This window comes from Corapipo altera, unplaced genomic scaffold (assembly GCF_003945725.1).
Source record: "Corapipo altera isolate COAL_440 unplaced genomic scaffold, ASM394572v1 0, whole genome shotgun sequence".
Classification (NCBI taxonomy): Eukaryota; Metazoa; Chordata; class Aves; order Passeriformes; family Pipridae; genus Corapipo; species Corapipo altera.
Window position 1 is genome coordinate 2,938,059 of NW_020884872.1, and position 70,412 is coordinate 3,008,470.

At 45.1% G+C, this 70,412-nt stretch overlaps 2 protein-coding genes and 1 long non-coding RNA gene across 11 annotated transcripts in view; 2 read left to right on the forward strand and 1 right to left on the reverse strand.

The window, feature by feature from the left end:
- Positions 1–3,377, reverse strand: part of LOC113943536 — a 12,607-nt gene extending 9,230 nt beyond the window's left edge. The window contains exon 1 of the long non-coding RNA XR_003526377.1: positions 3,294–3,377. This is a non-coding gene — a long non-coding RNA (uncharacterized LOC113943536). The remainder of the gene's footprint in view (positions 1–3,293) is intronic.
- Positions 2,562–14,862, forward strand: B3GALT5 (beta-1,3-galactosyltransferase 5). Of its 6 annotated transcripts, none has more exons than XM_027635406.1 (3): positions 2,562–3,189; positions 11,472–11,649; positions 12,077–14,862. In XM_027635406.1, exons 2-3 carry the CDS (start codon positions 11,569–11,571, stop codon positions 13,028–13,030), a joined length of 1,035 nt encoding a protein of 344 aa, XP_027491207.1. In that variant the 5' UTR covers positions 2,562–3,189; positions 11,472–11,568; the 3' UTR covers positions 13,031–14,862. The 6 variants fall into 6 exon arrangements, with proteins under 6 accessions (XP_027491207.1, XP_027491194.1, XP_027491217.1 ...); XM_027635393.1 differs by lacking the exon at positions 2,562–3,189 and adding an exon at positions 3,365–3,464; XM_027635416.1 differs by lacking the exon at positions 2,562–3,189 and adding an exon at positions 3,481–3,504.
- An 11,768-nt stretch (positions 14,863–26,630) lies between these two features.
- Positions 26,631–55,958, forward strand: IGSF5 (immunoglobulin superfamily member 5). Of its 4 annotated transcripts, XM_027635370.1 has the most exons (9): positions 26,631–26,897; positions 29,222–29,409; positions 35,564–35,884; positions 36,584–36,892; positions 41,084–41,212; positions 41,753–41,777; positions 44,720–44,832; positions 46,220–46,296; positions 55,218–55,958. In XM_027635370.1, the coding sequence occupies exons 2-9, from the start codon at positions 29,352–29,354 to the stop codon at positions 55,284–55,286; spliced, it is 1,101 nt and encodes a 366-aa protein (XP_027491171.1). In that variant the 5' UTR covers positions 26,631–26,897; positions 29,222–29,351; the 3' UTR covers positions 55,287–55,958. The 4 variants fall into 4 exon arrangements, with proteins under 4 accessions (XP_027491171.1, XP_027491145.1, XP_027491161.1 ...); XM_027635344.1 differs by lacking the exons at positions 46,220–46,296; positions 55,218–55,958 and adding an exon at positions 46,005–46,208; XM_027635360.1 differs by lacking the exons at positions 46,220–46,296; positions 55,218–55,958 and adding an exon at positions 46,023–46,208.
- The last annotated feature ends 14,454 nt before the right edge of the window (positions 55,959–70,412 follow it).

The following is a 70,412-nucleotide window of genomic DNA, read 5'->3' on the forward strand; positions in this document are numbered from 1 at the left end:
TTTCCAACCTAAATGATCCTGTGATTCTGTCAGTATCCTGCTCCATGAGCCCCACCTCCTCCTCAGCAGCTGAGCAGCATCCATGGTCTCTTTTTTTTTTTCAGATTTGATCTGGCCTCTTTTGATGACTAAGGGAACAGGAAGATTACAGTTAAAGTACATAATTTTCATTTGATGTGACAGGTTAAAGCTATGTGCATTTAGAGCAGGCTTAGATTATTTTAGTTCAATTACAACACTGATTTAGGCCCTGACTCACTCTTTGAGGCCTGACTTCACGTCGACATATGTTGGCTTAAATTTACTGCTAATGAAATACAGGCATATATGTACATTACTCTGCTTAAATGCTTTGCTGGCGTAGGGGTGGACTCACACAGCAAACACAGTCCTGCATCAGAGGCTTAGAGAAGTAGATTGTGCTTGGGTTTGCTTTTTTTTTCCCCCCCAGCATAAAGATATCCCAGAGTTTATTTTCCCCCCTCTCGTGCCCCTCCCAGACATTGCCCTGTGTAATCTCCCAGCTCAGTGTGTGCTTTGCAGCGTGAGGTCCTGCCAGGGACTGAATGCCCTCAAGTCTCCCTGGCCCTGCTGGCAGCTGGGAAGGGTAAAAGCCCTGGAGAATCAAACTGCTAAAACTCACAGAGCAAGCTGGGAGCAGGAACTGCCGGCTGGAGGGACTGGAAACAGGCTTTAATAGGGATTGGCAATGGATTCTGCCCCTCTGCTGTGCTCTGGTGAGACCCCACCTGCAGTGCTGCCTCCAGCTGTGGGGTCCTCAACATTGGAAGGATGTGGAGATGTGGGAGTGAACCCAGGGGAGGCCACGAAGGTGATCAGAGGGATGGAGCATCTCTCCTGTGAAAGCAGGCTGAGGGAGCTGGGGGTAAAAGAGGTTTCAGGGAGACCTTTGAGCCCCTTCAAGTACCTAAATGGGTTACAAGAGAGCTGGAGAGGGACTTCTCCCAAGGGCCTGGAGTGATAGGACAGGGGGGAATGGCCTTAAGCTGAAGTAGGGAAGGGTTAGATTAGATATGAAGGAGAAATTGTTCCCTGTGAGGGTGGTGAGGCCCTGGCACAGGTTGTCCAGAGAAGCTGTGGCTGCCCCTGGATCCCTGGAAATGTCCAAGGCCAGGTTGGACAGGGCTTGGAGCAACCTGGGCTAGTGGAAGGTGTCCCTGCCCATGGCAGGGGGTGGCACTGGATGAGCTTTAAGGTCCCTTCCAACCCAAACCATTGTATGATTCTCATTTTAGGGCTGCCCTGATGGCAGCCAGTGAACAATGTGATGTGGGCAGAGGCAAGAGCCCCAACCTCTGTTGTTTTCACATTTTCCATGGGAAAATATCCCTTTTCCAGGTGGAGGGCAGGTAATTTGCTTGCAGAAGCTTTTGTATGACTGGTAGCTGTTGGACTTTGTAGGTCAGACTCTGACAAAGAAAGTTTTAGCAGTTTCCCAAAATTAAAGGAAAGGGTTTTTTAGGAACTTGGAGCACAGAGTCATGCACCCAGAGGGAAGCACAGGCACTCGAGGTGCCTTAGCTAATGCTTCCTCATTAGAGGAAACTAAAGATACCTGGGCATGTTTTTTTGAGTAATAATAATAATAATAATAAAAATAATAATAATAAAAGACAACCCCACAAGCTTTTTGGATCAGTTCTTTCTGCAGCAAACCTGGAAGTGGATCTGCACCTCTCTTCTCACTTGTATTTCTCCTGCAGAGTACAACAAGCAAACAGCATTTTTTGTATCTCCTTAACTACATGTATCCATCCCCAGCCTTGGAGTGGAGGGGGAGGAGAAAGGGAGCTGCCAGCAGCTCCCAGTGATTGATTTGTCTCTTGTTGTGGTTTTTTTTGTTTGTTTGGTTTTTTTGTTGTTGCTTTGGGGTCTTTGATTTTTTTTTTGTGTTTTTTTTTCTTTGTTTGGGTTTTTTTTGTGTTGTGCTGGAACCCTTGCTAGAAATTCAAGCTCCCGTGAATTGTCAGTGGGTATTTCGACATGAAATGGGCTGTTTTATCCATAACATTTATTTGGGAAGTGGTCTTTTCAGCTCGAGCTTGCAGCCCTTAGAAGAGAAACGTATTTCCCCCGAAGCCATTTGCTGCAATAATTGTTCCCGTGTGTGAAAGTGTCACTGTTGCTGTCACGGGGGACAGTTTGCATGTGCACAAAGGTGAAAGTGCTGCACTTCCCCCCTTCATAGAATCATAGAATCATAGAATCACAGAATCAGCTGGGTTGGAAAGGACCTCCGAGATCATCAAGTCCAACCCTGGATCCAACCCCGCTGTGGTTCCCAGCCCATGGCACTGATGCCACATGAAGTCTCTTTTTAAAAATCTCCAGGGATGGAGAATCCACCACTTCCCTGGGCAGCCCATTCCAATGTCTGACCACCCTCTCTGGAAAGAAATTCTTTCTAATATCCAACCTAAACCTCCCCTGGCACAACTTGAGACCGAGCCCTCTTGTCTTGCTGATGGTTACCTGGGAAAAGAGACCAACCCCCAGCTGGCTCCCCCCTCCTGTCAGGGAGTTGTAGAGAGTGAGGAGGTCTCCCCTGAGCCTCCTCTTCTCCAGGCTGAACAGCCCCAGCTCCCTCAGCCTCTCCTCAAGAGGCTTCTTGCTCCAAGAAGTATGGGAAGTGGTCGTGGAAATGGATCGGAGGTCTTTCCCGAACTTGGACCAGCCCTAAAGCAAAGGCTTGACTAATCCCGGGGCTGAGGGCTGTACCGAGCCCAAACAGCGCAGGGTCAGGGGTTAAGCAAACACAGGGATCCAAGGAGAGGGGGAATGTGTGGGGACCGAGGGGTTTTGTCACCCCGGGGGCCCGCACGGGGCAGTCTTTGCTGCCCTCCGCCCTTTTCGCCGGGTTGTCATTCCTCATCAGGAAAAATCCCGTCGGCCGCTCCGAGGGCGCCTCAGTGCCGGCTTTTTAGCAGAGAGGGGGGATTTCTCTCCCACTGTGCAAATCCAGGCGGAATCGCCGGTAATTGGGAGCGCGGGGCCGAACTTTCCCAGCGCTGGGAAGGGCTGGCGCTGCCCTGACACGCTTCCCAGCTCCGCGCCTCCCAGGCCGCTGCCTTCACCCCCCGCTCCCATCCCAAATATCCAAAATAAAACCGTGGGCAGCGAACTCCTGACCTTCCCTTCCCCGCCGATGGAGCCGCAGCGGGACCGCCGGTCTGTTACCTACGGGAGAGAGGGAGGGAGGCAGGGAGAAGGAGGGAGGGAGAGAGGGAGGGAGGAGGGAGAGAGGGAAGAGGCAGGCGGGGAGTTCAGGTTACCGCATCGCCGCCTTCCTTCGCTCCTGGCTCGGGAGGCACCGCCGGTGATGGACCCCTCGCTCGGGATGGGGCACCGGGGGACACCTCACCCGCTGTAGCCGGTGGGAAGAGGAGCCCATCGCCCTCCTGCTGCACGGCCAGAGCCCGGGGGATGCGCTGCAGGAGCCCGAGGTGAGGAGATGCCTCTTCCTTCCCTTGACTCCGGCTCCAGGTAGGACCCGGGACAGGCGATCCCGCTCATCCACGGACGCGCCCCTGGACCAGACTCACCCACTTCGCAAAACACGCCCAGCGCCGCGGATGGGTTGGGAGAGAGATAAGAAGGGTTGGGAGAGAGATAAGAAGGGGCTGCAGGTGTAACACTGCTTGGAAGATCGGGATCCAAGTCCAGAGTTCCCTATCCAGGGACGTCCCTCTCCCGAGCCGAGCAGTGTGTGCAAAGTTCATCCCCTGCTAAGACGGGCAATGAGGGGCACCGTGGTGATTGGCACGAGGGGTAGAACGATTTGATGGTGAGAAGGTACGAGTAAGTAAAAACAATCCAGATTTATCGTGTGTTTTACATGGGGAAAACGTTTTGGCAGCGCCATGTAAAGCCCAGGATCAGTCGGGACAAGTACAGGGCAAATATTGTCCTCGCTGTCCTGCTGAGAGCTTGGATAAAATGCTTCAAAGGAGGAAGATCCAGGAGGTACAGGTAAGTAATTAAAAAAGCAGCCACTGGGCCTGATCCTGCCAAGATTGCTGTGTTTGATCAGCACTTTTAAAGCCAAGGAGTCACCGAGAAAGGATTTGCCAGCAGGAGGGACATGGAGTTGGATTTCTGTTCCTTTGCTTTCTGCCTTAGCCCTGTTAATCAAATGAGGAGCTGGGCACTGTCCCTCCCAGTCAGACTTTGGCACAGGGCTGGAGCAGTGAGGGTACCCTGGATGGCTGTCCCAGGCTCTCTCTGCCCTGAGTGAGAGCCCTGTGGTGCCCAGGAACATTTTCCTCCAAAAGTACCGGGTTGTTTCTTTAACAGGCACATAAATGCAAAGACTTAATTCAACTGTTACATGGACAGCGGAGTGTAAAGTTCCAAACACCTAAAAACGATTGTGCCAAGAGGCAGCAGGAAACAAAAGGGTGCAGAAGAGCACTGGGCTCACCTGCTCCATGAAGGTGCTCCCACAGCTTAAAATGGGGGAAAAAACCATCTGAAAGGGAAGATCCTAACAGGTCCTCATCGTACAGCAGGGCTGAGCAGCACTCAAAGATTTAAAAGTGACATTGGAATATCTTTATTACTAATTTTCCCCATTTTGAATGTTCTTTTTTTTTTGTACATTCTGCATAGTTATCACTTCTCTGCAGTGCTCTCTTAGTTCTTACTTCATGTATCTTGAGTCTGTTTCCAAGGGAGAAGAGTGAGATTCTCATTCTATCTGAAATACTATTTTCAGGGATTTTTTTTCTCTTTCTCATTAAGATGAGACAAACAACATGCAGTGCTGCTTGTAAATGAGGGTGCAAGAAATAACTTCTTTTGGGGACACAGGCACATGGATACAATTTTTGAAGAATGGTGCTTCCATAAACTCAGAATAACTGGACTTTTGGAGCCCTGGCACTGACAGCAAGAGCCTAAAGAAGAAACTTCCTGGTTGCTTTTTTTATAAAGATGAGAGGGTGTGTGTGAGTGGGATTTTATTCCTGTTCAGCACAATGAACCACACGGGTTTACACGGGGTCAGGTTGCTCTGATTCATCCTCTTGTGGACAATTGCTTATCTGCGGTGAGATCTGGAGTTAGAACAAGTAGAATCTGGAATCTAGCAAGTAGAATAGTAATTGGAGGAAAATTACTGATTCATAAGGCAATTCTGAAATAAGTTAAATATGCCCATCAGCATCAGCAACAAAGAGAAAATGGGGGTGCCACAGAAATAGAGGGAGCATTAGAAGAAGAGGGTCTATTAGCATTGAAGACAAATCCAGAAAGGGATGTTTGGCTCACATCAGGTGAAGGGAGGACAGAGGCAGGAGGAGGAAGCTTTTAGGCTGAATGTTTGGAAAAAATTACTACTGAGATGAGGAAGGGTCCTTCTGGGAGAACAAGGAGGGAGTGCCCCAGGGGTGCTGCTGTTTTCTCTGCCTGTGAGGGAGGATGCCCTTTGCTGGCTGCCTGCCAGCTGGGTTTGGATCACCTGTGGAAGTGGATTAAGTTAAAACTGTCTAAATATACTCCCAAAAAGGACAGAAAGCACCTGCACTGGGGCTGGACTGTAATGGTTGTCCCGTACAGTGCCTCCACATTGATGGTTTGAACTCTGCAGCATCTTTCTCCATCCTGGAGAAAAGGGTTCTGACCTTATTAACTACTACCCAAATTGACATTTGGGTGGGTGTTTTAGGGCCAGGATTCATCCAGAGAATTTTTCGGGCAGCTCAGGAAAGCCAAATGATGTTTTAAAATAGAAGTAAGCTTTCCTGACTTGGCTAAAGTCCCTGGAAATATATTTCTTTTTTACTCCTCAGATGCAGCACTTCTTTCCTGTGACATTACCAGAGCAGCTACACCTCCTGCCAAACTTTCTTTCTCTGGTTTTGAGGGCAAAATTGCATTTTGGTCTGAGGATGCTTTTTGGCTTTTCCAAAACCAAATGTTACGAGCCAGTGGTCATGGTTGAGTGGATGAGTTCAAGGTGCGTTAAGACCTAATGATGGTTTTTTTTAATAGAGAGGAAGATGCATCCTCTGGTTCAAAAGATCCCTGTACCACCAAACCTTCCCTCTTGCCATGATCTTTATTCTCCTTTAGGCATCAGCCATCTGGGTTGTCTCAGAGGCAGAACCCAGAGACCACATGGCATTGCATCCACTTGGGAATTGAAATCTCCACGCCTTGACGTGACACTTTGGTGTTTGAACTGATGAGACCTGCAGATATTTATTCTCTCCTTGTGAGAATAAAGATGCACCTCGTTAATGGGTGGTTGCTGCCTGCAGAGCTGTTCCTGTGCCTGGGCTCTGGGAGGGCTGCCCTGCTGAGGTCGTGTTTATACAATATGCTGGTGCTGTGGTTAACCACCAGCACACCACCATCTGTGGCACAGAAAACATGATTCACAGGAGGAAATAGGGGGAATTTGCCTTTGAGGGGGTAAGGTTAAGGAATTACAGCAGGTCAGGTGGCTCCTCTGAAAACTGTCTCATGATGGAAGGGCATGGAGGTGAAACTTCCAGGGATTCTTACTCGGTTTACTGAATTTTAACCATTTTATATTATAATGTCTCTTTTTTGGACCATGTTTTTTTCTTTGATTGCTGCAAAAAATGTTTCTTTCCTTCTTATCATAACTGTACCAGTGTTCAGGCTGCATTGCCCATACTGCTAAGAATACAGTGGTATGCACATATCTGTATATATCTCATAATTTATATATGCATGGCATTTCACTGGGATTAATATTAATCTAGAATTTAACATATCACTGTATTATTTTTTCTCTGGAAAATTCAAAAACTTGACTCGTTTCTACTCTTTCAAAACTTCACTCGTTTCTACTCTTCATCTTTTTTCTTTTAATTATCTTTTATTCTTGCCTTATTAAAATCCAAAAAGGTAAATAAAACCAGGCCAATGTTTTACAGAGAAGATTCAATCTGCTGTTGGAGTCACAGGGTCAATCAGCTAAATGGGTATTAGTAACATAATGACAGAACATAAGCCAGGCAACGTAGTAGGATTTGAAAATCCATAACAGTAATTCTCCTTTTCTATTTGTTGTCTAATTGATGGCTTAGGGTTTGGAGATGGGAACTCCTGCTCTGGGTCTGTGACAGCTCCCTGGCCATAAAACATTGTGGCCCTTCTGGAGAGCCAGAGGTTTATTTTAAGCATGAAAAGCCCCTCTCTCCACACACACACCACCAAGGCAAGCCTGGGGAGAAACTGGGAAAGCTAAACCCTCACTGCAGCAGCATTGCAAAAATAAAATGACAAAAAAACCCCCAAAAATAATCAAGAACAAAAAAAAAAAAAAAAGGGAAAAAAAAAAAAAGGCAAAAAAAGAAAGGGGAAAAAACCAGCCAGGGAGAGGATTTGTCTGCAAATAACATGTTCAGCAACTCAGTGCTTAAGTGATGGAAGCAGAGGAACAATATCTTACTCTGTCTTGCTGATGGGCTGACAAGGAGAGGTTGGTGAGAGGTATCAGAGTGGAAAAGGTTTTCCATAGTCTGACAGTAAGGGCAGCAGTAAAAGTTCTTCCCTTGTCCTGTACCCTTTTTGGGTTTCCACCCTCCTTTCCTGCCAGCCTCGACAATTTGGGCGAGGACACCGTTAATACACTTTGCTGTAAAAACCTCCCCCTGAAAAGCAGCATTTTCCCATAAAAATGGTGGCCCAGCCACTGCTGAACCCACTGCCTTGCCAGAGACATCATCTTTGAGAGCTCCAAGTTGGCCCCTGCTCCTCTGAAACATTTGCATGTAGGAAAAGAGAAATGTTTCCCACTGCATTTGACATTTTCTTATTATCTGTGTGTGCTTAATCCCTCCTTGTGTCCTGCTGAGCTTATGAGAAAGCAATTTAGGGGCTTTATTCCAAGGAAAATCTGGAGTTAGCAGCTATTACTAGTACTTACACCAGGACACATGTTACTTTCGATGACTGGGAAAGGAAAATGGGAATAAAACTGCTGACTTTAACTGTGCAGTATTTGGGGTTGTAAGTCCAGTTTAGGCACTTCAGTTGTGCCTCTCCTTTTGAGTCTTCCTTGTCACAGCTGCTTGAGCCTTTTTACAAAGTGGGGACTCTTTGCAGATTCCCAAAAGCACTGTGGTCATTTGTGGTTTGGGTCGTTCCCTTATGTGTGACACCTCAATGCAAAGACAGCACCAACCCTGCACTGGACTCAGTGGCACAACTGGAGCTTTGCCCCAGAAAACTTAAGAAAACTGCATTTCTTTAAATTGATATTTTAAATCTGTTTCCCCGGGGGACTCTAGACCTCCTTACCTCCCTCTGCCTCAGGCCAGATTGCTTTTCCTGCACTATGTGACAGACAGTCTTGATCTCTCGGTGCCGTTCAGATAATTACACTCATTAACAGGCCTGAAGGAGGTGTCAGATTAATTTTGGTGGAATAACTAGGCTTTGTCAAAGGACTTACCATGGCCTTACCACTGTGAAACATGAAGGAGTTCCACGAGGGTCAGTGGTGTGAGCAGAGAGATCCCAGAGCCGACCTGCTCAACTTGGCAGAACTCAGGAGGAAGTTTGTGCCACTCATGGATGTGGGAACTTCCAAAGTAGAGAGGGCTGTGGTTTGACTGATTTGGATCACAGACCTTGACTACCTTCTTCATAGAACCACAGGAATGGTTTGGGTTGGAAGGGACCTTAAAGATCATCCAGTTCCGCCCCCTGTCATGGGCAGGGACACCTTCCATTAGACCAGGTTCCTCCAAGCCCTGTCCAACCTGGCCTTGGACACTTCCAGGGATCCAGGGGCAGCCACAGCTTCTCTGGGCAACCTGGGCCAGGGCCTCACCACCCTCACAGATAAGAATTTCCTCTTCACATCTGGTGTGTTTTGAGGTGCAAAATTCACTTCCCAAAGCCGAGGTACGAGTTTGACCCTCGCTGTGGCTGGAGGTAGGAAAAGCATGGGAATGCTGGGGATTCCAAGGGACTGATGGAATACCCTGGGCTGGCTCAGCTACACACAGAAAAGTTTTGTTACCTGCCCAGAACTGTGCTCTGGCCTGGCTTTGGGGAGCAGGGGCTGAGAGGAAGAGGTTGGAAAGTGTCAAACCTGGTTTATATTTGTCACATCCAACGGTGAAAGGTTTTGTGCCTTTAGTGCAGCAGATTTTGTTCAATGTAAAAAATCTGATGCCTAATTTATGAAGAACAATTTTTTGACAAACCTGTAGCCCCACACTTTTAAATTGTTTTCTGGGACCTTTTATTATTCTACCTATTCAATCAGAAAAGATGCTTAGAATGTCAACCCCAGCTCCAGAATCCTTTGGTTATTCAGATGAGATAAGCCTTGTCTGTCTACAGGTCAGAAAGTACTTACATGTTGTTCTCTATCAAATCTCATAGTCCCTTTTAAAGTTCATAAATGAGCATTAATACAGGTCACTGAAATGAAAACATTAACGAACAGAGAGCATTTTCCTACTTTTTCAGTACCTTGCAGAAAAAAAATAAATTAGAGATTAAGAAAACTTAAGAAAATATATATTTTAAAAGGAGGCAAGGAAACTAGTGGCAGTTTAATCCAGTAGGATCTCACTTGGTCCAGGTTGCTTTGTAGGAATTCAGTGGGTTTTCTTCTTCAGAGTTTTGTAAGAACTCCTCTTACATTTTTAGCTCTATTGTATGAACTATTGCATAAACTTATTTTACAAGACTGTTATTTCCTCAAAGCTTTTAAAACACATTGTGAGAGAAAAGCAAAAATGCAATCCTACTGCAGACAAAAGAGGAGGAGGAGGATGGAAAGATGAGATGAAGGAGGAGGAAAGTTCCCAGGAAACAAATGACAGGATGAGAGAAAAATAGCATCAAGTTGAGCCAGGGGAGTTTAAGGTCGAATATCAGCAAAACTTTCTTCGCCTAAAAGGTTGTCCAGCCCTGGCACAGCTACCCAGGGCAGTGGTGGAGTCCCCATCCCTGGAGGGATTTAACAGACATGTAGATGTGGCACTTGGGGACATGGGTTAGTGGTGGCCTTGGCAGTGCTGGGGAAATGGTTGGACTTGTTGATCTTGGAGGTTTTTCCCAACCTTAAGGATTCTGTGACTCTGTGATTCTCTAAACCCGCTCTCCTTCAGCTTGAGGCCATTGCCCCTTATCCTGTCACTCCATGTGCTTGTCCAGAGTCCCTCTCCAGCTTTCTTGGAACTGCTTTAGATACTGGAAGGGGCTCTAAGGTGTCCACAGACCCTTTTTTCTCCTCCAGACTGAACAACCCCAGCCTGTCTCTGCAGCAGAGATGCTCCATCCCTCTGAGAATCTCTGTGGCCTCATCTGACTTGCTCCAACAGGTCCATGTCCTTCTTGCACTGGAGACCTCAGAGCTGGATGAAACAAAATTGGGGTGTAGTGAGAGCAGAGCCTTTTTTTCATGTGTTCGTTTCAGGTGTGTGCCAGAGGAGCTCTGGGCTGCAGATTTTGATGGCCCCCATTGTTTGCACCCCAAGGTTCCATGCAAATCATGTTTGGATCTGCACAGAGCCATGGAACACCCCACCAGTTCAGTTTTAGCAAAGTCTCTAGGACACGAAACAGGCAATTTTTTTGGCAGTGCCCTTTGTAAAATATTTTGCGGCTGGAACAAACGGGAGATGTAAAAGGCTTTGAGATAATTAAAATATGTGATTTCTGGCTCACATCAGAGAGAAAAATCAAGTATAACATCTTGCAAAAGGACTTCCTATAAAACCAGAAATATTTGTTTTGATGCAAAACGACTGGATGTTGTTCAAAATGACCTCTAGAACAGACATTGGTTCAAATTCAGTTGGGAAGCTGCTTTGCAAGGAGAGGAACAGGCTCCCTGAATCCATAACATTTCAACCTGAACTCACTTGCTCCTCAGCAGAGATTTAAGCAAAATGCTTATGGATGGGCAGAAGGAGGGATGTGATTTGAGGGAGTCTACACAGAACACTCCTGGTCAGAAGGCAGAGATCAAATTTCCATGAAACCTACAGCTCTAGGGATTGTGAACTTGTGTTTTCAGATGGGAAGACAGGTACAATTCTTTAAGAAGGGGGAAGGTGGAAATTGCCCTATCCTACTGCTCTGAAATAGTGGTTGGTGGGCCTGGGGGTTACTGGGGGGAGTAACTGATGCATTAAACTCTTCTCACCAGGTTAATTTATGGAGATGTGCAATATTTTTGTCACCGTGACCTTTTTGGGTTTGCTTTGACAATTTTTCTCTCTCTGAAAATTTAGGTTTGTAACCTGATGTGCAGCACATTAATCTGTTTACAAGGATAAATGAGTGAACATTGTTATTGTTTGGATCTTTTTCATGTAAAAAGGAGAGGGGGACAGAACATCCCCCTTCTCACCTCAGCATGCCCTAGTGAGTCACTTAAACTCTGCACAAGCTGAACCATCCAAACAATGTGACCCACTGCTGGTTTTTTTTTCTTTTCTTTTTCTGAGCAGCTGACCCAGCTTCAAAGATGTGACTCATGGCACCTCCAGCACAAAGATCAGGAGCAGTTTCTGGGTTGATGCAAGAGCCCCACAGGACACAAGGAAGATGAGGAGGGGAGGAACCTGGCTGGGTCTGCCCCTGGGACACCTACTGGCTCTGGGACACAGGCACAAATGGAGAACCATGGTATTTAAAAAAACCCTCCTGTTGTTATTCTCTGTCACCTGATATGGACACATATCTGCTGCTTCTCCACTTGGGCTTGGTGGGTCTAAATCATGGTTTGTGAGACGCCGAAAATGGGGAGGAGGTTTGAAGCATCAGCCAAGGTAACCTGGATGTGCTTGTGTGGATTTCTGAAGATACAGTGGCTTAGGGGGAAGACCAAAGTAAACAGGAGTGTGAACTTGATGGCCAGCAGAACATCTTGTGGGGGTGGCATGAGGAGAAATGAGTGTGGGTGACTGCCCCAAAACAGGCAGCTTCCAATTAGAGATGCCCTGGCTTTGAATCCCTATGCAGGGGGTTTGGTGCACAGCACTGAAAGGAGATAGTTATCACTGAAAGGAACTAGATATTATTGTTATTAATGTACTGTTCCTTCTTCTTTCAGATGGATTTCAGAAAGTTCAGGCTGGTTTTTTGCCTCCTCGGGCTCAGCTGTGGCAGCTTCTGGTTTTTTTACAACTGGACCGAGTTCTGCGTGTTCTGTGAAAACAGCCAAGGTTACCTGTTCCCCACAGAGCCTTTCAGGAGGATTGAAGGAAACTTCTCCCAGCTCCCAGACATAGACTGCCACAAGAACCCTCCTTTCCTCGTCCTGCTTGTGGCATCCTCGTGCCAGCACCGGGATGCCAGGATGGCCATCCGGCAGACCTGGGGCAAGGAGAGGACGGTCGCCGGGAAGCGCCTGGTGACGTATTTCCTCCTGGGAAGCACTGTGGATCCCAGCCAGCAGGCTGACATCGCTGCTGAGGCCCAAAAGTACGGAGACATCATCCAAAAGAACTTCACAGACACTTACTACAACCTGACTCTGAAGACCATGATGGGAATGGAGTGGGTTCACAGGTTTTGTTCCCAGTCCAGCTTTGTGATGAAAACAGACACAGACGTGTTTGTCAATGTTTTTTACCTCACTGAGCTGCTTCTAAGGAAGGAGAAGGCCACTGGGTTCTTCACAGGCTTTTTAAAACTGCATGAGTACCCCATAAGGAGAAGAGGGAGCAAGTGGTATGTAAGTAGGAAAGAGTATCCAGGAAAGACCTACCCACCCTTCTGTTCTGGGACTGGATATGTTTTATCCAGTGACGTTGCCAGTCAGATCTATCATGTTTCTGAGAGCGTATCGTTCATTAAGCTGGAGGATGTGTTCATAGGACTGTGCCTTGCCAAATTAAAAATTAGGCTGGAGGAGCTCCACTCAGAGCAGACGTTTTTCCCAGAAAGGATCAGGTTCTCCGTTTCCCGCTTTAAGAAAATCGTGATGTGCCACGAAGTGGAACCACCCGAGCAGCTGAGCTACTGGAACCACTTGGTGGCAGAAAACCGTGGAGAGGTGCTCTAGCAACTCCCCTGCTGGAATTAACACACTGAAATGCTCTGCTTTTACAGGGCTACTCTTGACCCCGGCAAAACTCCCAATTAACTCCAGGTCCAGCACGTTAGAGACTTTTTAAATGGTTATTTTAATCACAGAATTATTAAGGTTGGAAGAGACCTCCAAGATCATCAAATCCCCCCTTGGACCTTATCAACTAAACCATTGTGCTGAGTGCCATATCCAGTCATTCCTTGAACACCTCCAGGGATGGGGACTACACCACGTCCCTGGGCAGTCCCTTCCAAGGTCTGACCACCCTTTCCAGGAAGAAATTCTCAGTTTCTGCACAAGAACATGCAAATCCCTTTCTCTCCCCTTCACTCCATTGCATCCCTTCTCTACACAATTATTATTTTCTGGGAGATCCAGGCCTGCAGCCCTGCCCTCCAAATCCTGCTGCTGAAGGACTGGGAACATTCCTGCAGTGCTAAACTGAAGTCAAAGCACTTTTTGTTCAGAGACTAAAATTTGCACCATCCTCCTGGTGGCCCCTGGTAGATTCCTGCACCCATCTGTGCAGGTATTTAAGGGATGATATTTGGAGCTGTCAGGATGCTCCTCTCCTGGCAGAGGGAACTGCAGCCCTGCCCTTGCAGCGGGCTCTGTGTGGGCAGAGCTGCATCCTGGCACGGATCCCTCCTTCAGTCTCCACACAGGGTTTTTTTTGCAGAGATGGAAGAATTTTCCCATGCAATCCTCTTGGGACAGCCTTGGGGACTGCAGGTCACCTGGTGAACGTGTAAAGCTGCTTCATCTGTTCCCTTGGATGTGTCTCCTGCTGAAAATACCTGTGGTGGAGCCAGTGGAGGGTGTCCTGCTCTTTTGATTAAAATAGACCCCAGAGACATCTTTTATATTTGTGGTTCACTTTGATTACCTGAAAGCTTCTGTAAATGGTTTCCCAAAGCTAAACTAGAGTCACTTAGGGTGATTTAGACATTTTTTTGCTGTGAGAAACTGGGTGCGTGAGGGAGAAGATGGGAGGATTTTTGTCTTTTAAACAAGACCCAGTGGGATAATGTGCTCAAGTGATCCCTCAGGCTGGGAGCCCTGTTTTTCCTTTCATTCCCAAGCAAAGATCATGAAATCTCTGGGATGTTTGTAGATTCCAGAGGCAAAGAATTGAGTCTTTACAGTAGAAGATGCGAAAAATACTTTTGGGCTGTGAGGAGGGAGAAAGGAGTTCCTAAATCCTGCCTTATGCTCCTCTTTTGATTTTCTTTCTCACACAGGAAAGGTCAGTTTTATCAGCAAAGAAGTAGCAAATGCCTGTAATATGTGTGAAACGTTTTTTTTTTTTTCAGAGAGCATAAAAGTGGAGCTGTTCCCAAGGGGAAAATGGTCTGGGAGTTGAGAGGATTTGACACCTAGAAAGGCTCATCCACACACACCCACACGAGGGAGCAGGAGGAAAGACAGGGAAAGAGATTTTATTACTTTATTTTTATTGTTTCTTTTTATTTTTATGGGTGTTGGACTTTTCAGGTGTCTCTTTTTACTTACCTGTGTCTGAAGAGCAGGACAAATATTTTCAGCAGGAATATGCCCCAATCTGAAAAGTGTTTAGTAACAGTCATAATATATTATTTATTTTCTTCTGGTGTGGAGTAACCTGAGCTCATGCACTGATTTTTGACCACTGATGATGAAAAAAATATATTTATTTGTTTGGCAGAAGAATAACCTTCTTCATTTTAATCTTCTTTATTAAACTTTAAATATTTTATTAAAATAAATGAAATATTTAAACAGCTCAGTTTTATTTAAAATTCAGCTATTTTCTGAATACTTTTGCTGCTGGTGAGATGGGTCAGGCTTTTTAATCCCTATTCTTTCCATGTAACCTGCAGAAATGTCTTTTGCCATTCATTGCCCTTCTGCCGAAGGTGCAACCAGGCTATTCCTTGAATTTATGGAAAAATGGTGAGCAAAAGGAATGTTTCCTGGTCTTTCCTAACTCCCTGTCTTGTGGGATGGAGGGTCTGTGAGCTGGGACAGCATAATCAGCCCAATGTCATCTTGGCCTCTTCTTGCTCTCAGACAATAATATAATAATAAATAATAATAATAATAATATAATAATCCTGCAATTGCTTGTAGGTCTCACTTCCAGCTCTGTGCCTGGTGCCAGTTTTGTCCCAGCTGGCAGGACCAGTCCAGCTGTGCAATCCAAGGGATCTTTATCTCCATTTGCATTTGGGTGTGTTGAACTGTTCACCTCCACGGGGTGTTGACATCCAAGAACTGTGGTGGCTCCTGCAGCTTCTGCTCTTCCCTCAGGCTGAGGCTGTGGGAGAGGGTAAAGTTTCCCTTCAGGAGACAGAATGTTGGGCTGTTTCCCTGGACTATGGCTGCTTGTGAGTGGCACTAAGATATGTCCCACCCGAGCAGTTTGGGGCTTTGTGTCAGCATAAAAAAAGTTACCTCTGAGGGCCAAGTTCTGCTCGACCTCTTGGCTGTGGCTTTTACTTTAGTTCAGGAGTGTTCCTAATTATTTGGATACAGCCACTAACTGGGAAGATGGTGCTATTCTCTCTTAATCACTTTTGCAGACTCTACCACTACATCTTTGGGGCTAAATTCAAGTGCAAGATGTCCCTGCCCACAGCAGGGGGCTGGAAACAGATGATATTTATGGTCCCTTCCAACCCAAACTGTTCTGTGATTCTATGAAATTCAGCTGCTCTGCTGAGAAATGAGGTCCTCAGGAATGGTCTAAGAAACCATCCCATTCTGGATCTTGTTTCCAGGGAGTCTATTTGTCATTTCAAGTGACCTGTGCAAGATGCCTCTGTTGCTGCCTTCCAAATACTTTGTCCCCACTGATTATATGTTGCTAAGCCTCTGATGGTCTATCTATAAGCATTTTGCTTAAATCTTAATCTCTTAAATGAGTTCAGGTTGAAATGTTATGGATTCAAGGAGCCTGTTCCTCTCTTTGCAAAGCAGTTTCCCAACTGAATTTGGTTGGGAACTGGCTGGTTTAGAACTGATTTTGGTTGCTGCACATAATTTTTCTCAAGCTCTGATTTTCTCTGTGCTCACATCAGTTAGAAACTGATTTGGTAATTTGTAGAATCATAGAATTGTTTAGGTTGGAAAAGATCTCCAAGATCATCCAGTCCAACCATCAACCCAAGACTGCCAGGTCCACCCCTAACCCATGTCCCTTAACACCACATCTACACTTTTTTTTTTCAACACCTCCGGGGACAGTGATTCCACCACTTCCTTGGGCAGCCTGTTCCAATGCTTGACCACCCTTCTTATGAAGAAATTTTTCCTAAAGTCCAAGCTAAACCTCCCCTGGTGCAACTTGAGGCTGTTTCCTCTTGTCCTGTCACTTGTTACCTGGGAGAAAAGACCAATCCCCACCTTGTCACGACCCCCTGAGCCTCTTTTTCTCCAGAGTAAACCCCCCCAGGTCCCTGGGTTGCTTTAAATAAAAATATATTAAATTAATAATAATTAGTCCTGCTGGAAAAGGTGATTTAAGAAAAGTAAATGATTGCATGTAAGGCAAATTCATTTATTTAAACAAAACCACTGAGCTAGTGACTTTATATGTATCAGCTAAATGAAATTAGCTTTTGCAGCTTAGGCCTCAGATCATGAATTTTAACACAATCAAAACAGTATTAGTGGCCTTTTGCTAAATTCTATATATTTTCCTATGAAATACCATCACAAAATGAACAGAAATATAACTAGGACTGTAAACACAATACTGCAGTGTACATAGGCTTGTTTTTTAAATTTTGTATGGGCTAATAAAAGAATTTAGGCTATTTGGGGGCAGTTTGTCTGTGAAAGCAGAGCCCTCCCCTAACATTTTTATGCTTTCTGGGTCAGAAGATCATTACATCATTTTTTTATGAATAGCTATGAAAAGGTCAGCTAAAAGTTACTCCATTGCTTCTCATTTAAATGGGGAGGAGTGAAGAATAACAGAGCTGACACAGAGTTGGTTAAAATTGTGTATCTTAACACTCTATTTCTTCCAAGATCATTTTTTGAATACAGAAAAATTAATGTTCGGTTGGGTTTTTTTTTCCCCCACAACTTTCATCAACCAACATATTCTTAGTTTAGAGTGTAGCATTGTCCAAAATGTGCAGGAAGGATTTGGTCTCTCAACTCCTCTGGTTCAGCCTTACCCAGGAGGTACAACCCTGCCAGGCACTTCTGGGAACACAGGGGAGGTTTTTGTAATGAAACTTTTGCCTTCTCTCAGAGTTGAACAGAACACAAGAACTGCACTGGATCTGCCAGGAATGCTGCTCCTTTTGGATTTGTGCAGGTCACTGTATGATGTTGACATAAAACATGTGAGAATGTTTGCATTATTGGCATTGAACATGGGAATGTTGAGCTATTCCATGGATGATATTTTAGTAAAGTATTTTGTTACCACAGTTTTGTGTGTTCACTCATCTTTCTGGTTGTGACTGTATTAATATTTCGGGATGTGGTCAAGTTAAGCAAGGGGCTTGCTCTCTTTCCAATCAAAATTAATAGAATCGTGGAATCATTTAGGTCAGAAAAGACCTTTAAGATCATTGAGTCCAACCACTAACCCAACACTGCCAAGGCCACCACTGAACCATGTCCCCAAGTGCCACATCTACATGGCTTTTAAATCCCTCCAGGGATGGCGGCTCCACCTTTTCCCTGGGCAGCCTGTCCCAATGCTTGACAACCCTCCCCATGAAGAAATTCTTCCTAATATCCAGTGTAAACCTCCCCTGGCTCAAATTGATGACATTTCATCCTGTCACTTGTTGTCTGAGAGAAGAGACTGACCCCCCCCCAGCTCCCCCCTCCAACCCTTGATCCAACACTGCCATGGTTCCCAGCCCATGGCACTGATGCCACATCCAGTCTCACCTTAAAAACCTCCAGGGACGGTGAACCCACCACTTCCATGGGCAGCCCATTCCAATGGTTGATTAGCCTCTCTGGAAAGAATTTCTTCCTAATATCCAACCTAAACCTCCCCTGGCACAACTTGAGACCCAGCCCTCTTGTCTTGCTGATGGTTGCCTGGGAAAAGAGACCAACCCCCACCTGGCTCCCCCCTCCTGTCAGGGAGTTGTAGAGAGTGAGGAGGTCTCCCCTGAGCCTCCTCTTCTCCAGGCTGAGCCCCCCCAGCTCCCTCAGCCTCTCCTCACAGCACTTGTGCTCCAGTCCCTTCCCCAGCCTCATTGCTCTCCTCTGGACCTGCTCCAGCCCCTCAATGTCCTTCCTGAACTGAGGGCCCAGAACTGGACACAGCACTCCAGGGGTGGCCTCACCAGCGCTGAGTCCAGGGAAAGAATCACTTCCCTTCTCCTGCTACCACACTGTTCCTGATCCAGGCCAGGATCCACTGGCCTTCTTGGCCACCTGGGCACACTCTGGCTCCTGTTCAGCTTCCTGTCAATCCAAACTCTCAGGTCCCTTTCTGCCTGGCTGAAGGTCCCCCCTGAGCCTCCTTGTCTCCAGGTTGAGCCCCCCCAGCTCCCTCAACCTCTCCTGCTGCTCCAACCCCTTCCCAGCTCTGCTCCCTTCCCTGCACACGCTCCAGCCCCTCCATGTCTCTCTTCCATGAGGTTCCAGAAACGGACACAGCCCTGGAGGTTCCTCAGCAGTGCCAGCACAGGGAGACAATCCCTGCCCTGGGGCTGTGCCCACACTATCCCTGATCCAAACCAGGTTCCATTGGCCTCTTGCCCCCCTGGGCACACCCGGGCTCATGTTCATTCCCCGTCACCAGCACCCCCAGGGCCTTTCCCACCAGGCACTTTCCCCTGGAGCTGCAGGGGGTTGTTGTGACCCAAGGGCAGGACCCGGCACTCGCCCTGGTTGGATCTGAGTCTGAAACTGTTGAATTTTCTCCCCTTCTCAAAAAATACCTCAGGGAATATCTATGGAATTGAACAAAGAAAATAAATTAAATTTAGCCACAGCTGATACCTTTTGGAAGAACAAGATCCAGCCTGAGATGACTTTGCCTGTGTCACCACAGCCAGCACTGCTTGACTGGGGCTGCCTGACATGTTCCTTGGGAGCTGGAAGCACAGTGCTGTTCCCTTATCACTTAAAAAGAGGAAAGGGAAATAACTGAAGGCCATCAGATTGTCTGCTGAACACAGGTAGTTATGAACTAAAACCCACAAATGGAAAAGTTCTCGGTTACTGCCTTTATCTTTTATTTCGTTTTTTTCCTTACCTTGTGATGTATTGTGCTTTTTTGTTTCAAGCTGGAATTCATTGCACCAAAATTCATTATTTTATTACACCAATGCATTTCTAGAAATATCTACAAATATCACAGTGGATAGAGGAAAGAATCTGAGTCACAGGACTTGGGAGATATATACATAGGGGATCCAGCCTGAAAAAACACACTTGAATTTGCACATGTTCTGGCAGAGCAAACGGAGATTTTTCTTTCAAAGCCTGGTTTGATGCTGTTCTTCTAAAAAGTTCACTCAAGTGCATTTTCACTGAAAAATGTAATTGGACAATTTCAATGGATGAGAAACGACGTTTCACAAATTCAGAAATGCGTTATTTTTGTGGGGGGAAAATATAAATCCAAGTGCCTCGTTCGAATGTCTCCAGCTGAACCGTGCACACAACATTCCTTGCATTCAGCTACTGACCTGACCTGACCTCTTTTAATTTATGACTTTGGGTGCAGGGATAGAGTGTAATCAGCTTTCTGTTCCTCAGAAATCACAGCTACAATTACACAATTACAGTTACAAACCGCTGCAGGCACAGAATGTCATAAATTAGTTATGTGGTGTGATTTACACCCCCACAGCTTGTAGATCTTCCAGGCTGCTCTCTTCCCTTCATGTTTAATTTAATTATTAGCGCCGAAACAGCAGCTGTAAGTAAATGTTTGACTCGAGTACATAAAGGGACCTGCAGGTTTTACACGTGTTTCTGCTGGTAAAGGTTCAACCAGGGGATTAAAAAGCAGAGGGAGCTGAGCTGGGAGCAGGAGGGAGACGTGTGGTGTGTGAGCGATGCCACCTCCTGAGGTGAGGAGGTGGAGGAAGAGCAGTGTGAGGGTGTTTGATGCCCCTCTTTGCTCCCCTCAGCCCATTTTAGGCACATCAACCCCTCATGCTGAGGCCAAGCCCTGCAGGTGTAACTCTGGCAGGAGGTTTGACTCCAGTGTCTGCTGGAACTGAGCCTTCTGGAGAAAGTGCTGCGTGGGAGAGGGAAGAAGAGAGGATTGCAAACTTTACCCTATAAACACGTAAATCTTTACTGTATTCTTGAGATCTTTCAGTACTCACCAGTTCCCTAAGATTTTATAGGATCTTATTTTGTGTACGAGGGTTGCAAAGACCAAATAGAATCCTGAAATCACAGAATTGTTTGGCTTGGAAGGGAGCTTTAAAGGTCATTTAATCCAACCCCCTCTGCCGTGGGCAGGGACATTTTCAACTTCACCAGGTTGCTCAGAGCCCTGTCCAGCCCAGCCTTCAATGTTTCCAGGGATGGAGCATCCACCACCTCTCTGGGCAACCTGTTGCAGTTTTTCACCCCCCTCCTTGCTAAAAACTTCTTTCTTTCTAAATCGACCCTCCCTCATTTTAAGGCCATTCCCCCTTGTCCTATCACTGCATCCCCCTGTAAAAAGTCCCTTTCCAGCTTTCCTGCAGGCCCATTTTAGGCACTGGAAGGGATTCTAAGGTGAACCTGGAGATTTCTCCAGACTGAACAGCTCCAGCTCTCTCAGCCTGAATATCAGTATAAAGTTTACTGCTCCTGTACAAGAGAAAGCCAAAATACAGCAGTGATCCATTACTCTGGCACATAAAGAGAAATGAATATCTGAAACCATCTCTGACAGAGACTTTACTTACTGTGAAAGGGCAGCTTTCAGACACAGGCTTGATATCACAAATACAGCGCAGAGGAGACGCTGATTTAAAAAAAAAAACCACAACCCTGCCATTTCTACTTGGTGATCTTAACAATGCCCAAAGGGAGCAGTAAGATGTCAGTCACAAGGATGGATTTCATGAAAATGCAAAAAAGAAACAGCTCTTCCAGTAAAACACCTACTGTTATGGTGACAATCTGCTCTCTCATCACCGCTGTGGCAGTTTGGATCCTGCCTGCAGGTCACTCTGGGAATAGTCATTAATATTCTATTTTCAGAGGTTCCTCATAATTGGCAGCCTTGCAAAATCATCAGGAAAGAAAGGAAGAAAGAAAGAAAGGATAGGGGTATAATTTTGTAGTCCCATGGTAGTTTTTCTGGCTTTATCAGGGAAATCCTGTGGGATCTGGAGCCCTGGACAAGGCAGTGTCCACCCGACTTACTGTGCACTGGCAGAGAGGTGTTGAGCACAACCAGTTTTAAAGGAGCTCTGGATACATTTGCACTTTGCCTGAACCCCTGGAAGAATCTGGCTTTGCGTGTAAAGCTCAGGAGGGAGCCTAAAAACATGACCTTAAGCAATAATAAAAAAACGTAACGAGTGGAGAGAATGATGTTTACATTTTCTTGGCACGTTAATATGCACTGAAAAGTTCTTTAGGAATAAACTGAAAGATAATCAGAGCAATTAAGCTGTTTGGACCAGATACAAAGCATTTCTAAAGCTAATGTTGCCAGGGGAACTGATGCATTAAAGAGCACTAAAAATTTCCTTCTTGGATTTACACTCCTCCTGACAGCACCAAAGCTGCATCTCCTGTCATTCTGTGATAAACTTTCTTACTTCTTGCTGCCTGGACTTCATCTACATTCCCTGAATTAGGACATTTTCGTTTTACCAGCTACAGCTCACCACTGATTTCAGTGCTGGAGAGGAGAAATACACCTGCCAAAGGGGGAACATGGAATGTGGTTCACAAGGAGTGCTGGCAGGAAAGTACTGGAGAACCACATTCCAGTTGTGCAGGTCAAATAAAAACTGCAAGGAAAGTAGAGGGGGGGGAAAAAAAAAAGAAAAAGTGGTTAATCCTGTGGTGTCCTGTTTGGAGGAAGGTTATATCCAAAAATTTCCTCATTAAGGGCTCGCAGCAATTCTTCACACAGCTATGGCTTTATAATAATCAGCAAGAAAGAAAAAGAAAGAAAAGAAAAAATCAAATTAGTTACATTGGTGTTAGAGGGTTTTTGAGAATTTATCCAGGCCTTGATTTAGAGCAGCATCACTTCATAAATCTTTAGATCAAGACAAAGATTACTTGCTTTCCTAGGAAAGAGAGAAAACAGGATTCCTCAAATCAATGGGAAGCATCTTTTGTTGGTGGGATTGGCCCCAGCTGACTTTTGCAGCCTAAACCAGAAAGTCTAGTCTAATACAGTCTTTCAGACAACTCCAGAGTCAAAATAAGGAGGGAAGGAGGGAAGGACCCAGTTTGTACTGAGTGTTTGCTCTGCTTGATGCTGAAAGCAGAAAAGGGTCTCCAGAGCTCTCATACCCCACAACCTGGGAACAACGTGGGGGAAAACGCATCCCAACATTCCCATAGGAAACACAAAGAGGAAATGGCACAGCCCTGTTATTTCTGGAGCTTTTCCTTGGGCTTCTGATTGAGGAAAAGTGAGACTACACTGAGCTCAATTGGAAGATTTTAAAAATTTGTGAGACACAAAGAGGGGTCTGTGTGTCTCACTTTGATCTCTACAGCTAATGCTGATAAAATCTGTTTTGAGTGAGAAACATGCCTTGCAGATCACCAAAGATTTTGGCAAACAGTGGAAGAAAGGAGTAATAGCATAGAAAGAGAGGGAAAAATACAGAGGCAGAGTTGGAAAAGTTGTGGCTTAACATCTCTTTGGCCTCATTTGCTCCTGGAGAGCAGCATCCTGTAGGCATCAAGATAGAGGCAATTAATTCAGTCACAAGGGCAACTTGTCTCCTCACTTAGTCTTTTCCAGCTGTTTCAATTCTCCTGTTCTTCATCAGAGAAAAGAAAATGTATTTTTTTTAATAGGGAGCCATTTCTCAAAATCCTTGTAATGGTCAAACCACTTTTCAAGCCCATTTTCATGAAGAAATGAAGAATTTTATTCCTGTTTCTAGCACTTGCCTCGAATCAGCTTTAACATTTTAAGTGCCCCTTCTCTGCTGTTCTAATGCTCAAATCACTTGGTTATACTTTCTTTGACTCAGCTAAATAAGCCAAAGTACAGCATGGAACTGTAGGGCCTGGGGATTTTATGAATGAAGGTGTTTAAATGCTGTTCGTTTTCCATCACAGAATCATAGAATGGTTTGGGTTGGAAGGGATCTTAAAAATCATCTTGTTTCAACCATGGACAGGGACACCTTCCACTAGACCAGGTTGCTCCAAGCCCCATCCAACCTGGCCTTGGACAGGGATGGGCAGTCACAGCTTCTCTGGGCAACCTGTGCCAGGGCCTCACCACCCTCACGGTAAAGATTTTTTTCCTAATATCTAATCTAACCTACTCTCTTCCCGTTTGAAACCATTCCCATCACGACAATTTGTCCAATTCTCCCGCGAGGGATAAAAAAATTGCACTCATGACCCCAGTGGCAACGACAGGAGGTTCCCAGGAAGTCCATTTCCCTTGGAGTTTCTCGTGAGGGATTGCACAGCAAGCTGTGTAGATTTATGTTCCAGACTAACACACTCCAGAACAAAAAGTGTGGGGGGTTGCTCCTGCAGTTTACACACCACACAGAGAGGAGTTTGGAAGGGTTGGGGTGGGGGGGAATGTGTAAAAATCCTCCTACTTACAGGCAGAAGAAAAAGGAAGGATTGGAAAGAAGTGTCTAGAGGAACTGGAGTGGGAGGTAGGAATCTGCCTGGTGTGCAGGCTGATGATTCACAAAATGACTTTCTGTTTAAATCAGAGTGGCAAACTTAGGACCTGATCTTTTGAACAGTCAGGGGCATGGGTAGCCTTGGGCATGCAGGATGTCCTCAGCAGCTGGGGATTCAGGCACTTGATCATGTAGTGTCTTATCCCACACCCTTCCTCACCAGTGCCAAAGGTTGCATTCACCACAATATCATGGTTCATTAACCAAGTCAAAGTAAGGAAGGAGCTGACAGGGTACTAATGAATAGTTAATAAAATATGAATGCGTGTGGTGGTTGCCTGAGCAGCCCTGGGGAAAACAAAGGACATTTGAATCCGTTCACTGAGCCCCAGGAAGATTCCAGTAGATGAAGCCAAGCCAGCGGGTGTGTGGGTGGAGGTGACAGGTGCTCTTCTGATGATTCCCACTGGGGTCAGATCCAGAGCAGGATATAAACACTCTGGGCCACAACTCAGCTGGTTCCCACTGTGGGTTTCAACTTTTCTCAGTGATTTTGCAGGTCTTTTCCAACCTAAATGATTCTGTTCACTCTACCTTGAGGGGATGGCAATGAAGTCCCTGGGGTGGGGCAGCAGCTCAGGTGCAGTAACATGGCATCCAAAGGGACCTTCACAAGCCTGAGGTCTGGGCCAACAGAAATATTGTCACATCCAGCAAGAAGGACCACAAAGTTCTGCACATCAGGTGCAACAATCTGAAGGTATGACCTGCAGTTGTCCCACCTAAGTGACAGTGAGTGACAAAAACCTCAGTGAAGAGATCTGGGAGAAATGAACATCGGGGTGAACACAAGCCAGCAGCGCACTCTCACTGCAAACCAGGTACCAGGGCACATTCCAGAAGTATTGCCAGCAAATTCAGAGAAACTATTATTCCCCTCCACTAGACACATCTGGGAGTCTGTGTGTGGTTCTATGCCCTTCAGCACAAGTTGGATGTAGAGAATTCCAGTGGCAGGACATCAAGTGGACAAAGGTCTAGAGCACGGCACCAGTGAGGAGATGCTGAGGGAACAAGGCTTTAGTCTGGCAGAGAAGGGGATAAGGGTGATCTAACAGCAGCTTAAATCTACCTGAAGAGCAATTAGAAAGATGACAGAGCCAATCTGTCCTCAGCAGTTCTGTAAAAGTTTTAAAAGCAGCTATTATCCTTTCCAAAGCACTTTTACGAAGAGTCATCTATATTAATTCAAGCTAAAAATCCAGTCAACCTCTTTTAACCTTCTGCACTTTTCCCACTTGGGAATTTGCTTATTAGATGTTACACCTTTTCTTTCTCTACCTTTATTCAGGCATAACTATACAGAAGGTATTTCAAGAATGTTTTTATAAAATCGGGGCTGTTGGTGGAACAAGAAAATGGGATTTTAGACTTTAAAAATGGAGAAGTTTGTAAAAGCAAGAAAGCAATAAGAAAAAATTGTAACTGGTTAAAAAAAACAACACCTTCCTGGATGTTTCATAACTATTGTTTTTAACAAGGCAAGGTAACTTTTTTTTTTCTAATAGAGCAAAGTTTTTGAAACATCTTTTCGGAAATTGGTCACAATTCCCCAGACAGAATGTTTCATTTCCCTTTGTTGAACTGAACCTTTCATTGTGGCATTAATTTCTGCTTGCTAGAACTGCTGCTCTGCTTAGTAGGAAATATATTTCAGGAAAGTTGCATGTCCCCTCTTTACTGTTTAAGCTTCCCAGCAGATGGAGTCATCACAAAAATCTCCTGGTGTATCACATCAGTTCAGCTCACTGACCTACAGTGATGTAATGGGCAGGATGCAGTTCAGCTCTGGGAGGAAGAGGAAGGCTGCAGGAGCTGGACATCAGGAAGAATTTCTTCCTGGAAAGGGTGGTCAGGCCTTGGCAGGGGCTGCCCAGGGAGGTGGTGGAGTCCCCATCCCTGGAGTTGTCCAAGGAAGGACTGGACGTGGCACTCGGTGCTCTGGGCTGGGAGACAAGGTGGGCATCAGGCACAGGTTGGACTCCATGGGCTGGGAGGGCTTTTCCAACCTCAATGATCCTGTGATTTTGTGATTCTGCCACAGCCTGCTGCGTCCCTGGCCCTGGCCTTGTGCCTTGGATGGGTCCCTTGGAGCCGTGTAAAATTTTACATGTGAAAGTTTTACATGACAGGTTCTACAAAGCCTTGTCTCCAGCCCTTCCCTTGCCCCACCTCCCTCAGCTACTTCCCCCTGGATGTTCCCTGGCCCTGCCCCATCCCCTCACCCTGCCAGGGGCTGCTGCTGGACCTCGTGGGTGACAGTGGTGAGGGCACGGCTGGCACGGGCCCTTCTGCTCTCTGCCACGTCTCCTGCAGGGCTGGAACAGTGGGATGAGCTCCAGCCTTGGCACCAAGCACCCTCACACTCACCCGTGTCATTACAGCAGGGGGAAAACCGTGCCAGGACCTTGGCACTCACCTGTGTCATTGTAACGGGGGAACATCGGTGCCAGGCACCATCACACTCACCTGCGTCGTCGTGACGGGGGGAAAACCAAACCGGTGCCAGGATCTTCACGCTCAATGGGAAAACTGGTGCCACCAACTCACCCGGGTGGTTGAACACCTGGAAGAGCAGCCCCCTCACGTCCCGGCTGCGCAGCCCCGCCGAGCTCTGCCCAGGGTCGGGCGCTGGCACCCACCCATCCCTTCGGCTGGGACGGCGTGAAGTTTGTTCCCTGCGTGTGTCACCGGCCGTGCCTCACTTCCTCCTGTGGGACCGGTTAAACATTAACAGGGCGACCGACGGGCGTGTTGGGGCGGAGGGAAGGGGAGAGGCCACCCTTTCGTGCCACGGGGACAGTGCGGGGCAGGCGAGTGGCCCAGGGTTGGGGGACAGCCACCCCGACACCCGAGGGAGGTTTTCCCGGGACAACAGGTGAGGGAACCCAGGAATCCCGGCTTTGAACACCTCCAGCCTCCTCCTCCCGCACCCCCTGGTTTGGGAGCGTGAGCCGGACCTGTCGCCAAAGGGAAAGCGGTGGGAGAACCTCTCGGCGCCCGGGGATGTGATCCAGGTAACCGCTCCAGGAATTTTATTGGCTTCCCAGCAGAAGGAGCTGGAGGATGAAGGATAATTTCAGCCTTTCCCCTGCTCTTGCCCCAGCGGGAAGGCTGCCCTGGGGTGGCGGCAGCGGGGTGAACAGAGGCTTTTTGTGACTCCCATCTCCTACTCTGCTCCCTGGCATTCGGGATGGGGGTCCCAAAGCATCCGAGCCCTGCTCTGTGCCAGGCTGGATCCAGCTGCCATTCCTCTAGTATTGTCATTATCCCCCTGCCTGCGTGGTGGATGAGAGAGGGCGTCGTGGGTGAGGGGAGGGAGCAGCTCAGAGCAGCCCCGGCGATGTTAGTCACCCCCTGCACCTGCAGGGTGAAAAGCAGCACAGGACAAACCCCAGGCATTTAATTCATCCTCAGCCAAAATATCCTGTTTCATCTGAGGATCAGATAGTATTTCCCGGCCCTTTGAAAGCCCATTTTGAAACAAAGTGAAACAAAATGTTATAGATATCTCCCTTTCCCGTCCTGCTCTGCTTCACCCCACGCTGTTTGCTGATTTTGCCCTGGGTTTTGGCATCAGATTCTCTCCAGTTCATTTTTTTGCCACAAAAAAAAAAAAACAAAAAACCTTTGCCCGGCTCAGATTGCATCGGTGCAGCTGGATTTGTAGGTATGAAGGCTGCCCTGGCCAGGGGATTTCTCTCCAGTCCTGTAGATCCTGCTGGGGATCACAGCTTCCTGGAAAAGGACCCTGCCCTGGCTTTTGTTTTTGTTTCCTGCTGCTTCACTTTGGCTGTTTCACTCCGTGTGACAGATAATACTGACTCTTGTAACTACTGACTGATCTGTGTACGTGCCAAGAGCCATCCCAGTGACAGAGCCAGGAGGAATCCCTCCAGGCTCTGCACAGTGACCCTCCCTCCCCACGCAGGAAACCTGAGAAGTGAGAAAAAACCTAAACCTTTCAAAATGCACTGGGCAAACCCAAAACAGCCTGTGAACAACAGGTGGAGAAACAAAACCACGGGTTTGGCTAAAAATGTTCCTTAGCTGACAGGGCTGCCCCTCAAGCTCTCAAGGTAAACTGAAAGACTGTAAAAAGGGAAAATGTGGAGCAGGATGCCAGCTGGGCTGAGAAGAAAAGTCAGAGAGACCCCTTGCTAAAAGCACCAAGCAGGGAACGGAGCTCTGGCATAACCTGGTGCTGCAGCTGAGCAGGAAACTCAGGGTGTCCCTGTGGTGACACTTATTTTGTGCCTTGCACAATGTGCTGCCACAGAGAACATCCCCCAAATCAGAAACACTTTCTTGCCCAGAAATGTGGTCTGGCCACAAAACCACATCCTCTGTGCCGTGACTTCTTTCATGAAGTCGAGATTTGGTTTCCTGGGGGAGAAGTTTGTAAACCAAGCAGCACAGTCAAACTCCCACATATTTTGAGAGGGAGGAGAACAATATCTCACAAGTGAATCACAAACACTGAATGGCAGAAAATGCAGAAGTAAGGTGGTGGCTCACACCCAGGCTCTGTGTATTATCTCTGACCACAGTGGAGAGCTGCTGGTGGTTTATTCTGGGGTTTAAGGGGCACTCTAAGGTTCAGAGAAATAACCCTGGCGACCTTCTTTGCACTATCAGCCTTTCTGAGTGCTCAGACTGGGGAGTTGGGAGGAGATTTCGTGTTTCTCATCCTTGCCCCAAGGCAGGTGAGATGGAGAGGCCAGAGTGGCAGGAGCTGTTCCTCCTGTCCGAGGTGTCCCCTGTGTGACAGGACTGCCACATCAATGATGGCAGCAAGATCTCCCTGAAAATGTATGAATAGGAATGCTAGTTTTGGAGAAAAGCACACAGAAACACACCAAGGCAACATTTTTGGGTGTATCCCTCCTCTCCTGAAGGATACCTGGCTCAGGAGATATCAGTTTCCTGAGAGGGGGGTAATAACCCCTACAAATGGAGTTCTGGGCCTCTCTGACCCCAAGGCAGTGGCTGGTGCCCTGCATGGCAGCGAGTGATGGAGCACAGGGTTCATTAGTCTGTCAGGACACCAGTGGCAGATTCCCACACAGTTTTGGGCAGCTCAGAGAGTTATTTTTCCCAGTTACTCTTGATTAACATCAGTGGTGAATCTGGAGCTCCCCTGACCCAGTCAGCCCTGAGGCAGCAGGGTTGTAACAGCCAGGAGGGACCAAGGGCACAAGAGATGTGAGGTCTGTAGGAAGAGGTTTCTCTGTTGAAGAAAGTTCCTCTCCATCTATTGTGAAACAGTTATTTGAGGAAAGATCCTGCTCTCCTTCCAAACCTTCCCTCATTTAATCTCTTCCCTGTGCTGGTATTACAGGTCACACAAAGTCACATTGATCCCAGGACGCAAAGCAGCGACTTGATAAGTCCTTGTCCTTCAACTTCTCCTCAAGGATGCACTGACTGCTGGTGGCTTTCTGCCTGAGGGACCAGGAGAGAATGCTCCAATGGAGAGGCTCCAGAGATCCATTTTACTTCCTCTCATCCTGACTGCCTCTCTCCCAGGTAGGACACGTCCATAACCTGTGAAACGAGCCCCTGAGGACCAAGTGTGGGAAATAAATTAAAAGTTGTATAAGTGGTTGTTCCTGGAGAGATCAGAGTGGACAGTGAGTCCCAGAGTGGGATTGTTAAATTTGGGAAATAGTTGAGTTTGCATTTCAAGCCTGAATGATCTGATGACTTAGAGTGGGGTTCAGTGAGCAGGACTGAGCAGTGTGTGAGGTGGGGAAGAGATGGGTAGATTGCCCTCTTCCAGTTTCCCCCTCTCCTTGTATTCCTCTTCCTTCTGTTTTCTGCAGCTTTTGAGAAGGCATCTGTTGAAAACTCAGTAGCAGCAGCTGGTTTTGCTTCCAGAAATACGTGCAAATCATCATGTTGCTGGTTTACCACCAAGTCACATTTCACACGCCTGAGTTTCCAAGTGGCTTCAGATTAAAAGTGTCTTGGTGCAAAGCTTTTAAAGGCAAAGGAAATATAAAGTGACTCCCTGGATAATAAAGACAAGGCTGATTTTTTTTTTTTTAATTATAGTCTAGCTGGGGTTTTAACAGGCTCTGACAGGAGCAGTTGGATGAGAGGGAAGGTATTGCCTTGGCTTAATAATTGGTGAAAGGAAACACAATGCAGGAATAAACAGTGAGTTTTATAAACAGGGTGCTATTCCCAGTGGAATTGCACAGGGATGTGTGGTTTTCAACAAGCTCTTAAACAACCTGGTGAAGAGGAGTGAACTGTGAGGTGGCAGACTTTGCAGGTGGTGCAAAATTACATAGGGCAGCCAAATCCAAAAAGGGACTAGGAAGATTTGACAGAAAATGTCATGATGCCAAGGAAGCAATAAAGGCACAGAAAGCATTCAATGCAAAGCATCACTGAACTGAGATGTCTAGTGGAGGAAAGGAGTGGATATATTGGAAAGAGAGTAAATTGCTGAAAAAGAGAAACAAAATTCACTGTTCAGTGCCTTCACAAAGGTAGATAAAAAGAAATCTGGCATTACATAAATCCACAAAAACTTTATATCTTGCATACTGGGTATTTTGTCAGCCTTTCCATTTCAAAAAGGACATATAAGATCTGAGAAATGTATAAAGTGAGGCAGAGGTGTCAAAAGTATAGAATCATGGAATAATAGGATGGTTTGGGTTGGAAGGGACCTTAAAGATCCTCCAGTTCCACCTCTTGCCATGGGCAGGGACACCTTCCACTAGCCCAGGTTGCTCCAAGCCCCATCCAACCTGACCTTGGACACTTCCAGGGATCCAGGGGCAGCCACAGCTTCTCTGGGCCAAGAGGAGAGGATTAGGAGGCCTTCATTAGACTGGGACATTTTTTCTCCTCTTGAAAAAGAATAAATGGTAACAATGCATTAAAATAATTAATTCTGTGGTAGTGAATGTGTGGCAAAATGGTTATTCACAATTTCTCATAAGAAAAAAGAACTAGTGGCAACCAGGAAAAGCATCAGAAAGAAGATTTAAGGTGAACCAAAGACCGAACTTTTTCTTACAGTGTGTAATTAAATAGTAAAGCTCATGGTCAGTGGATATTGAGGACACAGAATTATAAATAGGCTGAAAAAAAGCTGGAAACAAATACCACAGAGTGCAGACCTGTAGGTACGGATTCCATTATTGGCTCAGGAAGTCCCTGAATCTCTTATTTTTGGACACTGGGAAGTTGTAACAGGGACAGCTGTCAAATAGTGAGTAAGAGAAGAGAGGAAAGACACTCTTGGGGGCTGTGGAGAGGTTTGGGTGCAGGTGGGTGGAAATCTGTGTTGCTGAGTATCAGTAGTCTGGTATTACTTGACAGAAACATCCTGTAAGCATTTAAAAATCTTGTTAACATAAGTGAACAAGCTGGTCCTTCTCTGCAGGCTTTGACAAGCTCTAACCTACTTTGGTTTTCAAAAAGCTCAGCTGCAGGGCTGTTGGGTTTTGGAATAAACTTCAGCTGTTTATTTATTTTATTTAACAGAGCTGTTGCTGGAGCAGTGGGCCAGCAGTGAGGCAGGGGAGGCATGTGGAGGGAGCAAGAGACTAAAGAAAAAGTGAAAAGGAAAAGGAATTTGAAACTCTCTAGAGGGAAAAAATGTAGAAATTCAGACAGAAATAGCAGTGAGGGAAGGGAGGAAGAGAGAAACTGGACACAAAAACTGAAGGATAAAAGGCAGTGTTTGTGGAAGGGCAATATGGGTATAAAGGGGGAGATTATTTTGAAATACGATAATGAGGCTGGAAAAAAAAAAAAAAAAGGGAATCATTCTGGCAAAAGGATAAGCCCATCCTGTCCTTCACTGTGCTGCATCCAAATAGGTCACTTACAAAAGAGGGAAGACAGAGTGGGCAGAGGAGAGGATGGAAGGAGGAGAAGGTGGCACGTCTCAATGCCCTTGTTGTTGAAAACTTCAGCATGAGAAAGGGGTCCTTTGGTGGCACTTCAAGCGTGGAAGAAAACACATTGTTGATGAAGGGTAAGGGCTGTTCTTTGGCAAATGAGGGAACAAGATGCATTTTCATTTCCTCAAAACCTGCAGTGATGTGACATTGAATTTGTGTGACAGATGGGGGAACAAACAGCTCATAAAGGGGCTGGTGTTTACCACGTGTGCTGTCGGGAAGGGCTGAGCAACTGGGACCCCATGAGTACTTTATCTAAGCAGATTCTCACCACTGCTCTGCACACAATTAGTGCTGTGCCTCAGAGAAGGTGTCCTCACTCAGCTTTGTTCTTCAAAAGCCTGGGATAATCATGGAGACAGCCTGACATTCCCCTGCTGCAGGGGTGGTGTTTGCCTGGGTGGAGTATCTTGCTGGTTGTGTGTGGGGAAGCAGATGCTGAAACAGCTGTGAAGAGCTGAACATGTAATTGCTGTAAAGTGCAGTGAAAATCAAGCCTGAGGCCCTAATTTGTTTAAAAGCAACCATCTGCAAGGTGTTTTTAAAGCTGGATGTAAATGAAACCAGCACTAAAATGTTCTTCTTGGTGCAAGAAGCAAGGTCCAGCAAAAGGACTCACAGCCCTGGCTGGAGGCACTGGGAACAGGGTTTAGACCCCATTTCTGTCATGAATGTCCTCTCTGACCTCCCACAAGGGACTTTATCAGTGTTTGTGTGTGGGTTGGACAGTGGAACACGCTGTTGGCTCAGGGCTCCACGTGCTATTGCAGGATAAACAATAAAAGCAAGAAGATAAAGAGGGAAAGGTAAAATCATGGCAAATGTTCAGGGAACAGGTGGAGAAGGCTCATGAAACTCCTTTATTGGCCATGCTGGGGCTTTACTGGGATCTAAATGGAGGTAAGGCTGAGCTGTGTCCTGCTCCTCAGTCCTTCTGCCTCCCATAGGATCCCCATGAGGGGTATGGACCTGTTCCCTGGTGGACAGCAACTGGAAAGACCATCTATTGCTCCAGCAGACGTGGTTGGAGGAAGAAGATGTAGATCCTACAACATCTAGGGACTGATAAAAAATAATTATATTACATATAGATAGATAGATAGATAGATGCAGGAATAACTCCTACCTACCTGCCCATGCTGTCCTGAATGTCTGAAGAAAACAAAAGCAATATTAGCCATGTATTTTTAGAGCCAGTGGTCACTGATTGTTCCTGTTTAGGGATAAATTTCAAGGCTATAATGGAACTCACAGACATGATCTCATGGCAAATGATTAATTAACAGGAAGCATTGTCTTGAAAGTCACATCATTTATTCAGAGCCATAGCAAATCATGGCTCCTTTAAAAAAGCAAAGTGGTTGCACAGGCATGGAAATGAATTCCAAATGCACAGGGATCAGTTTGCATTAAGAGGAGCAGGGTGGGTAAGTGCTGCAGCTCCTGTTTCAGGAGCAGCCAAATGCATTTTGGTGTCCCCTCAAAGGAGATTTGTTCATGCCTATGTCTATCATCATGGTAGCTGAAGTCTTCCAAGCAGGGAGGCTTCAAACAAAATCTAAAAAATGAACAAACTCAACACATCAATATGTTACAGACATTATAGAGGTGCAGGGAGCAGTATTATGAAGTCTGGCTACAATATGAATCAAGGTAAAATAGTGAGTTCAAGACTTGTTTGAGCTTAGGAGAGTATCTCGACCCTGGTAATGTAAGTGATGAATATAAACCATGGCAACTGGATGTTGAATATCAGGGAAGAGGGACACATTTCATGGCAAATGGAGTGAACTTCATCAGTGCATGTTCATTAGGAAACCCAGAGCTCTGTAAATGGTTCCATCCACAGGCATGTGGCCAATTCCTAAAATTCAGGAAGCGACAAACAGAAAAGAGAGGAAATGGGTTTTATACATCTTGTTGGGTTGGCTGTTTGCAAAGCGATGTTTTCATAGGTTTGATTGCTGAGTTCACCTTCAAGCTGTCTCATGTCTTAAGGCATTTCAGTTCAGCTTTGAATAAATAAATGCTGCTGGAAAAAATGAACCATGTAAGTTGGTCAGAAATATGTTTTACTGTATCTTATCTGCCTTTATTAACTATCAGTTTAGGTAAAGTTTGCTTTTCATTTAATGTTTTGTCGCTCACCCACAGATATCCTTTGGAGACTGAGGTGCAAGGCAGAGGTAACAAAAGCCAGGAAGGTGGAAAAATGTTGGAAAGGTTTTTGTAAACATGAGAGAACTGAGAGTCAACCATACAAAGAACCAGGGAGAGCTGGGTTTGTACAATCTTGTAAAACAAAAGAGGTCTGTAAATACATGCAGTGGGTGGGAGGAAAGAGAGGAGCTATTTATATTAAAGAACAATTCTGGCCACAAATCTGATTAGTTATACACTGGTTAGATAGAGATGTACTTTGACTGGGTTAAATGTGGGCTGGGAATTATAAAATTATCTGGACTCTGGAGCAATGAGATTACAGACCCCATGTCCAGGGTGCTGGTTGCAATGTCATACCCGAGACTGGGCTCTGGTTCCATTTATGCAACTATCAAACATCTCTGTTGTGTGAAACAATACATCATGTTCTCCCCCTACTAATTTACTGAATGAAAAATGTTTTTTTTTTCAATAATTTATAGTTAATCCATTACTGAATAAACTACCCAAAGTGTGCAAAACCTGGGGTGAGCAAAACCTTTAAAAATCACTTCATTGTCCTGAGTACTCTTAGGAAGGGGAGGGATGACCATCCCAGACTTCCTTTCTCCTGGAAAATAATTGAGCAGTTATTCTCGGGCCAAATTTGCAGGCACGAGGTTCTAATTAGACTGCTATGGACAATAATATCTAATTGCTTTTGTTATGCTGAGTACAGATGGAATCATTAGGGTACCACTGGCAGCCCTTGTGTGTCCTCAGCAGGAATGTTTCCCAGGAAGTGATGAAAAGATAGAGCTCCCTGGCAGGACTGCAGGGAGCTTGTGAAAGGTCCATCCTCGGAGAGACTCAAAGTTGGACTTCAGGGATTGAAGTCCCAGCTGCTGCTTTGAAAAAAAAGGTGTCAGCCTTCATCCTTCATCTTTCCCTCACTTTCTGCTTAGCAGGAGCAGGTGCTTCTGCCTTCCCCCACCCAGGGAATTCTCTGTCTGCCTGGGAAACAGCTGCACCTCCACTCCTCTGAGGGCAGTGGGAGGCCCTGGGCCCACTGAGGAGGAAAGGAAAACAAAATGCCTTCGTTAGAAAGGAGCTTTGAGTTCTGAAAAGCAGTGGCCAAAAGTCATATTGCCTTTTAGGGCATTAAAACTGGTGAGTTACAGCAACTCTGGTTAACAGGAAGCCTGAGAAGGTGGGTAAGTGTGTATGTGATGCCTGCATGAGGAATAGGGGAAAGAGTACAGAAAGATATATATGGAACCCCCAAAAATCAGTGACAATCCAAGATATGGAAAGGGGACCACTTACATACCTCTTTCATTAGTTAAAGTCTAGAGAACTCATTTATCTGCCTATTCAAAAGTGCAACCTTTTCTTTCAGTAAAATGGTGGTCAGCGAGTTACTGAAGAGAAGAAGGTGATTTTGGAGAGGGAGAAGGAGAGACAAAAGATTAAATACACCTTTAAAAAAACTGGAGCTGAAAGATTAGATTGCACATCTCCATCTCTGAGCTGGTTAAGATTTTTTTAAACTATATAACCACCTTTGGTGGTGTTTTACGTGTGTTTACAGGCTGGTTTTTAATTCCTTTCAGGTCTTGGCTGTTGTTACTCTATCACAAAAGGCCCTGCTAATGCCACAGTCCTTGCTGGCTCCCAGGCCAGGTTTAACTGCACCGTGTCTGCAGGATGGAAAATCCTCATCTGGCTGTCCAGTGGGAATCCTGTCCTCACTGTCCTCAGTTCCCAGGGATCCGTGGAAACCACAGACCGCTTCACCTCCCAAAATTACACCAGTGGTGATGAGTTTACCTCAGAGCTCATCATCCACAACACCCAGCTGAACGACTCTGGGAAAATCGAGTGCAGCATCCAGCAGCCCAGCGAGAACAAGTTTGCCTTTCTCTCTGTCCAAGGTGTGTATGGCCACCAACAGAAAGGTATTTTATTACACTGCACTCCAAGGAATCCTCTGAGGAATTGCTCACACTATCCCTGGGAAGGAGTCCATGTTCTCATTTCCCACCCTTTGCCTCTTGTCCTCCTCACCTTAATTTTACTGCCAAAGCAGGTTTGAGAGTCACATTCAGACCACCAGTAGGAAAGGTGGTAACTGCCCCTGTTTTTTCCTGTTACATCTCTTTTTCTTTATCAGACCTCAGCCAGGAAAGCAGGATTTAACCACCAGGCACTACCTGTTTGTCAAAGAGGTGCTTGGTGAGGTGATAACATCTCATCACCCACCCATAAACCTTTCCTGATACGACCTGAGCATATTTAAAACTTAAGAGAGAAACACTGTTATTTCATTATGTTGTCTGTCAGCTGGAAGTTAAGTCGGGATGGCTAAAAAGTGCAATTTCCTGCTTTTTATCGGAAAGGTACTGAAAGCTGAGGCTTGTTCTTTAGATATAATGAACAATGTGTCCATGCAGTTGCAATATCTGCATGTTTCTACCATGAATATGGTATATCTGTGGTAATAATGATCGTTTTTCACTTCATATCTCAAGGCATAGCTATTTCTGGGTAGCAAGATAAGATTTAAAGCTACCAGCAGGAAAGCAATGCAGCAAAACATTCTGAAGGAACAAAACATCTTTTCCCTCCCACAGTTAATGGATCTTTATTCATCAAAAATAGCACCTTAACAGTAAAAGAGAACACAACAGTTGAAATTGTTTGTGAAGCCTTAGGATGGGCTCCAGCTCCAGACATTGCCTGGATGACAAATGACTCTCTCATTGATAAGTCAAGTTATGTTAACCAGCAAAGTCAAGGATCTGATGGCCTCCACAATGTCCTGAGTATCCTGACTGTGACTCCAACAGCCACTGAGGTTTTGACTTGTTTAGCTGACATAGAAGCACTCCCTGAACCTCAGAATGCAACTGTAACCCTTATTTTTGACAACTCCACTGCAGGTAAGCGAATGTTTGTTGTACTTTGCCTGTGCTGCACTGCCTGTACTCAGAGCTGGGTGTTTTGTTCTGCTTTACTTCATTTTGAAAAGATCTTTTATTTGCAAAGGGGATGTGCAGAGGTGACAGAATCAAGACCCAGTAGCCAAAATCTGATATATGGGTAGGGTTAAATGCCCTGGTACAAGTCTAATGAACCACAAAGCCCAGTGTAGGACTGAGCAAGGCAAACAAAGCTGTACCTCTGCCACTGGTTCCTATGGATTCACTGGAAAACCAGACTTTGCTCCTTGACCAAGAACACATCTAATAAATTTAGATCTTAAATAATTCTGTACTTGCACTTCAGGTGCAAATGGAAAAAAACAGGAGCAGTGTCCAGAGATTTTCTTATTCCAACCCCCTGTCATGGGGAGGGACACCTTCCACTATCCCAGGTTGCTCAGAGCCCCATCCAACCTGGCCTTGAACACTTCCAGGGATGGGGAATATCCGTGGACATTATCCCAAAGACTACTTAGATCAAAGAGCCATTGGACCTGTTTTCCTCTTCCTGGCATGACCTCTTCCAAATGTTAGAGAAAGGTAAAAAAATGTCCTGCAGCAACACATGTGGAATTTTTTGGACAGTGCATTGAGTTGCTTTACATTGGCTTTTACTGAAGGAGGCTTAAGGTTGGATGTCATGCAAATCTCTCAAGAACAGTTAGTAAGACCTTTGATAACTCTAAATATTTTTGCTGAGGTTACAATCATGCTGACAGCTTCTCTTGGTGAACTGCTGCTTCTTCTGCAATGGGTGAAGGTGGCACATGCAGAGACACCCTTAGAGTGGATCCACGAGGGGTCTGGTGAAGACATTTTGACACATAAACACCTGAGGAGATTGAGTAACTGTGCCTTTCGTTTTCAGTGTGAGTCATTATCAGCATTCCCTTTTTTCAGGAGAACTTGCTCAGAAACACAGTCGGAAAAGGTCATTTTACCATCCTTAATATGGATTTTTGTAGTCACAATGATCTTAATTACTGACTGAGCAAAACAGGGCCATCCTGAGGAAATTAATAAATTCCCCTGCCTACTGATTTGTGAAGTAGTGAGGGATCCACCCTCAGTTTCCATAGCTACTCACTGTAAATCAGAAGAGGAGAAAAACAGATGTCACGGAGCTCTATTAGTGTGTTATTAGTGACTCTGTAGGACCATCATTCATTTCTCTTTGGAAATATCACTGTGCAGCAGCAGCCACTCAAAATTTGTGAGGGTAGGAGAATATGAAGCCTTTAAATGATTAGAATGAAATATAAGCATGGCATTCATGACAGAGAAAGATATATAATGTGTATGTATATCACACTTAAAATCTCAGAGCTTTTCATATACAGACTCAGCCTAAGCTACCCATTGCTGGGAAAACTTCAGACATCTAAGAAATCCTTCCAAAAACTACTGTAATAACAATTTCCCCCTTCACTTAAAAGCCTGAGGAATTGAATTCCTCCATGTTCCTCCCAAGCAATACAAGAAATACCAAAAATCTAAGCTCTCTATAGTCAGACATCTCCTGGGACAGGAATGTCCCACCTTCCTGCACCTCTAGGTCAGTCTTGCCCTACAAGGTGGTGCATTTTTATGTCAGTCACACATCTTCCAGAGTTACTTTGCTCACGGTGGTGTTTGGCTGAGCCCCAAATTTGGGAACTCCTACAGAGTTATCCCAGGTGATACATTCTCAGAGCTGTTACTGGAAAGTGGGATCCAGGGCAGTCCCTTAGCTGGGCCCAAGCTCTCCTTGGCCTCAGTGTTGAATTCACGTGGCCTTTAACCTGCAGAAGGTGAGGATGGAGAATCTGCCATGAGCCTGGAATTCCTTTGATTTTTAAGCTATCCAGGAAGCTCCGAAGTGTCCAGGAAGCCACATGCGGGTTTTTCCAGTCCCTCGTTTCTTCTTAGTCACATGTGAGAAGGAAAATCCCCTTTTCTGAAGATCCTTTGTCCAACTAAAAATTTGGACAGCTCTGGGAGGAGTCAGAGGTCTGGATGTGTCCTATGGAATGAGGCAGTGGCTTTGTCCACACTAAACACCCCACGTAACCTGGTGTGGATTTACTGATGGGTTCAAAGGGGTTTAATCCATCAGTGCCCCTCCCTTGCACCCCTTGTGTGCTGAGCTGGCAGCTCCCACCTCCACCTGCTTGGTCCCAGCTCCAGTTTCTCTCTGGATCCTCCCAAACTGAGGAAACACTAAAATGCTGGAGTGCTGGGAGTGTTTGTGTTGTACCCTGTCCTACCTTCAGCTCTGGTACAAAACCTGAACCTGCCAGGGAGTGACAAACCTTGGGCTGGCAGACCTGGAGGTGTGGGCAGTGCAGGTGTGTTTAGCTCCTCTCTTCACACCAAGGAGTAGCTTTCCTTATAGATAAATAGCTGTCTTTAGTATTTTAATCATCTTGATATCCTCATGGCATGCTCGATGGAGCAAAATATAACACAATGTAGGTATTTGTTGCAGTACTTCTAGATAAAAATATTATTAACAAGTTTATCACCATTTTTGATCATAACTGATGACAGCCTACAGGATTTACTACGGATTTCAGGGTTACTGAGTGCTTTTATTTTCAAACAGAAGAAATCCAAAACATGCTGATTGAGCATTAGGATTAGAGAAGACTGGAACAAATTGCTTAATGATAATGACCTGAGCTTTGGAGAATGCAGACTCCTAGCAGAGGTTCAAGCTTTGTAGGAAGCTCTGGTCCTGTATTTTTGAAGTTTGAAACCTCCAGACCCCAAACACACACCCAGGCAAATAAGTAGATAGAAAGGATTTAGTTTATTCCCTGTCATAGGTAAACCTTGTTCCCACATGGAATAGCCCTGACTCTGTGCAGCTCCCAGTCACCTTCCTTGCTGTGGTGCCTTTTCCAGAGGCTGTCAGCTAAGGGTGGCCATGGAATCATTGACTGGGACCTCTAGTGAGGAAAACACATTCATAAATACATGCAATGGAATGGGCTGTGCCAGGTTTGAATGTGCCTCACACCTGGAATTTGGATTGAAAGCTTGTTTCTAAAGATCTGTCAAAATTATTTTGGGGCTGCTTTCCAAGGTGTAAATGAATCAGATAGAGGTGCTTCTGGAATATGTGGTTCAAACCAAGGGACAGGATGATGTGACAATCAGAACTGTCATATCTTCCTTCTTCATCAGTCTATCTGAGAAATATGGGAGTGTCCAAGGCCAGGCTGGATGGGGCTCTGAGCAACCTGGGACAGTGGGAGGTGTCCCTGCCCATGACAGGGGGTTGGAACTTGATCTTTTAAGTTCCCTTCCAACCCAAACCATCCTGTGATTCTCTGATTCTATTTTTCCAAGGTATTATTAAAACACGAGGGAGCCCTGGTTGGTTACAGCAACAGATTCCAGCAAGACACTGAGTTATCCTTAAATCACCTCATTTAACCCTGGACATTCTAGCAAAGATAAAGGAAGAAGTTAATTGGGATGATGCTGGTAGAGAAGGTGGATGAGTAGTTTCATAATCTCTTCAGGTTTTGCTCTTTGCTGCTGTTTAAGTGGGTGTCAGATGCCCTACCAAGCATGTCCTGAAATCAAACACTTGTTGAAATCATTGAGAGAAATCCCAAGGCAGAACTGATTAGAAAATCATGTCTTCAGACTAGAAATCACCAACTGCAGTAGTCACTTAAAACTCTTGCTGTGGTCTGTGGGGAGAAGTGGACGCTTTCAGAGCAGTTCAGTGTATCAAAATTTACTCAAATAAATTACAACCCCAAATACCTATTTTCTCTCCACTGACAAGAACAGCTAGGCAAAGACACTTAATATCTGCAGTATAGACATCTAAACTGAATCTTAACCCCTCTTCCCAACCACAAAAGTCTCCAAAGGATGCTGAGAGGCCCAGAAATAAAGTTAGATTGAGAGATTCTAACCTGTGTCTTTCAGAAGAGAAGTAGCAGTGGGAAAAGTTATGACTGCACTAAAGAATTTGAATTTGGAAATACTTTAAATTCTTGGGCAGCACCCATAAATTTGTCATTTGTCTGTCATTTGGAAAACACAGGCTCCTTGTTAATAATCAACAAGCATCTCAGAGAAAAGGTAAATATTCTGCAAAGGGTGTTTTGAGGCTCTGATAAGACAATGTTTCTCCACTTAATTTAACAGAAAATTATTACAGAGAAGACAACAGAAGCTCCTGGGTTATTGTACTTGCAGTTGTGCTTTCATTCCTTGGTATTGTTCTTCTGACCATTATTATTGTGGTGGTTGTTCGCTGCTGCCTGAAGAGGAGAGGTGAGTGGAACTTCACAGTTGGTCTCTATATTAAAAAGTATCTTTGACCAGGTATAAACCCCCAAGTTGTGTCAGCTGTGGTGCTGTGCAAAGTCCTGTAAGCAGAAGTGTGAGCAGACAGATCCTGCTCTTAACCTTGGCCTGGTTAAAATGCTCCTTAAATGCTCCTTAAATGGGCCTTAGATGCTCCTTAATTTCACCTTCCTGTTCCTCTCATAAATTGACTCCACAGCAATCAGTGTCAGCCCTTCACATTAACTACAAGAAGACCATGTTTTTTGGGAGCACATTAACTTTCAAAGACTTTCAGTCCCTGTGCTGATGTTCTTTGTTGAAGAATATCTTCAGTGCTGTGTGCCTGACTCCAGTTTCTGTGTAAGCTGTTCTACAGGGCTGTAAATTTTGTAAACAGGGGGGAGAGATGCTCCTGTGGTAGCTGGGACACAGGGGGATGCCCTGAGGGAACTTATAGTCTATATTTTAATTTCTTGCACTTTAAAAACATTCCTTTCTTTTTTTTTTTTTCTTCTTCTTTCTCAGCATCTACATATCAGAGTGAAATCAGGTGAGTCAGATGAAGGGGGTGGAACTTTTCCTGTTAACTGGACTCTTTCAGGGTGGCAAGAGGGATATGGGAATTTCCATGCCCTGCCACCCAGCATCTCAGAGGGAAAGGGGACCGGCTTTAGGGGCGAAAAACCAGCAGCAGGTTGCGAATCCTGAGTGAAAAAAACCCACCAAAATCCCGCCGGCGCCGCATCTCTGACTGGGCGAGCGCAGAGATGACAAACTGAGGAGACACTCCTGCTAAAGCTGATGGGCAAAGCGAGTTCCTAAGAGCCGGCTGTGCCCCCAGGGAAGGTAGGGGAGGGTCGCCGGGTGCCCCGGGCTGGCCAGCACAGCCCGGCGGGCGATTGCCGCCGCCGCCACAGGATGTCACTGCCAGCCCGGGGACGGGAGAGGAGGAGCTCCTTGGGATGGATGGGCTGGGAATTCGCACCGCCTGCCCGGCTCTTTTAAGGGTGGATAAACTGACAAAAGAGGGGTTTAGAGGGTAGGTTTAGATTAGATATTAGGAAATAACTCTCTGCTGGGAGTGCGGTGAGACCCCGGCACAGGTTATCCGGAGAGGTTGTGGACCCCTCATCCCTCATCCAAGACCAGGTTGGAAGGGGCTTGGAGCAACCTGGGGTAGTGAAATGTGTCCCTGCCTGTGGCAGGGGGTGGAACTGAATAATCTTTAAGGTCCCTTCTGCCCCAAACCACTCTATAATTCTATAAAAAATTAATAAAGATTCCCCAATGAAAAGCATCAACCCGTCACCAGGTTGTTGCCAGACATGCTTGGGTACAAAGCTGCTGGTACATTATTGCACTGAGCAGGACAATTTTAGCCATCAATAGCTGATGGCTATCAGCATTAAGATCCTTTTTATTGGCACAGTGTGGCTGTGACAGCAGTGGCAGTGGGGTTATTTATGGTATTTATATTATTATTTATATCCAGGCAGCGCTGTAAATTCATACCCTGCCTACACTTGTGGGGCTTTTAACTCCCTGTCCCTTCATGAGTTTCCAAAGCCTCACCCCCCGTTGCCTGGCACATCAGTAATACCCAGTTTCATTAACAGCCTCTTGGGGGGAAAATTTTGTGGAGGTCTGTTGACAGATTTCCATTTATAGAGCACTTTACTGATACAGAACAAAATAAGGAAATGAGATACCCACTGTTTTCTCCCAAGGAAATGATGCTTATTATGCCATGTAAACTTCCATGGGATTTCTTAATTTGTGGGGCTGACTTGATCGTTTTGCCAAGTGCAGCTTGCACTTTGGAAGTTGAGAAAACAGGGATGAATTCAGGCTTTCTGAGGCTCAACTCGGGCTTGGAGACTCTGTATTAAGAGCTCTACAAAATTTTATCATGTGTAAATATTGACACTGAAATCAGGATTATTAACAATCACTTACAGATTTTGTAGGTCCAGTGTTTTTTTTTTTTTTTTACCTGTAGTTAAAGGAATGATGATTGTCCAGATTTGGGAAGCTCCATTATAGTAGCAAAGAAGTGGTGAGACCAAACATATATTGCTTTATTTCCCACATTTATTTTTAACTTGCCTGGATATCTTCCCATACCTCCCACACCTTTTTTTTTTTTCCTTTTTTTTTGGTAGCTGCTTTTCTATTTGTCTACGACACTGAGTTTGTTGGGAACTAAGGATCAGATAAAATACACAGTACAGTGTCATGTAACATGTGGGGGTGGTAGCCCTGAACAATTGCTTTTGTCTTCCAGCAACCAGGACAGGTTTCTTGGTGGTATCTGACATGTTTATCCCCTAAAATAGTCAGTGGCTGGTTCATCAGGTTTGTGTGCATAAGTAACACCCATCTGAAAATCTGTGGGCCAGTAAAGCCATTCCTGATAAACATAAAAAGTAGAATCACAGGATCCTTTAGGTTGGAGAAAAGCTCCAAGATCATGGGGTCCCCCCTGTGCCCCATCCCCACCTTGTCCCCCAGCCCAGAGCACTGAGTGCCACGGCCAGGCCTTCCTTGGACACCTCCAGGGCTGGGCACTCCAAACCTCCCTGGGCAGCCCCTGCCAATGTTTAACAACCATTTCCATGAAGAAATTCTTCCTGATGTCCAACCTGACCCTCCCCTGGCACGACTTGAGGCTGTTTCCTCTTGTCCTGTCCCTTGTTCCCTGGGAGAAAAGGCCAATCCCCCCAACTCCCCCTTCCTTTGGACAAGTTCATGTGGCATTTTCCGCAAACTAACAGCATGTCACCCCTTCCCCCTAAAAATTCCTTGGTTTTGATGGTGGATCCGTGCTTGCCACACCTGAAACCTTGGCAAAGGTGGACCTGGGACTATCTAGGAGAGGGGTCCATGGCAGGAACAGATCAGTAGTAGCGTTTCTTCTAGAGTAGAGTTTGGGGTAAAAAAGCACTATAGTCTCTCTGTGCAGCTCTGTACATTCAGAGATGTGTAAATTTAACCAAGGGAGTTCCTTTCACTTGTAAAGTAAATTTCAAAGTGAAAGATTAACTTTGGAGTGTAGAGATGAATCACTTGGGAGCTCACTGTGGGGGTGTGAGACAACACTCTTTGTTTTTGCAGCTGGGGACAGGCTCAGGTCACCAAAATGATGAGCTGTCCTGAGTGACCATTACTGGGCCACAGAATATCCTGCAATTCACAATGAGAGATCAAAATTCATTGCCTACAAAACCTATGACCTGGTGCAGAGTCTTCACTCTCTGAAGGTTGCTCAGTTATTTTCCTGCTTTCTGGGATATTGCAGCTCATGGGAACTTTCCAAACAGAATTCCATGGGTAATACTTATATGGGATGAGATTTGTACTCGTGGCTTGGAAGTCCCAGATACGTTTTGCACCTATTTTTTGGGAAGTAAAAGACTTTTTCCTCTGTACTCTGCTACCCAAGAGTTCTCCTATCATAGTGATTTTCTAATTACAGACCTTTTTTGTTTCTAGAAAAGTCTCAGCCGAGAAGAAAAAAGATGGAGATTTGGAAAACAGGCAAAGGAATGGTAGTGAAAACCCAGGATACCTTCCAGAGGAACTGTGGAACACAGAACAGAGCCCAGGTGAGTCTAAGCTGGTGAATCACATGTTGTCAAAGTGCTTCTCAACACGGGCCTTTTGTACAACATGTCAAGGAATTACATTATGAGACTTCACACATATTTCACAATACTCAGTGAGGGAATCTGTCTTTGCCCTCAGCCTCTTCAGAACATTCTGGACTTTCTAGAGTAAAGTCCTTCAAAATTATTGAGAAAACATAAAGTTCTTTGCAGTGGAATTTGCATTTAGTCCTGGGTTTGGTATTTTAGATGCCTTTGTTCTTCCAAATATCTTCTGGGGTCAGGTGTGGGAGGACTGGATTTCCATACAACCATTAATTTGGGCAATATTTTGCAGTTGGTCTGTGAAAACAAAGGAAAATCCACCACTACCAACAACAACAACAAAAATAAAAAAAGAAGAGAAGGAAAGAAAAAAGGCAGCTAGTGAACTATTATTTTACTGAGAAATGACTAAGGCATTATAAATTCTTGACCTTAAGCACAAAGACTCTTCAAAAGCAAATGTAAATCTCCACCAAATTGTTACCCACCACTTGCATTTATAACCACATTATTATCAAAACATTTAATCAAACACTTAATGACATAAAATTATTGTGCAGAGTCTGTAAGCCAGGCACACATCCTTTTCTCTCCAACAAATACATGGTGAAGAAATAAGTGCAGTGAAAACATTTCCAGTGCATGTGGTGTTGTAAAATGTTGTTGCAAAGAATAAAAGGAAAAACTAAGTGAATCTGGACAAATTGATTCTATTGAGGCCTTGTATAGGCTTCTTTTGTATTTATTAGTGTGGTGGATTGACCTTGGCTGGCCACCAAGTTGCTTTATCACCCCCTCTTCTCAACAGGACGAGGGAAGAAAATAAGATGGAAAAGCTTGTGGGTGAAGATGAGGAGGGGGAGATCCCTCACTAATTACTGTCACAGGCAAAGAAGACTCCATTTTTGGAGGATTAATTTAATTTATTGCAAATTAACAACAGTAGGATAGTGAGAAAGGAAATAAAACCAATAACACCTCCTCAATTCCCCACTGCTTCCAAGTCTCAACTTCCCTCTTAACTCATCTAACTCCTCTCCACAGGCACGGCAGGGGGATGAAGGGACAAGTAATTGGGGCTGTGGTCGGTCCATAACACATCATTTCTGTCCCTCTCCCTCCTCCAGTGTGGGTTCTTCCCACAGGGGACAATCCTTCCCAAAATTCTGCAGTGTGGGTTCTTCAAGAGCTGCTCCAGTGCGGGTCTTTTCCATTAGTAAAGAAATGGAATGTTCCAGCATGGCTTGTGACTCTCCTTGTGGAGAGTCACAGTTCCTGCCAGAAAACCTGCTCCTGCACGGGCTCCTCTCCTGAATGACAGTAATCTTGGATATTCTTACAGGAATTGCCTCTCTTCCCTCAACGACTTCCAAGTTCACTGGCCCTGAGGACAGTTCATACATCAGCTCTGTGCCAAAGGTAATTGCAATGCTGATACCTTGAATATCTTGAGCTTTTTTCTTTTTCTCACTGTATGTATTGTGCTATGAGCATACACAGATTTTGGGTGGAGGGAGACAACTGGTAGTGGAATGTCCCTTCTGGATTCCTGAATTTTTGATTTATAAGGATAAGTGCTCCAGGTTGGCCTCAGATTTAGATCGATTTGGGAGACAGGGAACGGGGAGGGGGCAATGAAGGAAAGTGAGGGAGAAACAGCCTCCTCTGAGGAGGAGATTTTGAAAGAAGTGTCTAATAAAGCTTTTGCCACATCTGTTCTCCTCAGCTACATCTTCCTCCCCACCTCCCTGCCTAAAGTTTAGGAAGTCACAAACTTCCCCTCGTAAAAAATCTCCAGTTGGAAGGGGCCCGTAAGTGTCACTGAGTTGAACACCCTGCCTCTCCCAGGACTGCCTAAAACTAAACCATGTGTCTAAAACCATCCCCCAGACTCTCCTTGAGCTCTGACAGGAGTTCAGGCAGTGTCAGCTCTTTCCTTCCCATTGCTTTTCATGTCTTTCCTGCTCCAAATGCCAGCCAGGCCTTCCTGCTGGGACAGACTCCCCATGGGTAAAGCCAGTGGTCTGATTGTCATTCCTGGGATTAAAAGGTCTCCCCCTCTCTCTCCACAAACCTACTTGTTACCATTAATAAATTAATTAATTCTTTCAGCCTTTCCAGGCAGAATAACTCCAGCTTGGCTTTTGAGAATTCACCTCTGTGTATATTATACCTTAAACAATTATAATGTGACCTTTAACAATTATAATTATTATGTAACAATAATAATTATTATATAACAATGGAAATTATAAAGGTTTCCTTTGCTCTTGGCAGGTAGTAATTCGGGACAGAATTACTATATATTATTATATTATATATAATAATTACTATATATTATTATTTATATATATATAATTCTATATATAATATATAGAAAGTTGTTATATAGGTGTCTTAATCAAAGAGACCTGCAGTGTTTTTGTTGTTCTCCCCAGCTGCCAGACTGGAGGAGATGCAGGATATAACATGGGGGTAATGTTGAAGGCAAGGTTTGAGGTTCCTTTGCAAGCAAAACCCAGTGTGATATAATAAATAAATGAGCGTTTCTTGACTGTATTTTCCAATTCAACTGGGAACTTTACGCTGATCTTGGAGACTTTTGGTATCTTGGCAGCAAGTTCTGGGAGGAAAAGCACCCAGTTAACACCCACCCTAGAGCTTTTCCCCTTTTCCACATGACTAACACGTAAAAAGTTGAGCTCAGGGTTTATTCCTTTCCTTGTTCCACTCTCAGAGGCCTCTGTTCTGTAGGATGGTGCTGGGCTGTCTTCTGGCACAACATTAATGTGGATCTTAACTTATGCCACATATTTTTAAAATACTTTTAGCACTTCCATGATGGTTTGTGCCGATATTCTCTGGGGAAAGTGGCAGTGATGTGGTACCGAGTTCACTCCTCAACACAGTGAGAACTCATTTATTTTTGAAGAGCTGCTTCAAAATGCACAGTGCAGGAATCTGCCGTGGGATGACATTGCATATAAATCATAGCAGAGAGTGTCTGGCTCTTCTGGCACACGATGGAATTTAGGAAGTGCTCAGTCAAAGATTAAAACAGTGATCAAAATAATAACAGTAAAAATAATAGCACTGATACTGATGTATTTGTGCCTGGGAGTTATGATGTTTGACATTAACTACCTGTCAAACAAAACACTATTGAAGCAAAGCTGAAAAGCATGTGCAGAACAGCTGAGGGTTTGGTGGGGATCTATAACCCTGAGCAGCAGTTTCAGACAGTGTTTGAAAGGCTTATGGGCAGGATTATATTTCTATTGTCCCTGGACAATATAACAACTCTGTTACTGTGTCTTCTCCCTGCATCAATAACTGCCCACACGTTTTTGAGAAACACCCAGAGATAATCTAGAGGTGAAAATCATTTATAACCCTTTCCCATATGTTAAGGGAATAATGTCTTGCTGAAAACAAACTATTTGTGAGTTTGAGCAGGGCTTCTCAGTATATTGTGATGCCCCCATCTTGTATATTCAGAAACTGATAAAACTGATGAAGATTTGTCTTAAATTGTGGATTTGCAGTCCATGATTTAAATTTATGACATTAAATGTAAACATGGCAAAACATTTCCCATACAAAATGTAGGGTTTTTTTGACATTTACTGCCTTCCCTATTAACTGCATAATAGAGGTTTTCTGACAAAAAAGAAAGTGCTACTGGGTGTATTCTAATAAAGTTCAATCACCCCTGATGACAATATATTGCCTACTAAACATTGAAGTGCTCTTTTATTATATTTCTTGTCAAGTAGGAAAAATCAGGTGGTAACTCATTTAGCTGTTTGCTGTCAGACCTGAATCAAACAATCTCTTCAGAAACCACCTGCCTTCCTGCCACTGCATCTTCTAAGCCCAGGAAGTTGTGCTTCTCAGTTGGCTTTCCCTGCCTGAACACTGGGAACATTCCCAAAGATTGTTCATCCTTATTCTTCAGGTGTTTTTAATGAGAAATAGGGGGTATAAAACGCGAGGGAGAGGTGTTACCCTGAGAATTTTTTTCATAGTGAAGGAGATCGTGAAGGGGTGGACTCCAATAAATTGCTTCTCTCTCCCTGGATAATCAAGAAAAATGAGCAAATGTCCTTGCAGTGATTTTATGGAGGTCAAGAAGAAGGAGTGAAAGTCCAAGTCCTCCCTGAGGAGCAGGAAGTCCATCTACTGATGGAAAGAGTCACACAGACTGAACACCTAAAGTTTTACCTATTCCTGCCTCTGTGAGGGTATTTGATTCCAATTTGATCCCTTCTGTTCAATGTGTAAAAAAAAAAAGTTACAATTTTAAACCATTTTGGAGATTAAAGGAGGCTTCAAATTACAGGTTTTGTTTCCTCAGAAGTCCTTTCCCCTGGACCCAGCCAGGCACAAAGCCTGAAAGAGTTGATGTGTGTCATTGTAAAGGGTGGCAACAGAAAATCACTTAGGTCAGCTATTGGCCATTCAAACCCTTTGAAGCAGAAACTAATGCAAAATGTCCACAGAGAAGACAAATGTTGCCCAGTAATTGCACTGATGAATTTCCAACATGAACAGGAGATTTGGCAAATCATCTCAGGGAAAAGTGATACCTCAGCAAAGAAGAAGGGAGGAAAATAAAAGGTGTGGGGGATGTTCAAAAAATGATGAATAACGAAGCAAATTATTGAACTGAGGGAAAAAATGAGCCAGGCACTGGAAGAGGAGGCCAAGGAGCATCAGTCAGGGATGCTGGAAGGTTCCTGCTCTGATTACATTAGCTGAGAAAAGGTCAAATTTAGAGTAGAGTTGCAGGCTCCTCTTTGATTGCAAATGTAGTTACTGTCAGTGATCACAGAATGGTTTGGGTTGGAAGGGACCTCAAAGATCATCCAATTCCAACCCCCTGCCATGGGCAGGGACACCTTCCACTAGAACAGGGTGCTCAGAGCCCCATCCAACCTGGTCTTGAACACTTCCAGGGATGGGGATTAACAACTTCTCTGGGCAACCTGTGCCAGGGCCTCCCCACCCTCACAGGGAAGATTTTATTCCCAACGTCCAATTTAAGCTTCTCTTTTTCAGTTCAAAACTGTTCCCCCTTGTCCTGTCATTACATGCTCTTGTTAATCTCTCTCCTTCTTGCTTGTAGGCTCTCTTCATGTACTGAAAGGCCACAATTGGGTGATCCCTAAGCCTTCTCTTCTCCAGGCTGAGCAATCCTTGCTCCCAGCTCTGGAGTGGAGTTACAGGTCAAATGGTGTTAGGGACAACGATCCCATCCAAGGAGCCGTTCCTCATTCCCATTGAACAGTGCCCCTTCCAAAACCCAAGTGCAATGAGGGGGATCCCCTGCCTTGGCTTTAGCAGATTTTGGGGCAGTCCCACAGACAGCTGAGCCTGAACAAGGGCCAGTTCTGCCAGGTCCTGAGTGCCACCCCCGAGGAGCTCCGTGTTTCGAGCTCCCACAAAAGCAGCTGAAGGGACTCAGCAACTATCAGGATTGGACAATCTCCTAGAAAAGCTTCATAATTAGTCCATTTAATCTGCCATAAATGTCTCTGTGATAAATCAGGAGACCATTCTGTAAGAGGCAGTGAGTGCTCATTTATAGTGGGCCAGATCCATCCCTGGTGTAACCCTGACTTCAGAGGCTTCCACTTGCCACCACAGCCACACTCCCCCTCTCCCATCCAGGGTGAATCATGGTTCTGTTAATGGAGAAGGATCCATTTTTCTTCTTAACTACTCCAAATGACACTCTATAAACTGGAAATATTATTTAGTTGTGGTTGTGGTTTTATACTGGGAAGGAAGAGAATGATGAATTGTAGCTCCATTTATTGCACCGTGTAGAACTGCTCCGACTCTGAGGATGGTTTGAAAAGAAAAATTAAGCTATCAAAATTGAATTAAAAGGTCAATAAATAGAAATGTAAACCAATGAAAGCAAATAATTTTACCTCTACTGATGCAATGTACTACAGAGTATATGTCAGGTCGTGATATCCACTGGTTAGCAGATCTTGATTAAGAGAGTAATAAATATTGATGAGACAGGTACAGAAATGGCAGGTGCAGTTTACAGTGTAATTTTTCCAAGTGTCTGTGGAAGAAGGGAAGGAGTGAAGTTTTGTGGGTGGGATTAAGCCATGAAGAAACAAGAAGGAATTTCCAGGCTGTTTGTCTGCTGATGGACAGGGAAATGTGCTGAGTGTACCAAAAGCTGACAGGGTGTAACTGGCTTTCTGTTTGAAGTAATAGTGTATCCAAACTATTTCAAGGGTATCCAGAACTTTTGGGTGGGTGTTTTCCCAGAAATGAAGTGAATTTGGAATGAAAATTAAAAACTGAGGGCAGGGGGGGAAACAACCTTGAGAACAGAAAGCTGTGCCTCCCTGATATTTTGTTCTTGCAGTCAGCCAAGCTCGAGACGCTTTCTGAACATTTGGAAATGCTCCTACCACAATAATCTCAGCAATTTGTCCTAATGCAGTTAAACTTGGATTTTTTTCGATGGCTAATACCAAGATTTCAGTTCATCACACACTTCCACAGTGTCTGAGGAGCTGCCACCTGTCAAATGAATGTCAGGATCAGAGTCCTGCTCCATCATGCCAGATGTGTGCTCATCATTCATATTACCAGTGTCACGTGGGCTGCAGAAGTGACTGAAATATGCTTGTGATAGCAGAAATCCTGCTTTCATTGACTGGAGAACAGTATTCCAAACATCACAGAAGGATTTAGCCCTGAAACCAGCTGATACACACTCAGTTTTCCTTCTGATTCATCCTCGTGTTGTTGGTTCTCTTTTAGTCCAGCTCAAGATCTGGAAGAGATGAAAAGATTTGGGCATCTGTTTCCCCAGCCAAACCAACAAACTGTGCAAAGCTTTTCCGAGTATAATTATCCCTTTATAGAAATCCCTATCAAAAGGCATCCAGGGCAGATGATAAATCAACAGGCAGGTTTTGAAGCACGTGATTGTCAAATATCCATGGTTAACTATATGAAAGAAATTCCGATGTTATTGCATCCTTCCACATAGAGGGGAACACCTTAGAAACTCCTGTGCAGAGAACCATTAGAGATGCCTTTTCTCCCTTCAATCTGTAGGATATAGTGAATTATGAAGCCATTTTTTCTCAGTCTGGGACTGACAGGACTAGTGGAATCAACATAAAGAAGAAACAACTTCGAAATTGAAACCAAGCAGAGGCTCAAGCAGCTGCAGCAGATCAGGGTATAAATATGAAACGGTTGTTGTGGTCCTGCTCCTCCTCCATACATTATGGATTTGTAATGTGCTGTGTGAGACCTTCCACAGCACCAGAAAATGAGTTTTAGGTCACTGCCCAGCAGTCTCCATTTCAGGGAAGTTACATCCAGCGAACTCCAAGCCTCGGTGAGGCTTTGCTGCTTCAGAGAGAGCTCTGCAGAAAATGGGGCAGCACACAGCATGGGCTGATTGAAATTCATGAAATTATTCATTAATTGATATCAGAGCACAGTAAGAGTGAAATAGAAGTAAGCCAGGGCATTTGCTCTAAAGGAAATAACTATGAAAGATGCAGCAGGGCAGAGGTGAAACGTCACAGGCACCGTCCCCACCCTGGGAGCAAAGTCACTGCTTGGTTCCTCCTCTGCCAGGCAGGAGAAGTGGCAGGAAAAGGCAGGGGCTGGATGGCTCATTGTTGTTAATGAGATTTTAAAGCAAAAGAGGCGTATTGGGGTTATATTTTCACCAGTGATGTCGTAGAGCAGCCAAGATCCAGCTGGTGAATGTCCTTTGGCTCTGCTATTCAGAATTATATGGAAATAGAAATCAGAGAATCATAGAATGGTTTGGGTTCAAAGGGATTAAAGATCATCCCGTTCCAACCCCCTGCCATGGGCAGGGACACCTTCCACTAGACCTGGTTGCTCAGAGCCCCATCCAACCTGGCCTTGGACACTTCCAGGGATCCAGGGGCAGCCACAGCTTCTCTGGGCAACCTGTGCTAGGGCTTTACCACCCTCACAGCCAAGAATTTCTTCCCAGTATCCAATCTAACCTTACTTACTGTCAATTGGAAGCCATTCCCCCTTGTCCTGTCACTCCAGGCCCTTGGAAATAGTCTTTCTCCATCTTTCCTGGAGCTCCTTCAAGTCCTGGAAGGCCACAATCAGGTCACCCCAAAGCTTCTCTTCTCCAGGCTGAACAATCCCAGCTCTCCCAGCCTTTCCTCCCAGCAGAGCTGCTCCATCCCTCTGATCTTCTTGGTGCCTCCTCTGGACTCTCTCCAGCAGCTCCATGTCCTTGCTGTGCTGTTCCACAGGGCCTGAGCAGCTCTGCAGGGGGGTCTCACCTGAGGGGGCAGAGGAGCAGAATCCCCTCCCTAAATCTCCTTCCCCTTTCCACAACACTTCTTAGTGAACTTTCTGATCACTGTCTTTTTTTCCTCTAGTAAATCTGGGTGCAATAGAGTATTTTTGTGCAACAGATCCTGGGAAATATCCCCACCCCACTAATTTACTAAACATGGGATCCAAAGAATAGCCTGTTTCAGGCAGTTTTAGACACAGTTTGTTCTTGGTCCTGCTCTGAAACTTTCTGGTTACTCAGTCCACTGCTAGTTCAGTATCCTTTTTACTCATAGTCCACAATATCTGGGAATATTTGCTATCTACAAACATAACACTTGGCTTCAGCTTTTTTTACAGACTTTTTTTCCCACATTCTATTTGCAAAATTGTTATTTTGAGGGGGAACAGTAGCAGAGAGCTTCTCCAAACCTCTGTCCTGGTGAGAAAGCCCTGCCATAACAGACCTGTAATCGAACAATCAGGAAAGGCCAAGGAGCTGTTCTGCCAGACATGGAGCAAATCTCATCACATATTAATCTCTGGGGTAACACAGACCACAGGGAAGTTCTGATGTGCTCTGGAAATGAGAGAGTGATGTCTCTGCTCAGCACCAGCCTGGGCTGAACTGCAAAAAATTAAGTGCAGCAGAGAGATTCTTGGGAAAGGTCTCCTGAGCACAGCCAGGCAATCCTGTTACTTCCCAGAGCACCTCTCCTCTCTGCAAAAATAAACAGCAAAGAAGGGTAAATTTAGAAAACAGCAGCCTGTTCTAGCAACAAAAGGGATGGGGAGGGAGGAGAGAGAGAGTTGTGTTTAAAACAGAAGGCAGCTGTCTTGTGAAATGTTTCTAGGATAGTTATATTTATCCCACAGTTTTCCTTGAGGTGCTGGGACTCATTAAATACCAGAGACATGTTGTCCACATTTGTTATCTAACCTTTTCCTTCTGTGGCCTGTTCAATAATGTATATGTACCAAATGCATTATTGAAGATATTTAATACTGGAAGAATACCAAGGCAATACAGACTGCACAGGACTAATGCTCCAGAAAAAAAAAAAAAAGCCACAAGAAGATTGGTCAGTAGTTAAAGAACCACGTTTGCCTGGATAAGAGATTTCACTGGGAAAACCAGTGGAATTCCCGTTAATTTCCAAGGGCTTGAGAGCAGGTGAGGAATTGCAGGGAAGAGCAGCCAGAAGGCAGCATCTACTTGGAGGCAGATAAAACCAACACTGGGGGCTGGACACAGCAAACTATTCAGCTGCAGTGTTTCATTTAGGAAACTATGTGAAAATACATGTTTTATAATTCTGGAATAAATTTTCGTTCCTCAGAGATGCTTCTTAATTATCTATGTGAGGTCTCACTACTACATTTAAATATCCAAAGTGTGTGTCACTTGGATGCATTTGAGAATGAGTTTTTCCTTGGCTTTTCTCTCTGCCATGATATTTTATAAGAGCACAGAAGTAATTAGGACTGGAAATGAGGACAGGCTTTGCAAAACTGCTGAACAGGGGTCAGCCTGGGAACAGGCTGCTGTCAGTGGAAGCACAATCCTGCCAGTCACGGGAAGTTTAAAAAAAGCCTGCCTTGAATAAACACATTGGGAATGATCCTTCAGGCCCATGAAATGCTGGTGTGCTCATCGCTGCAGTTCCTGATGGATTTGAAAAGCTATGTTCAGGTTTTCCTTTTAACAGGTATTTTCTTTAGCAGAACCAAAAGACAAACACCGAAAATCATGTTTTCCTTTAAAGAATCCAGACTGCAGAGGCCACAAGAAGTCCTCAGGTAGCACAGGATCAGTTAATGAATTCCCAGAACTGCCACGTGAAGCTTTTGTTTCGTTCTGCTGCTCATCCTTCCCTTTGTGTTTAGATTCTGAGTGGGTTGCTGAAGAAAGATTTCATTTGGGGGTGAGGCTTTGGCAGGTAACCTCCTGAGAACCCTCGTGGGACTGCTTTTCTAGGATTTCTTTGAGTTCTATAACTGCTTTTGCTCTCCCATAGGTGCGACCCCAAAGACGTCCTGATCATCCGATCAGCCCAAAGAAAATCAGGAACGTGACCCTCGTGTAGGATGGACTTCTCCAGGATAATTATTTTTTTGCATTTCTGCAACAGAGAAAGGTTAAAACCACTTCTCTCATTTAAGTTATAAGTTATTTTTCTTTTTTTGCCTCGTCTAATGAAATAAAATTGCAACTTTTATGAAGTAGTACATTATATCTCAGCAAAATAATGGACATAAATGACATAAATGGACATAAGTGACATAAGTGGACAACCTGAACTACAGAGACAAGGAATTTGATGGGACTGGACAAGAGGAAGAGTCTGTGCTTTGGATCCCAAGGAAACCAGCAAAACTCCTATCAGAAAAAAAATCCTATGTTACAGCAAGATCGAGGACTGGAACTGCAAGACATTTATGAGTTCAGAAGAACTGGTTAATAATAATAATAATAATAATAATAATAATAATGGTTAATACAATATCAACTGCTTTTTAACGTACTTTATGTACAGCTGAGCATCTTGAGCTTATGGATCAACAACATCTTTCAATTCCTCTTCTGTAATAAAATCAAGGGAAGTTTTGGTGAGGACCGTTTTAAAATTTCTAACAAAACCACCTTAGGATCATAAATTAATTTGTTCCATTTCAGTAAGTTACTTTGTGAAAGGTGTTTGCCTTAAAGTCAATGTTCCATTTTGAAATAAAACCCAACCACCCACGTGCCAAAAAAATCCTTTTTTAAATTGAAATTGAAAAAAATCTCAAGCTGGAAAATGTAGATTTGAAAATCTTGGCTTTGAAGAGTTGTTGCTTGAGTGTTTTATGTCTCTGTTCTACTTGTGGGCTCAGTTTGCACCAAATGACTTGTGCCACAGCAATGGTGGTATTTGTGTTGAACAATGTTTTTGCCTCAGGGATAGAGTGGATAAGGACCACGGGAAATGCACTTTATCAAGGCAACTTGTCAGCAGAGCAGATCCAGCACATGGACTTTGTAAAGTAAAAAAAAATAAAAAATTGTGATTTCTGGCAGAAATGTTTAGCCTGAAATTTTGTGTTTCGTAATAAAAAGTTCGAGCCTGATATTATTATTTTTTTTTTTTTACAAAAAGACAAACTTCCTCCAGAAAAACAAGTTATTTTCAGTGTGCTCATCTTTCTACCCACTCAAAGAACTCTGAATTATTCAGCGTGTCGCATGTTAATGTTCAGTACAAACCGACGCAGGTGCCCTGTGAGTGCTGAGAGAAGCCACCCCCCAGAATCACTTCCAGTGACAATCTGTGCAACAAAACTAAGAAATCCGAAATCTGATCCCGGGAAGAAGAAGAGGCTGTTTTGCGTGTTTAGCATTTGGCATCTCGTGAAGTCGCGGCAGATTTTGCGCTGCCGGTGGCATTTCCAGTCAGTCTGTCAGAACGTGGCAGGGTCTGCCATGTGCTATGGTACACAAAGCTGTTGGGAATTCTGACCATCCACACCTAACTTGGCTGGGGAGGAGCTTTGAAATGCATTCTATGTTATGCAGAGAAAAATAGAAGCAATTTAGGTTGTGGCATGTCTTGACATTTTCCTTGAAAATATCCATATTTTCCTTGAAAAGAACATGCATGGAGAGAAGCATCTCCATGGAGAGAGAAGGGACCTGGACAATGGGATGAGGTTCAACAGGACCAAGTGCTGGGTCCTGCACTTTGGTCACAACAACCCCCGGGCAGCCCTAAGGGCTGGGACAGGGTGGCTGGAGAGCAGCCAGGTAGGAAGGGAGCTGGGATTTGGGATGGATAGGGAGCTGAACAGGAGCCAGAGTTTGCCCAGGTGGCCAAGAAGGCCAATGGATCCTGGCCTGGGTCAGGAACAGTGTGGCAGCAGGAGAAGGGAAGTGATTCTGCCCCTGGACTCAGCGCTGGTGAGGCCACCCCTGGAGTGCTGTGTCCAGCTCTGGGCCCTCAGCTCAGGAAGGACATGGAGGGGCTGGAGCAGGTCCAGAGGAGAGCAACGAGGCTGGGGAAGGGACTGGAGCACAAGTCCTATGAGGAGAGGCTGAGGGAACTGGGGTTGTTGAGTATGGAGAAGACGAGGCTCAGGGGAGACCTCCTCACTCTCTGCAACTCCCTGACAGGAGGAGGGAGCCAGGTGGGGGTCGGGCTCTTCTCCCAGGAACCAGCAGCAGGACAAGAAGGTATGATCTTAAGCTCTGCCAGGGAAGGTTTAGGTTGGACATTAGGAAGAAATTCTTTACAGAGAGAGTGATCAGGCATTAGAATGGGTTGCCCAGGGAAGTGGTGGATTCTTCATCCCTGGAGGTTTTTAAGATGAGACTGGATGTGGCATCAGTGCCATGGTCTGGGAACCACAGCGGGGCTGGATCAAGGGTTGGACTTGATGATCTCAGAGGGCTTTTCCAACCTGGCTGATTCTGTGATTCTATGATTCTATGATCTACCTCACTCTGACACAAGTATTCCTACTGCTGACATCTAGTTACCACTGTAGCTTAATGCAACCTAAACACAAACAAAAATCCACTTTATTAGAGGAATGTCTATTGCATGAATGAGAGATGGGCCCAGGGCAACACCAGCTTGTGACTCGGGGGTAAAAACCACGGAATTTTGGCTTTCTGTGCACATCCATGGTTAGCAACACCTCTTGGTTGTCAGAGAATGATGAAACCTGCGTGGACACAGGAGTTTCCCAGCAGAAAATGGTGATTCATTTGAATTTACTTTGCAAAGGCATCAAACTATACTGTGTTATCTCCAAGCCCTTGATTTCACGCTTAGCTTTGATATTATTTGGTGTCATAGCAAAGGAGCCAACCTAGAACTGAAGAAAAGCTTTCCTCCACTTAATCTATGTCTTTTCACATGAATCAAACACATTTCTGTGTTGATGCCATGGGCAGGAGGAGACAAACTCTGAGGCAAAAGGCTGTGTCAGCAACATTTTGTCTTCTATGCTGAGGAGTCCCCACTGGGATTTCCACGTGGTGCCACGTGGGGCTTGAGGCTCCTCAGAGGAAAGAAGCAAAGCTTCACAAAATTGTTTTTCAGGCTGTGGTAAAAGAACCTCCTGGCACTCCTGTTGAATGGACAAGCTGAGAGGAGAATGTTGGAGACCTCATAGAAACTTTCTAGTATCTGAAGAGGGTCTACAAGGAGTCTGGAGAAGGGCTCCTCATCAGGAACTGGAGTGACAGGAAAGGGGGGAATGGGTTCAAACTGAAAGACAGTAAGTTCAGATTGGATATTAGGAAGAAATTGTTCCCTGTAAGGGTAGTGAGGCCCTGGCACAGGTTGTCCAGAGGAATTATGGATTCTCCATCCCTGGAAGTGTTCAAGGCCAGGTTGATGTGGCTCTGAGCAACCTGGTCTAGGGGAAGATGTCCTGCCCATGGAAAGGGGTTGGAATGAGATGACCTTGAACGTCCCTTCCAACCCAAACCATTCTGTGATTCTGTGTGAGACCCCTCATCTGGGGACCCTGTGGGAGCCCCTCCCCTGCTGGCAGCTCCAGGCTGTCCCAGTCAGGCACCAGGGGTGTGCAGACAGGTCACCCTCCAGCCCTGCATCCTGCCTGGGAGCTGGGAAGTGCTCCAACATTCCACATTTACCTCAGGGACCACCTGCCAGCAGACAATTGCCAGTGGACATCACAGAGCAGCGGGAGGAATTACACCCCACTGGCTGCACATCTCTCTGACTGAACAAACAGAGCTTTTTTTTTTCACAACCAGGTACCACAGCCATGGAAATGTTCACATTAACCAGAGCCTGGATTTATTTTCCTTCCTGCCAGCTCTAGGAATGCATCCCACGCAGCTATGGAACACTCTGAACAGCATTAGCATGAGGTTAAAAATTCTTGTGGTGTCCTTGAAATTTATGGCTGGGGGCATTTATATCCTTGCAGATTTGTTTTCCTCAGGCATGTTGTACAGACTGTATATCATCTGCAGGACTAGCTGTTACTTATGTTTGCAAATAGAGCTCCACAAATAACAATACATAAAATACAGAGATGATTTGCAGCACCCAGGGAATATAAAATATGCAGGCACTTTCAGAAGGCAGAGTAGGCTGAAAATATTGAATTTCGGGCACTTTATGGAGACACCAATCTTTTGTACATATGCATATTGATTTATAATTATGACTTAAGGGATGTTTTAGTAATCTAGAAGTATCCAGGTTTTTACTGCTCACAGACTGTGCACAGTTTGATAGTATAAAACCCTTTTATGTTTCTTTACAAAATGTTCTGATTTGAATTCCTTGCTTGTATATGTGGGGGGAAAATGAATTGAAGATGAACAGTATCATGCTACAGTTGAGTTTCCTGAAGTCGTCTCACCAGTTTTATGTTTCACAGAAAACTCAGGCAACCTTTAGCACAAAGCCACTTAAAAATAACATTGGCTTCATGTGGAGGTTTCTTGTTACAACAAAAGGCACCTCAGGTTTGTGTGGGCTGAGTGGAATCAACAGATGAACTCTCACTGAGGACGACTCACAATATTGATTAAACATTTGGTTTCTTACTGATCTGATTGAATACAGCTCCGGCTTTCAGTGTTTATTTGGCAGAATATACAATATGTGGTGCTGCTAACTCAAAAAACCACCATTCTTGAGTAGTTGGGCCTCCCAGTGACACAGATGGGAACAACTCTCTGGTTCACTATCTCTTTCTTCAAAAGGATCCTGCATGAGGCAGGAAAAACACAGCTTCTCACAAACTCCCCCAGCAGAAGCTCATGGAAAACCAGGGAATGGTCTCCTCAAAGTGTTGCAGATAACTCATCTTGTTACCCTTCCCTCTCCACTCAAATAGATCTTACCCATCTAAAATGAGGGGGGACATGAGGCCCATCCCCAACTCTCCCTGTCTGAATTTCTGTAAATCCCACACCCACATTCCCAGCAATGCCACAGAATTCATCCAGTGGCCTCGTGGTAACTGTGTAAGTAAAACTAAGCATTTAGGATAGACCAGAATGATCTCATATTTTCGAGATATAATGAAAAAAAAATCCCAAAACAAACAACCCCAGCTTCCAGCAGGACAACGTTGCTGCCAAAACGCCTTTGGCATCTTGGGACTTTTGTTCCAAACAGCCTCCAAAACCCTTTCTAAAGATGAGGCTGAGCATTGAAATTCATAAAGCCACTTGCTGTGGAGGAACACACTCTCAGCAAATGTGACTTTTATGATTACTCTCCTCCCACTCACCACAATTGACTCTTGTTCCTCAGGCTATAAACCATCTGCCTCTTCCTCCCCCCAGGTGACAAGCAGCTTCATTTAACTTTAACTTTCTCTGTCTCTCACTTTCCGCCCTCTTTCCCATCCTTTCTTCTCCACAGCTCCCAAATATGCTTCCTTTAAACAAAGGCCTAATTGATACATACCTAATTAATTTGTTCTCAGCTTGTATTGAGCTCTGAAAATTGCTGCTTCTATTTCAGCCCTGAGTAAAGGCTTGCATACCTAAAAGTTTGCCTGGTATTTCCAGCAGTACCAGTTGATCCCAAAAAAAGCACACCCTGATGGCTGTGAATTCCCATCATCCCACCCACAGGCATTACAGCAGGACACTGTGCACACCTCAACTGACCTTCCTGAACTGCTGTGGGGAAAAAATGGGGGAAAAGAGAGAAGCCAAACTGGGTTTGCACTAAATGTCTGCTCCAAACCCCCCCTTAGCCAGTGGAAAAGTTCTCCGTGGTGTTGTGAAGGTGGGATTTGACAGGAATGTTCTGCGTGGCTCCGGGTGAGATCCTGTGTGAGATTCCTGCCCTTCTGCCCTGGGAAATTCATAGACCAGGCTGTAGAGTCAGAGAATAGTTTGGGTTGGAAGGGATGTTAAAGACTATCTAGTTCCAACCCCTGTGCTGTGGGCAGGAACCCCTTCCACTAAATCCAGTTCTCTCTTCCCTATTCCTCACCCTTCTCTCTATTCTTTGGGAAGTGCAGATTGGCAAGAACTCCTTTACATTATCTTGGAAATCATGGGTTATTTATGCTAGATTAGCACAGAAAATTATTTAAATGAATATGGATGTTTGCAGTCTCAGAGCAATAGTACAATAGGCTACTCCTTTCCAGCTCAGAGAACTAATGTCTGGGAGCTCCCAGCATCAGTTGGCATTTGCTCTCAGAGCAGAGCTCATGTCACACAGATGTTATTTATATTGTTTATTTTCTCCTGTGCTATGATCACTCCCTCAAATGAGCCTTACACTAAGTGCTTTTTTTTTTTTTAAAAAAAATCATGTTCCAGCAAAACGCTCTGTTTGTTTTTGTTTTGGGAGAATAATGCCGAAATCAAGGGAAAACAGCACTGAGATGTTTTTATTAGAGAAGTCAGCCAGATCCATCTCAGCTCTCCTCCAACTCATTAACTTTCCATCACAAAAGGCCCAGGGGCTGCTCTGACGTTGGATCAGCTCATCTGGGCTATTGATTCCCTCAATTCCAACAACCTTCCCACCGGACACCGATGCCATGGTCTCAATCTGCTCACCTGGCTCTCTCTGCTGCAAACACACCGGTGTTGCCACCACCCATTTTAGACCTGCTGTGGGAGGACAAAGGGAGATCTGTGGCTCACACCTTCTGCCCCACAGCTGAGGGTCTTTCAGAGATGGTGACAGACTGTATTTTTCTTTCCCAGTGGAGGTTCCCGATGCTGGGACAGTCCCAGGTGTCCCATGGCACTGGGTTTCATTTGGATGTCACCCTACAGTGAATGCCCTCTGATGAACTCTGCTCTCCTTGCCTGCTCCAGCTCCTGTGCAGAAGCCAAAAATCTTCATGACCACTGCTGGTCCACACCAGAACTGTGTTGGGGAAGCAATTCCTATTTGAATATCAGCCTTATGTTGTATTAGCTCGGAACAGAGCAGACAGACACACTCCAGCCATGCAAAACTCTGGGACAGAGATGCTGTGGATGCCCCATCCCTGGGAGTGTTCAAGGCCAGGCTGGATGGAGCTCTGAGCAACCTGGTCTAGCAGAAGGTGTCTCTGCCCATGGCAGGGGGGTTGGAACCAAATGATCTTCCAGGTCCCTACCAACCCAAACCATTCCATGTTTCTATGATTCTAAAACAGAGACAGTTCTGTCAAAATGTAAGCAAATTTAGCAACCATTTTGTGGAGATCTCCATCTTGGAAGATTGCAAAGGTGGTCCCTGATCCTCTGAAGACATTCTTCTGAAGACCTAATGTTACCAGCCAAGCCCTTGGATGCTGCCTGTGAGCCTGAGCTCAGCAAACACTTTAAATCTGCTCTCTGCTTCATCGTCTCCATTTGTGAAATGAAAGCCAAAAGAGAGCAAAGAGGGAAGCAGTGCCTGTGCAGAGCCACCAAAATTCATTGGAGAGGCATCTGAGCTGGCAGAGGAACAGTTGCTTTCCCCTACTCCTTTCATCCACTGCCAGAGCAGGGGACAAACACACAGGAGGGACTGGGATGGGATTTCTGATCACCAGGAGTCCTCAGGCATGGGATGCTGGGTGGACTGGAGCAATGTGCTTTGGAGAACAGCTGTGACTGCAACACAGATTAAAAGAAAATTAAACCATTTTCCCCTAGAATTATGTATGGATTCTGTCATACTGCTTGCTACTAATACTAATTATTCATTATTTGCCTTTCCATGTGAGGGTGGTGAGGCCCTGGCACAGGTTACCCAGAGAAGCTGTGGCTGCCCAATCCCTGGAAATGTCCAAGGCCGGGTTGGATGGGGCTTGGAGTGACCTGGGCTAGTGGAAGGTGCCCCTGCCCATGGCAGGGGGTTGGATCTGGATGATCTCTGAGGTCCCTTCCAACCCAAACCAGTCTGGGATTCTATGATTACCTTTCAGCTTGAGATCCTGAAAAGAAAGGTGCCATTCTATTTTCTGTTGTGCAACCAAATTTGAGGAAGTTTTATAACTTTGTATTAAACTACAAGTCAAAATTCTATTCCCTTTGCTCATGCAAAACCTTTGCTGATCTCGGTGGGGTGAGTCTATTTTAAAATTAAAAGACCTCTATTATTCAATAGGACCATCCAGAGTTACAAATAAACTTACTCCTTCCATATTTTACTTTTTCTCATAACATTTAAGGATGAGCTGAGCGTGTTATGTGTGTTTACAAGATGCATGGACTGAAGAGGCTGGAACACTGGGAGGTTCAAGGGCTGGAAAGTACCAGGTAAAGGAGGAGGTGGCTGTGGTACACACAAGTATTTCCACTGCTCTGAGCTGATATTTAATAACTGGGTTCTTGGGAGAGGTAATGAGATGGCTTAGCTGTCATAGACAATTTTGAGAGCATTCAGAAGGAGCTTGTCAGGGCCCTGACTGTGCCAGCAGCTCCTGTATCCATCTTTCTCTGCAATCCTCCTCTGCCGGGGATTCCACCCCACACATATAAGGGTTGAGCTTCCTGTGTTTGAGGTGATGCTGTGCAACCTTCCACCACACTGCTGTGGAAACAGCTGAGCTGTGAGAGAGAGCAGTGAGAAGCCTCCACTCATATGTCCTGCAATCCCTGGATGGGAGTTTGGATCCCCAGCCTGGATCCCGATGCTCTGCCCGGCCTCTGCCCTTCCTGGGCTTGCTGGACCTCAAATCTGCCTCCCAGTATGGATCTGTGTGCTCACCTGGGCTCTTGGTGCCACCCTGTGCTGCTGCCAGGCCCTCTGTGAGCTGTGCAGAAGTCCTCAGTCTCCTGGCAAAAAGGGGATGCTCAGGTTGTCAGAAAGATTATCCTGAGGGCAGATTTAAAAGTTGGGTTTACAAACGACACAAACCAAGTGGCAAATGCACCTTTTGTGGCTTCCCCTGGTTGCACATTATGACAAGTATCCCCCATCCACCCACTCCAGGACAGAGTTAGTTCCAGATTGAAGTGCAATCCCACCACCAGGCAGGGAGGCACAGCATCACTCTCCACAACTCCCTGGAAGGAGGTTGTAGCCAGGAGGGGGTTGGTCTCTTCTCCCAGACAGCAGCGACAGGACAACAAGAAATGGCCTCAAACTGCACCAGGGGAGGTTCAGGTTGGATGCCAGGAAGAATTTCCTCATGGAAAGGGTGGTCAGGCACTGGAATGGGCTGTCCAGGGAAGTGAAGTCCCCATCTCTGGATACAGAAGGCCAGAGTCACTCAGCCCTGTGCTGCCCCTAAGCAGGTGTCTAAAGAAAATTCCTTCTGTGTTCAGAAACCTTCTCAGTGCAAGTCCTTTCCCGCTGAGCTGCTGCAACAAAGTCACTGCTGAAGTATGCAGCACTACTGCCAATAATGTTTTATTTCCCTCCTGAAAAGTTTTCTTTCTCACCCTTCTTTACACATGCTTCTTTTCTGCCCCTCTGCCCTCAATTTGTTGTCAACTCTCACAGCTTTACTTGTTTAATCAGGAACCCAAACGCCTCAGAGCAGGTACCTTGACTCCTCAGCTGCCTGTCAAGCTCTGTGAGCAGGCACATGGCACTGCAGAAATAAGGAAGGAGAAATCTATATCCCTTTTCCCTCTCTGGCCAGCCTGCTGACAAATTTTGCCCTGCATTGCAGATGCAATTCAATTATTTCAATGAACCCGATCAGAAATAATTAATGAAGACTTCCTAATGCATATTGGGAAGATCAGCCACCAAAACAGGGGAGCTTTTCTTTTCTTTTCTTTTGCTATATTGCTACACTCAGCAGCTCATGGCTAATAAGTTACAAAGCCTTGGTTTCCTTAATTTCAAGTGCTAATCCCTTTTGGTGGGGCTGAGGTAGATACAATTAATGTCAGAGGCTTATGAAGGCGCTTGTGCCTTTGAAATGGAAACTGTAAGAAGAGCCACCAGCTATGGTTACCCATGTAACAACACTTAAATCAGTCCTTTGCTTGCAATGGTTCATTTTGCTGCTGAGCAAGATTTTCCAGGCAGACCCCTTTGTCCCCTGTGCCCTTTGGAGCTGCTTTAATGATGAAAGTTCACCGTGGGCTCGTGAGTGACGGGGTCAGGCCAGCTCTCGTTTTCTGTGTGTTCCCCTTCCAGGGAAGCTCTGCCTGCAGACACACTCGTGGGTCAGCGACCAGGCAGTTCCAAATGTCATCTAACTAGCCCATAATTGCAGTGATTTCCATGGAAGTGCCAGGCTGGGACTGTTTTTTCCTGCTGCAGGTGCACAGTTATGCTGGAGTCTCCATAGGTAGAGACTCCAGCATAAGGTAAGAGTTCACTGAACTCAGTTTGCTCCATTTGCTGTGTTTTCTGCTTCTCAAACACAGTTGTCAAATGAATATAATTGCTAGCACAGGGTTGTTGTTTTGTTTTGTTTTGTTTTTTTTTTTCCCTGTCAGGGAGTAAGAGGATTTTATGAAGGCTTAAAGATATAAACAAAAGGTCAATTGGCATAATCAACAATTTAAGTAATAAATCTATTATAATGCTTTCGATTTCATTAGCCAACTAGTGATTCCATCCCCTGGGTTAGAATGGGCATTTCAGTGTGCAGGGCATGGTCATTCTCAGTAGAGTTACAGAATGGTTTGGGTTGGAAGGGACATTAAAGATCATTCAGTTCCAACCCCCTGCCATGAGCAGGGACACCTTCCACTAGCCCAGGTTGCTCCAAGCCCTGTCCAACCTGGCCTTGGACACTTCCAGGCAGCCACAGCTTCTCTGGGCAACCTGGGCCAGGGCCTCACCACCCTCACAGTCAAGATTTCTTCCCAATATCCAATCTAACCCTGCTCTCTGTCAGTTTGAACCTATTCCCCTCGTCCTGTCACTCCAGGCTCTTGTAAATAGTCTCTCTCCATCTTTCTTGTCAGCTCCCTTCAGTTACTGGAGCAGCACATTTTTAATGCACTTTATGGCTAAGATAGTTTATAACACAGAGCCTGAAAAGGACATAATGGTCACTTAGTTCTTTAGGGGTCAGTCATGTCCTCCTTTAAATTAGAAATGTGTGTAATGGAACAGGGGGAAGAAACATCTAACACGGAAATGGACTGGAGTTGGGATGTTTTCTGCAGCAGTGAGGGAGGAAGGAGAACAGAGACAGGGAGGGAAAGACACATTTCAGCAGCAGGAAGAAGCTGAGGCTCATGTCATCTCTGCTGTTGTAAACCAAACCCCGTTCATTTGAAACTGTTTTGTTGAAAGACACCACTCTGAAGGTCCTGTGGAGTGACTGAGACAAGATCCTGGCCAGCTCTGTAGCAGCTCTCCTGAGAGTCAAATCACCCAGTTTTATACTGATCATCAAAGCTTTGCCCACTGAACCCCCCCCATCCCACTGATATCTGGTGCACAGGTCACTGATAATATTTGTCACTGCTTTTCCAGGCTGAATTTAAATGTGGTCTAAGCAGATAAGTAGCAAGCTGTTTATAGACACAATGCTGAGAGTGTAATTAAGCATCCTGCTTAATGAGGTATTAGTGAGCCTCATCCAAGAGCTGGAGGAGATGTGCACAGTGGGCTTTCACCTGCTCCTCAGTGTGTGCCCCTATCAGGGTTCATCACACTGAGCTCTCGACAACAAACAACAACAGAAAATCCCATTAGGAAGTAAAGCTCCAGAATTCATTACAGATCCTGAGTCACCAGCACAGGCTGCTGCAGGACTGGCAGGGTTTTCCTCCCACACCAGGATAAGAGAGGTCCAACATCAGGCAGCCCTTTCCCTCAGGTTCTGGATTCAAAGGTTTGCTGCCTCCCAGGAAACTTTGGGATACTTCAAAGCCCGAGAAGTGTTGTGGCCTCTGGAGATGCACCACTAAGAGACACATGAAGGGGAGGATGTGCCAACGTGCCAATCTCCCCCTGATGTAACTCCACAACCAAGTCACTCCACAGGCTGGTTCTCCCCCTAAGGAACAACTCAAAGGAATCCTTATAGTGTGTGTTAGGAATGCTGAGATATCCCTGGAAATACAGAAAATGTGCTGGAGACTGGAACTACAGTGAGCTCACAGAGAAGCCTTCTTTACTCACCTGAAATTTGTATAAAAATATATTCTCACATCTAATTCCACTCCAGCTGGCAGCATAACAATGAGTTGTTGAAAAAGCTAATACACACACAGGCAAACAAAAAAATTCCAAGCTCTAGGACAGAATCCCTTGCACATGGTGTTCAGAAATTTATAATGAACTATGTTCCCTTACTTGTATTCAGTATTTCTTGGTTGTTCCACTGAGCAGGGGAACCTTACAGCCTCCAGAGGCCCCTTTTGACCTAAATTATTCTTTGATTCTGAGAATTATTTTGAATTCCATTAATTTGAGACATGAAACCAGGTAGATACATGCTCAGCAGAATGGCAATGTCCTCTGGAAAAGAAGACAGTAAGTTTTTGGCCTTTTCTGGGTAAGAGCTATGTTATTTAACACCCTTCCCTTCCTTGATATCAGGTGAACTCATCTGTTTACAGTTGCATAACATCATTAAAATTTCAGCTTCTGAAACTTTAAATACAAAGAGATAATAAACTAAATATTTAAGGGAACCTGGGATTAGATTCCACCGACCTTCACAAACTCCTTCGAGTAATTTATATAAATGAACCCACTTATTATTCACACACACAAAAAAAATGCATGAAAAGAATGCAAATCCAGGACTGCCACTGGATTTTCCAGCTGAGATCAGAGCTGGTGACTCCATTAGACCCATGGACAGTGCTCCATCCCGCTGCCAAGGCCACTGTAGAGCCTGAACTGCTTCTAATTGACTCAAAATAATCAGATCATTTGAGGTACCACTTACTGGACTTTTGTTTTGGTCAAATCCTTGCTGTACAGGGTGAATGTTGGACCCTTTTGTGCTTCATTGCCCTGCACAGGGACGAACCAACTGGGCAAAAATCCATTAAACATCACTGTGTTGGGGTTTTTTTCTAGTCCTAAGTAAGAGGATGCAGCTCCTTTGAGTTTCTGTGCAGCAGCAAGTGTTAAACAAGCTGCACGTGATCCAACTTGCATTTTAAAGAGGGAACATAAGAAGAGAAACTGTAGAAGCTGCACAGTGCCAGACACAGAGCCTGGGAGGTTGGAACTGGGGAGATCCCATGGCTTGGCCTTGTTCCTACCCTCCCCCAGTGCCATTCATAGAAAACTTCCATCTTTTAGGGGAAGGGTTTCTGTGTCAGCCCTTGGGGGCATGTCCACACGGCCAAAAAATAGCTTTGGGTTCTTTCCTTTCTCTCATTTAAGCAGAAAGTCAAAGGAGAGGGAGGGGGAGGGAGAGGTGCTCCACCAGGGTACAAATCAAGCTGGGCAGAATGTCCTGAAAACACCTCAGGGGAAACTTGTCCTTTCATGGTCTGCAGAGAGATCCCCCAGAGCCCAGACCTTCCAGGCTCATCTTCTGGTGGTGCTTTGGAAATACCACCACAGAAAACTCTGTGCTGAATAAAATGGCCCCGCAGTGAGCCGGGGCAGAGAACCACTTCTCCTTTGTGTTCCTGAATCTATTTTGGAGTTGTGCTGACCTTTGCAAGAACCTTCACTGCACAATACCTCAGATAAAGAGACTGGCTCAGGGAGAGCACTTTCCAGCAAGGATAGAAGGTGGACAAGGCCCTCAGAAAAGTCATAAACCACTCAACTGAAATGTCACCATTAGTCCATAGGAAATAGCTAAATGAGGTGTTATTATTGGTAACACAGGCACTGGAGAAGAAAGATGAAGGAAAGAGAACTAAGCATTTCTTTCTGCTAAAAGTGAGGGGTCATCCTTTTCCATCAGTCAGCAGGGAGCTGCTTTCATTTCCACCTCCATTTTATCATTTTTTAACATAAAAAAATCACAAAGAATATCTTTAAAAAAGATTTGGCCAGATTAGCTACACCTATTCATCATCTCAGGGCTTTAGATGCTGAACATGATGAGGTTTTTTCTAGCATACTTTATGTCTCCTTTCCTTTCCGTGCCTCACACTCCTCTCAGCAAACTAACCATCACTAAAAGGAGAGATTTAACCCAGTGGGACAGAACAGGCTGTGATAAAGTGCCTGCTTTTGGGTCTCTGAGTATGCCCATTAAATGGATATTTCTGTAAGACAGCCCAATCTGTCTCAGTCTGTTGTTGCACTTCACAGCTCAGAAAACAAAAAGTGCTGATCTCACCTTTCCCTTGACTAGCTCAATGTCTGGATGTTAAGTAAATGTCTTTACCTTTCTAAGTGGAAGAGATCCCACTTTCTGAATAAACCAAATGTAGGAAATAGGCCTAGGAAGGACCTCTTGAAGTATCAAGCCCATATCGTTCTCATCTAACGTGACGTTAATTTTAACCAGCTCCATTTAAAAACCAGGAATGTTTTCTGGGCTCAAAAAGCCTCAGGAGCTGAGGTTGAGAACTCCAAAACTTCACATATCAGTCCAGAAATATGTTAAAAAATATGTTTAGCAATAGAGACAACTCCTTTTCACTGACCTTCCTGTGTGTGGGTCCTGACATTGATAGGGGTTTTCTCTCTCCAGCCAACTGCTCTGGGCTGATCTGTGCCCCATCCCAGTCTGTCCTGCACATCAGAGGCAGTTTTCTGCCCTCTGAGAAAGTGAAGAACCCCAACATGTATTTCCATGAGGGAAGAGCAGAGTTTCAGCGAGTTCACACTGGTTTCCCTCCATTTGGCAGGTGCTAATTATGCATCCCTTGACCCGGTGACTTTAACTTCCTTTTGCCAGAATATGTTATGTGTAATTACTATCAACACAGCAATAAAAAGGTTTCTGGGGTAAGTGGAAGAAAGAAAGGGTTTGAATGTCTTGACTTTTTATTTTTTTTATTTTTATTTTTTCTGTAAAATGTCTGGAAAAATTTGGGACTGTTGGGACACAAAGATCAGAGGTAGTTTTGGGGACTCTGCTCTGCCTAAAGATGAAAAGTGAACAGGACATAAATTCTTCTGAATTTCAACTTTATGCTGTTATAGAGACCAAGAAAAAACAACCCAGGAGCTCCAGCAGTCCCAGGAGCACTTTGGGAGGTGAGTGGTGGAAGGGATCTTAGAGCACCACCCTTAATTTTTGGCCAAACTCACTTTCTGTAGCTGGAGTAGGAGGGAAGTCTGTGATCCCCGAGGTCCTTCAGATGCTAATAATGGCAAAGATGTTACCTCAGCCCTTTTGGAGCCTTCCAAATCCATTATCTGCACTGAATAAGGATTTAGGGAGTG

Excerpts from the sequence above, each read along its gene's own strand:
- IGSF5 (XM_027635344.1), top strand. The coding sequence starts at position 29,352 with ATGGAGAGGCTCCAGAGATCCATTTTACTTCCTCTCATCCTGACTGCC. Across the intron at positions 29,410-35,563 it reads CCTGACTGCCTCTCTCCCAG|GTCTTGGCTGTTGTTACTCT; the intron begins GTAGGACACGTC and ends AATTCCTTTCAG. Across the intron at positions 41,213-41,752 it reads CTGCTGCCTGAAGAGGAGAG|CATCTACATATCAGAGTGAA; the intron begins GTGAGTGGAACT and ends CTTCTTTCTCAG.
- B3GALT5 (XM_027635406.1), top strand. The coding sequence starts at position 11,569 with ATGAGGAGGGGAGGAACCTGGCTGGGTCTGCCCCTGGGACACCTACTG. Across the intron at positions 11,650-12,076 it reads GGCACAAATGGAGAACCATG|ATGGATTTCAGAAAGTTCAG; the intron begins GTATTTAAAAAA and ends TTCTTCTTTCAG.